Here is a 60,948-nt window from a genome sequence, read left to right on the forward strand (position 1 = left end):
TACATAAAATTAATAATTAAGTTGAAGGCATTAGAAAATACTAGAAGATAAAACTCGGAAAAAGCAAAATAACATTTTAAATAACATAAGCCACAGCTACTGCAAATACTGGTAGAAATAACCGCTAAATGCACCATCAATTCATGAATCAACTACCACGTTCAGGATAATAATACAAAGTTAAGAAGTACGGCAGACTGTGGGAATATTTTGGAAGTATTTTACTAGGGTTTACTTCATAAAGAGATTTACATACAAGAGAGAAAATTAAGATTTTATAATAAAGTAGATAATTTCTAGCTTTGGTTAAAAACTGAAGAACCTGTACCTCAAAACATCATCATTAAGGTTTTAAATTAAACTAAAAAAAAAAAAATTGTAGACAAAGATGGATTCCTCTAAATATATCAATATGTATTAGAAAGAATTGGATTGTCTCATAGAGGCTGAAAAGGTCATACAAATAATTGCCATTTTCACCAGTACCTAAAGTGCCTCTTTCAAGGTCCAAGCAAATTTCCTCTTGAGTCCTCCCCAGATGCTGTGTGTGCACCGTGTACTTCTGTTTACTCTTTCTCTGCAACTATTCTGGGACACCACACACACTGTGTACGCCACATGCCCTAAACTAATGGTGTAAAGTAAGCCTTTGGATCTGACAGCTGAAAATACCTCCTAGTATGGGCACTTTTTGTCCCTTTGCCCAGAGCTAATGCACAGTGAGCCTGAGCATCCTGTAGGCTAAGATGCTCCGACACTTGAAGATACAGCTTTCTGTGTCCCTGCAGTCCCCTGCCATTTAAATGACCACTGATGATTCATGCCACTGTCAGAAAACTAGATGCTTATAATAAACAAATACTTGAATATGTTCCACCCAAGCATCTACCTTAAAGTATTTGCAAACTTCAGGATGTTTTCATATCAAACTGTGTCCTGCTTCATTGGAATTAAACGTTTATAAAATCCATCCCTTTGCCTGTGCTGAACGCCGGCCCCCAACCCCATACCTCCTCACGTCCACCTGGTGCTCTTCCTTCTCTCTTGCATCTTCAGAGAAGATTCATGACTGTTTGGCTCTAGTGTCCCTACCACACTTTATTCCTCTATATGGTATCCCTTAGAAACACTGCACGAATCAACAATGAAGGGAAACTCCTTGTTTAAAACTGATTTTTTTTTTCTCTTTGAAAAATGATATATCCTCAATTATTTTACCGCTTGATTGCAGGGCAGGGGCTGAAAGTCAGTTGTGATTGTGCTGAACTCAAGCATTACTATTGTTCTGAAAATACATTTTAATAATTAAATAGATGTGTTGCTATGGATCATTCATCTTTCGACTCTTTTCTAATAGACTATATTTTTCCTTTCTAAACACCAACAGTAAAACACAAAAACCAAAGTTTAATTTAAAAAATTCAAAATTTAACTTTCTCACCCAAACAGAATAGAGATAACTCTGGGCCAGAAGGACACAAAGATTGTCAGCTAACTAGATGTGCCTTTTGAAAACAACAAAGGTAGCATCGAAAGCAATTTTTTAAATGGAGCCTAAGTGTCTTTTCAATAGGATGGGTAGATTATGGGATGCAGTGTGAGAGGAGGAATGATTGTGATTTAAAAGATGACAAACCATTCGATTATCCATGGAAATAATCGTAGCCACAGAGCAGGTTAGGAGATTGAGGCTACAGTTAAATAAAGACCCAGAGAATGAGGTAAATAGAGGTGTGTGCCATACGTTAATCTTCTTTGGAGTAAGTTTCTTAGAATTTATTCACAGTAAATAAGCAAGAGCAATAGTTAGTTAAGCAGATAATATCTGTCTTGGTTTAATCCTCTTTTAAGCAAGGAAATTTTTTCTAGACCCTGGCAAGATGTTTCACAAATGTGTATCACATGGAAAAAGGTTAAAATGTGGGAATTTTTTCTATAGAATTAGTAAGCTCACCTGTTTAAAAAAAAAAAAAAAACATTGTCATCCAGTCAGTTCTGACACACAACAACCACACAGAAAGCTCACTGATGATCAATTTGAATCCATTCTTCATTGACATTCAGCAGAGGTGATATTGGGTATCGAAAAAAAAAAAAGCATCCAATAGTATTTTATGTGATAAAGGTATCTGAAATACTCTGAGACATCATAAAAGAAATGATCTGAAATCAGCAGACTTATGAATTATATTTGTTTTAATTTCATAGTTTTCTCTACTTGCAACCAACACACCATCATAACTGTGTAACTGATCAGTCCTGTCTACATATCAATCCCGGGCCAAGAAAATACACCATCTCCCGCTGCCTGTACCCTAAGAGGAAATAAATATTCTTTTCCACATCAAACTTCCAGAATGGAGGGAGTTGTTTGAGAAAGGACAAACTAGGATAAGAATGTACGGTCTTCAGAAAGACTAGTGGTTGGATTGTTCTGGAGTCCTGTCACCGACTTACTATGTAAACTGGATGTCAGCAAGCCCAGAAAGCTGACAACTAATCTTTCTCCTCCACCTGGAAGAGAATGAGAAGACGTTAAAATCTTCTTGTGCAAACTTGGGGCACAGGTAAAATCTGACACTCAGTTACGAGTTAGAAGTCCCACACTCCTAGCTGGAAGTTCCTTCTCTGTGGACTGAATCTTTGTAACAGCTCAAAAACATACTGCTCTTGGCATTTGTATGACGTAAAAAGTCCCATTCCAAATAATGTAAAGAATTAAATGGCTTCTAAACCAGGTGCTGGAGCTTGTTTGGAAAAGTGCCCTGAGAAAATGAGCTCTCTCCAGTCCCCTGTCCCCTAAGAAAATGAACTGGATGGTGAGACACCTCAGTGACCTACCTCAGTGACTGTATAGGGAGGGGACTACACTGGGAAGGGAAAAAAAAAGAAAAGTTTGTTGATGTAGCATGGTCACATCCCCTGAAGGGTAAGAGAATTATTATCTTTCCTCTACGGAAATCATGTGGCTTGTTAAAATGTCTAAAACAGAGAATTTTGGGATATGGTCATAGAAAAATACGCTACAGTTGTAACTTCTGCCTATCACCTAAGGATTCATGAGTAAGATGTCAGTAAACTTACCTTGGCACTTTCCCAATCAGTTTTGAAATTAAATACATTCTGATTATCCCATTACAGAGCTTGTATGAAGCAGTAGAAAGATGTTTTCACTCAGTAGTTTACAGAGAAATAACTTCATACAAAAATCACTTGTGTAGCTGACCCACAGTACCAAGTTGACTGCTGACTAATTTTTTAATGGATACAAATGTCAGACATCATTGTACTATATTGATCTCACTATATTAAAAGGCCTCTTTTACATTTTTTGAGCAGACCTTAAATTAAGAATTCAATTCATATGCCCCTTTTTTGTTCTTATAGTATTTCAATTATCCACAGAAGTAAAAGTTAATTGCTTTATAATTATTCCAAGGGGGTGTCCCATTTCCCCTTGGTTACCTAATTATCCAATCATGCTTATCAACAATTTCCAAATTCCACATCTTGCCTAATAAGTCTTTTTTGGCTTTCCCATAAATTTTATCTGGATTGATGAGTATAATTTTGCTTGATATTGGAGATGTTGGTGCCACGCTCAGTACAAGGGAGAGCGTGCTATTTCCAGCTATACCCTGCAATGTTGTGTGTATATATCATCTGGCCCTTCTAGCAAATTTCAAGGAAATATCCTTTCTGTCACCTAAAAGTCTACTTGGTTTCTGTAGCAAGCTACTGCCCCCTATGTATTCTATCCTTTGCATACATTAACATATTTATAATTCAGCAAATAGCAATTAAAATATTTCCCCTTTTCACAAGGTAAAGTATCACTGTTGAGATAATATTGCCTGGCAACCAACCAAAAAAAAAAAAAAACAATTAATCTTGCAGGTTTTTTGAGAGATTTGTTGAACAAATAGTTTATTGATAATGAAGGCCTTTTCCTGTAGCACTGACTTTTTAAAAATAATAGATATGATCATATAGTGACAGTCTTCCATAAACCTAGTATATTGGACAATTTATTGGTCCCTTAGCTTCTAAATGCTATAAAAGTGTGGATACTGTTTTATTCACTTCTGTATTTGCAGGTCTTGATAACACAGAATAAATAAAACTGTTTTTTCAATGAGACAATACAAGCACAAGATCAATGAAGCATTAAAAATTTTGTGCACCCAGTAATATGTGAAAGGGTAGAAGGTATAATAGAAGATGTGATTCATTCATGCAATTAATATCCTTGTCTAGTAGGGAGACCATTTTAGCAGCCTACATGACAGGTGAAAAATAGTGGATAGACGGGTAAAGGAGACATGAGTAAAATCCACAGGATTGTGGATAGAGAGGGGTAAAGATGCTTCCTCAGGTGACAGGATGGTATGTGTTCAATTTTCTGATATCAGAGATGCTGAAAAACAACCAGAAACAGGAGCTTATGATTTTAGTTTTGATGTGTTGATTTTGAGATCAGTTTAACACACCCAGGTAGAGGTGCCAAATTGATGGTTGAATATGAGGCTATGGAGAGAAATGGCCTACGATGAAATGTAAACCCAGAAGTCATTTGTGTAGAGATTTTATTTTAAACTGTTCTTAAATCACAACAGAGTTGTTGGTCTCAAAAACCTAGAGAGGGAAGAAACACAAAAAACCAGACATAATATAGGAGATGTTTAGCAATAGAGGTGGGCTTACAGTGTAATAGGACTCACAAAGGGTACCCGATACAGCCTGAGCATTCAGGCATCATATTTACAGTTGCAAGAATATTGCCACTGAGGTTTAGAGTTTGTTCTTCTGTTCTGAGCAACTGGCCAAAATACTATGATATTTGCAAGACAAAAATGATATTAATGCTCATCTAATATATATATATATATTTTTTAATATATATATATTTTTTAATATATAGTAACTGCTTTTAAATAGAGTAAAAATGATTTTTTTTTAAAAAAGCTTTCTAAGCACTAAAATCTTAGGATGATAACCTACTTTTAATTTAGGTTGTTCAATGTTGTTGTTCTTGTATTCTTAGGTACTGTCAAGTAGGTTTTGACTCAAAGCAACTCCATGTGCTACAGAACAAAACACTGCCTGGTCCTGGGCCATCCAAATCATCATTGTTATGCTTGAGCTGATTGTTGCAGTCACTGTGCCAATCCATCTTGTTGAGGGTCTTCCTCTTTTTTGCTGATCTTCTAAATACCAAGCATGATGTCCTTCCTTAGGGACTGGTCCTTCCTGAGAAACTGTTTGTTCTTCTGGCAGTCCACAGTATATTCAAGAATCTTCTCAAACACCATAATTCAAAGATGTCAATTCGTCAGTCTTTCTTATTCATTGTCCAGCTTTTGCATGCATATGGAATGATTGAAAACACCATGGTTGTTCAATATTAGATCACATAATGCAGCCCAGTTCAGAGATGATGTAAATGTTATGCAATTTGGCCAGGTTTCTAAATCTCTCTGATTCCGAAATTGAACTCTAATGGTTTTTACTGAAACCTATTTATAGAGTCATGAACATGACCAAATTATTTATTGAGTTGTCATCTTACTAAGTCTCCCCTAAATGTTTATTGACAACCATGTCCTACTCAATCAGAATTTTTTTCAGTGCTGTCTTTACTTTTTTGTTTCTCATGGTATAGATGAGTGAGTTAAGGATGAGTGGGCTAAGGATGAGTGGGCTAAGGATGGGCATCATCACAGTATAAAAAAAAACAAAAACAAACCCACTGCCGTTGAGTTGATTCCGACTCATAGAAAAGGGAAAAAGACTTTCCCCTGTCCATGGATCTGCTCTTGGCTGGCTACAGATACATGAAGATGAAGGTTAAGGAGGAAAAAAAAAAAAAAAATTTTGCAGGTCCTAAATACTATGTCAGCCAATAGCTGATTTGATCTTCCCAAGTGCTTGAGCAATGTACTCACAGGAGATCAGGATGAGTAACAAAGACACCACCAGGAACAAGACACTAGCAACCAAGAGTTCAGCCTGGTTAAATGTGATGTGCAGACAGGCCAATTTGATGAACACAGAGACATCACAGAAGAAATAATGCACTCAACAATGACCACAAAAGCTATAGCACGAGCATGGGCTGAATTAACATTGTGGACAACTCACTGAGCCACACCATACAGGCTAGGGCATGACAGTACCAAGGATGCATAACAAAGGCATAACGTAGAGGGCAGCAGACAGCAACATAGCAATCATAGGACATGACTGCCAGGCGGACACACTCAGTGTAACCAAGGGCAAAGGAGACATAGACTTGAACTACATAGCCACCATACATGATGGACTTATCTGCACTTCACAAGTTGACAAGAAGCTGAGGGTTGATACTGCTGGTGAAATAAAGATAGAGGAGAAAGACATGGAAAAAGCAAAAGCACAGGGAGTATAGAGTTTAGGCTCCAGGAGGGATATTAGGATGATGGTAGTGTTGCCTAGAAGGGTTTTGAGGTAAAGGGACAAGATTATTCCAAAAAGAAGAAACTCTAACTGACAACTTTGAAAAACCTAGCAGAATCAATCTAGGCAAGGCACCGTCATTGATCCACCACATTACTCTTGCTTAGATTATTTGCTCCTGAGAGATGAAATCACATTAAACAAAAGCCCCAGAGATTTTATGATAAATACTTGACAGTTAACATCTTGAATAAAATATGAAATATTGAACGTGTATCACAGACGCCTAAAATTTTTAGCAATTTCAATTATAAGTCTTTCCTAAGGTCTATCTCCTAGTTCATCTGGTATTTTTTCTGTCTTTTTATTCTAGTATAATGGGTTTAGCTCCTAGATGTCTATACTGTGTCAAGCCAAACTCTCTCAAATAGATTTACCCCTTATCGATTTATATAGCAAAACTTTAATAATTGTGCTCATGAGGAACCTGTACATAGATCAAGGGGCAGTAGTTCTGACAGAACAAGGGGATACAGGAAAGGTGTGTGTCAGAGTGGTATCTTTTCACCATACCTATCCAATCTGTATGTTGAGCAAACAATCCAACAAGCTGGACTATACGAAAAATGGGCTATAAAAACTGGAGGAAGACTCATTAACAACCTGCCTTACCCAGATGACACAGCCTTGCTTGCTGAAAGTGAAGAGGACTTGAAGCACTTACTGATGAAGGTCAAAGACCACAGCTTTCAGTATGGCTTACACCTCAACATAAAGAAAATAAAATTCCTCACAACTGGACCAATAAGCAACACGATGATGAATGGAAAAAAGCCTGAAGTTGTCAAGGATTTAATTTCACTTGGATCGACAATCAATACCAGTGGAAGCAGCAGTCAAGAAATCAAAAGACACATTGCACTGGGCAAATCAGCTGCAAAAGTCCTCTTTAAAGTGTTGGGAAGCAAAGGTATCACCTTGAAGACTAAGGTACCCCTAATTCAAGCTCTGGTGTTTTCAATTGCCTCCTATGCATGTGAAAATGGGGCAACGAATAAGGAAGACCAAAGAAGAACTGAAGTCTTTGAATTGTGGTGCTGGCAAAGAATATTGAATATACAATGGACTGTCAAAAGAATGAACAAATCTGTCTGGGGAGAAGTACAACCAGAATGCTCCTTAGGAGCAAGGATGGCGAGACTGCATCTTACATGCTTTGGACAAGTTATTAGGAAGGCTCACTCCCTGGAGAAGTACATCATGCTTGGTAAAGTACAGGGTCGGTGGAAAAGAGGAAGATACTCAATGAGATGGACTGACACCGTGGCTGCAACAATGGGCTCAAGCATGACAACGATTGTGAGCATGGCACAGGACTGGGTAGCATTTCGTTCTCTGGTGCATAGGGTCACTATGAGTCGGAACAGACTCGGCAGCACCTAACAACAACAACAGCAGCACTACACTGTATGGATGGATCAGTTTGTTTAACTATATACCCATTTGAGAACATTTTGATTGTTTTCAATTTGGAGCTATTACAAATAAAGATGCCACAAACAATTATACAGAGGTTTCATTTGTTTTATTTTGGTGGTTCCAGGGTGGGGGTTAATCAGCCTGCAGTTCCCTGCCCACACTTCACCAGTGACAGGAGGAGCAGGTTTGGAAGGGAAAGGAAAAGTAGGAAGGGGATCATTGCTTCTGGACCACTGAGTTTCTGTTTATGGTGATGAAAAAATTGTGGTAGACCCTATGTAGTCATACTTTACAAATCTTTTATCTAATACAAATATGAAAGTACATGAGATAATTTACTGATACTCCACAACAAACAATGGTACGGCATTATTTTAATTTTCACAAAAAGAATGGGACTAGGGGAAGAGCAATTAGGAATATATAGCAAGGTGTATATAAATTTTTGTATGAGAGACTGACTTGATTCGTAAGCTTTCACTCAAAGCACAATAAGAAATTTAAAAAAAAGAACGGGACTTTTTGTCATCTGAATAAGGCACAAGAACTCTTCTTAGGAAGAAGTTCACTGTATTTGGAAATACATTTTAATAACTTCTTAGCTTGTAAACTGGATCTTCCAAAACACTACAAGAAGGGGGTAACTGTTTGTCATATGGGGGAAGGATGTAGCAATCATGAGAAAGTATGAAAGGACCAGATTGCAGAAGAAAGAGACCCAACAGGAAGATTCTAGTGTGCTCCGTGTATGCTCTGTCATATCTGAGTTATCGTCACTCAAAATAAGAGTTTATTAAAGTTTCCTAAACTCATAAGGAATTAATAACGATCCAGTACAAGACCACAGGCACTTTAAGAATAGAAGTCCTCAGGGAATTTGTAGAAATCTGGGGGCTCCCTAGGAAAACAGCCTGCCATGTAACTAGTGCTGTTCACACCTATTCTATGTGGATTTGGAAAGCAGGCTAAAACTGCATCTAATGCCGGCCTTCATTTCCTTAAACACACTCTTCTCCAGGGAACTCTTCCCTGTCCACGCCCATTTCCTCTTGTGTGGTCGTCCGTGAACTTCTTGCTTTAGTTACCAGAGACTTCTAGGTAAATGCCACTTAATCAGGATGTTTTCAGTTAGCTTTTTGATATTCATTTAGATAACTCCCTCTATTTTTTCCTTCATGAACTTTATCTCAACTTCGTTTCCTTGACATTTTACAGTTGTTTAAGGTCCAAGTCATGGATTGAGTTTTGTCCCCCCAAAATATGTGTTGTAAATCCTAACTCACATTCTTGCGGTTACAATCTCATTTTTGAATGTGCTTTCTTTGTTATGTTAATGAGGCAGTATTAGTGTGGGTGCATTTTAAGTCAATCTCTTTTGGGACATAAAGAGCAGATTAAGCAAGCAGAGGTGGGGGAAAATAGATGCCACATCACAAGAAGGTCACCAAGGAACCAAGGAACAAGGGCCTTCTCCCATTGCCGACACAGGGCAGAACCGTTCTCTAGAGCTGGGTCTTGAATTCAGACTTCTATCCTCCTGAACAGTAAGAAAATACATTTCTGTTTGTTGAAGCTACCCACTCGTGGTATTTCTGGCATAGCAGCACTAGATAACTAAGGCAATCCATCTTTCTTAGTGGTAATAAATTTGATGTAGATACATGCCATTCCTTTCTTGAATTATTATTATACTTAAATTGCCATTGAATATTTGACCATGAAAATGTGATAAATGGGTTAATAAATGATTGGGAAATTAACGCCTCAAACACTGAAAGGATAGAATATAGGCAGTGTTTTCCTATAGGGTCGCTATGAGTCGGAATCGACTCGACGGCACTTGTTTTTTTTTTTTTCCTGTTTCTTCCTGTCTGTCACATCGGTTACTAATGATGGTACATTCCTTGACTTTATTTTTCACTTTAAATGATTACTGATATAGACCATCTCACAATACTCTTCCTCATCTAACATGATATGTGTATTTATTTGTATGTAAACTGAACACAGGAAATTGTTGCTTACAATAAAACATACAATTCAACACCTGCTATAATGAAGTAAAATAGAATGTATAGTACTCTGCATTTGCATAAATTTTCCAGAATCAAGATGCCAAAGTTCCTCATATTCAGAAAGCAGTTTGTTGTTGTCGTTGTGTTGTGCCATTCAGTCAATACTGGCTAATGGCAACTGTGACCCTAATACTCCCTAGAATATTTTCTCCTTTTTAAAATAGGCAACTGAGAGCTTGACATAATTAACACCATTATGAACCTGTAAGTTTTTCTCCTTCCTCTTCATGCCTCCTCCTTCGCATACCTCTGTTAATAACTTTGTTTTGACCTAATGCTAATGACTTTGTTCTTTGTTTGATCTGATGCAAAAAACTTTGTTTTGTTCTGTCAGACCACCTGTGACTTACAGCTTCCCACAGGGAAATCAGAGCCCAGATGTCTGACATGTGTATCTTTATCCTGATAAAGAGATGTCCAGCATGTATCTCTTTAGTCTTATAAAGAGCCTTTTGTCACTATCTCATAATGAATAACTCCTCCAGCCACGCCATCTGCAGGCTACAAAGACACTTCTAACCCTTGTAAAAGTTCTGTATAAGTTCCAATGTAAAATTGCTTTTGGAACTCCTCAGAGACAGCCTGTGCTGCTGTTGGGTTCCTGGTGATGTATACATCTTCTGAATAAACTTTCTCACTCTTTCTGACTTGGAGTGCATTTCTTTGGCTTGAGTGCCCCAGGGCACGGACCCTAAGTGTGCAATGGCAACCCCTTGTGTTACAGAGTAGAACTGCTCCATAGGATTTTCTTGGGTATACTCTTTACGAAAGCAAATACATTACCAGACCTTTTCTTCCGTGCTGCCACAGAGTGGGTTTGAACTGCCAATATAGTATATAAATGTTTACATATGATAAAGCCATGGAAAATAAAGCTCAGTGGTTTAGTTGTTATTGTTGTTAGGTGCCGTAAAGGCGATTCTGACTCATAGTAACCCTACACGCAAAAGAACAAAACACCGCCCGGTCCTGCACCATCCTCACAACTGTTGCTATGCTTGAGCCCATTGTTGCAGCCACTGTGTCAATGCATCTCATTGAGGGTCTTCCTCTTTTCTGCTGACCCTCTACCTTGCCAAGCATGATATTCCTTTCCAGGAACTGATCCCTCCTGACAACATGTCTAAAGTATATAAGACACGGTCTCTCCATCCTTGCTTCTAAAGAGCATTCTGGTTGTACATCATCTAAGACAGATTTGTTTGTTCTTTTGGCAGTGCACGATATATTCAATATTCTTTGCCAACACCACAATTCAAAGTTGTCAATTCTTGTTTGGTCTTCCTTTTTCAATGTCCAGCTCTCACATGCATAGGAGGTGATTGGCCCACCTTAATTTTCAAGGTGACATCTTTATTTTCAACACATTACTGAGGTCTCTTGCAGCCAATTTGCTTAATGAAATGTATCTTTGAGCTCCTGAATTTTGCTTCCATGGGTGTTGATTGTGGATACAAGTAAAATGAAATCCTTGACAACTTCAATCTTTTCTGTTTATCATGATGTTGCTTACCGGTCCAGCGGTGAGAATTTTTTTCTTTATGTTGAGGTGTAATCCATACTGAAAGCTGTGGTCTTTGATCTTCATCAGTATGTGCTTCAAGTCCTCTTCACTTTCAGCAAGCAAGGTTCTGTCGTCTACATAACACAGGCCGTTACTGAGTTTTCCTCCAATCCTGATGCCCTGTTCTTCTTCATAGAGTCCAGCTTCTCTGATTATTTGCTCAGCATACAGATTGAATAGATATAGTGAAAGGATACAACCCTGACACACACCTTTCCTGACTTTAAACCGTGCAGTATCCCCTTGTTCTGTTCGAATGACTGCCTCTTAATCCATGTACAGATTCCTCATAGGCACAATGAATTGTTCCAGAATTCCCATTCTCCACAACGTTAACCATAATTTGTTATGAATCTCATAGTCAAATGCCTTAGCATAGTCAATAAAACACAGGTAAACATCCTTCTGGTATTCTCTGCTGTCAACCTGGATCCATCTGACATCACCAATGATATCCTTGGCTTCACATCCTCTTCTGAATCTGGCCTGAATCTGGCAGTTCCCTGTCGATATCCTGCTGCAGCCAATTTTGAATGATCTTCAAAATTTCATTACATTGTTCTACAATTTCCACATTCTTTTGTATCACCTTTCTTGGGAATAGGCATAAATATGGATCTCTTCCAGTAGGTTTGCCAGGTAGCTGTCTTCCAATTTTCTTGGCATAGACGAGTGAGCTCTTCCAGTGCTGCATCCGTTTGTTGAAACATCTCAACTGGTATTCCGTCAAGTGTCAGAGCCTTGTTTTTTTGACCATGTCTTGGACAATGTAGCTTGGACTTCTTCCTTCAGTACCATCAGTTCCTCATCATATATTACCTCCTGAAATGGTTGAAGGTTGACCAATTGTTTTTGGTACAGTGACTCTGTGTATTCCTTTCATCTTGTTTTGATGCTTCCTGAGTCATTTAATATTTTTCCTGTAGAATCCTGCAGCATTGCAACTCAAGGCTTGACTTTTTTCTTCACTTCTTTAGCTTGAGAAATGCTGAGCATGTTTTTCCCTTTTGATTTTCTATCTCCAGGTCTTTGCACATGTCATCATAATACTTTGTCTTCTCAAGCTGCCCCTTGAAATCTTCTGTTTATCTGTTTTACTGCGTCACTTTTTTTCCTTTTGCTTTAGCTGTTCAATTTTCAAGAGCAAGTTTCAGAGTCTCTTCTGACAACCATTTAGGTCTTTTCTTTCTCTTCTGTCTTTTTAATGACCTCTTCTTTCTTCATGTATCATCATTGATACATGAAGTCATACCTTGATGTCATACCACAACTCATCTGGTCTTTGGTCATTAGTGTTCAACGCATCAAATCTATTCTTCAGATGGTCTCTAAATTCAGGTGGGATGTAGCCAAGGTCGTACTTTGGCTCTTGTGGGTTTGTTCTAATTTTTTTTTGGTTTTGTCTTGAACTTGCATATGAGTAATTTATGGCCTGATCCACAGTTGGCCCCTGGCCTTGTTCTGACTGATGATAATGAGTTTTTCTGTGGTCTCTTTCCACAGATGTATTTGATTTCTGTGCATTCCATCTGGTGAGATCCATATGTATAGTCACCATCTATGTTTGTGAAAAATGTATTTGCAGTGTTTTAGTGTAAATAGTAAAAACAGTTTGATAAAGATGTTATCTGAATGATAAATCACAATAAAAAAATGCATTTATGACCATCCAAGGTACAATTGGTCTCCTTTACCTGGAATAGCAAAGGAAGAAGGAGATTCAGAAATTGGAGAAGAAAAAGGAATGTGTGTCTGGTTGCCTCCATGAAAAATTGCCTCCCGTGCTATGGGGCCAGAAATCAATGGTGCTCAACTTTCATTTCTAAATGATTTGATTCAAATATTCTGTATCAGAATTCTGAATGAAAGTGGGAAAACATAGAACAGATTGACAAATTTTCAATGGACTCCAGAATTTCTAGAGCCAGTGAGGTTGGATGAAACCCGAAACTATTCCTGTGAAATGATCTCTAAACTTTAAATCTTAAACCAAGACTATCCCCTGAAGTCTTCTTTGAACCAAACAATAGTTTAGATTAAGTAGTAAAGTATGTTTGCCTTGAACATTGTGCTTTTTTAAAGGAATTATGTATGTGGAATCAAATTGACAGCAGCAATCTGAAAGGTTAAATGAGAACTTTACAGGACAGTAAAATTATGTTAATGGTGTTGGAATGGTTTTGAAAAGTATAGCAAGAATTGTACAACTTGAAGAATTCTATCAATGTCACTGAATTATATATGTAGAAATTGTTGAAATGTTGTATTTTTTGGTGTACGCTTTTTCACAAAAAATAGAATAAAAAAGTCAAAAAATGCAGTGTTATTCTTATAACAATAAATGTTATTAATTTTGCTTTCAGGCCATAAAAAGTTCTACAGCTATGAGTTTCTTAGGAAACAGAGTCTAATGCTAAGCACTTTGAACTGGTTCATTGGTTCTACTATGCAATCAGGAAACCAAGCTCTTGCCACCTGCTTCATCCACCATATTTAATATGCAACCTTTTTCTTCACATTTTTGTCCTCATGTGTTTTTGCACCTCCACAGAGCTCTTCAAAGTTTTAAGTAGGTAGAATATTTTGCTTTTCACAATTTTTCCAACGTGCATACATCCAACCTACAACCTGCTCAGAATCTTTGGTAACAAATAAGCAACAGTTACACCTATAGCTCTGGGAAGGCTGAAAGACGGAATGTATTATTGCTAAGTAAAGGAAAGAGAGACTAAGTGGTCTTTTGAATTTCTCTAATATTTTCATGTTCACTTTACTCTTGTAAAGTTCATAATTTAAAAAGAATCACATATATGCTACTTACATACTATACGCCTCAGAGAAGACACTGAAGCATAGATTGACTCAGTGATTTGCCTTATGCTATTTTACTATTGGGCAAGGACAAATTCAAGACTAGACACATATGTTCATAATATTTTACAGAATTTTAAACAAAATACAGTAAGTAATCCAAAGAAAATGGAAGAAAGTAGGTCCAATAGGCTCCATTTACAGCTGTTCATCACAGTATCACTTTTAAGAATTTTTTGATGATCATGTAAAATTTATTCACAGAACCTTCCTTAGAACTTTCTTCAGAGCCTCTTTAACCTCTTTATTTCTCAGAGTATAAATAAGAGGGGTAAGCATGGTGGTTACAACAGTGTAGAAGAGGGAAACAAATTTTCCTTAATCCTTGAATCTGCTTTTGGCTGGCAGCTGATACATGAAGATGGTGGTCCCATAGAAGATGATGACCACCACGAGGTGGGAGGAACACGTCCCAAATGCTTTCTGTCGGCCAGTAGCTGACTTGATCCTGAAAACTGCTTCGGCAATGTAGCTATAGGAAACCATGATGAATGAGACTGGCACTATAAGGAAGATGATACTAGCCACAAAAAGCTCAATCTCGTTGAATGTGGTGTCCACCCAGGCCTATTTGATGAGCACAGGCACCTCACACATAAAATGGTCAATTTGGCGATGAGCACAGAAGGGCAGCTGCAGAGTGAGAGTGGACTGCACCAGGGTGGTGGCCACCCCACTGAGCCATGCCATAGAGGCCAGTGTCATGCAGAGATGGTGATGCATCAAGACAGTGTAATGGAGAGGTTGGCAGACAGCTACATAGCGATTATAGGACATCACTGCCAGGAGGACACACCCGGTGGATCCCAGGGCATGAGAGACATAAAGTTGAACTACACAGCCACCATAGGAAATGATTTTCATGGGAGACCACAAGTTTACCAGGAGCTAGGGAATAATACTACTGGTGAAGGAAAGGTCCAGGAAGGAGAGATGACAAAGGAAAAAATACATGGGCGTGTGAAGCTTGGGTTCTAGACGAGTCACCAGGATAATGCCAGTGTTACCAAAGGTGGTTCGCAAATATACTATCAAGATGACCACAAATAGAATCTTCTGTAAATGAGGATAATCAGAAACCCCAGCAGGATGAAGCCTGTCAGGTTGCTCTCATTGACGCTTCTTACTAACCCCATTTGTAAAGTATGCTCCAGAATGCTGAGTCATAGCTGAGAAAGACGACATATGTGTAAGGTTACATGAGTGGCAATGTCACCTCTCAAATAGGTATCCTTTGTGTAACGTGTAGATGTTTTGTCTTTACATTTAGTAAGTGAAATCTGTCCAGGTTCTTAGTGTGTGCGTGCCAAGTAAATGCACACTTTCCTCCCCTCTTAGCTCTCCTCCAATGCTCTCCAGACAGAGAAGTGTGGACATGTTAATAAACAACATCATCTGCTGTAGGAAACCGCTTAGACCACCACTTTCTTCCAACTCCACCAGAGTTAACTCTTTATGTTAGTATGTCTTTCTAGTTGCAGAAAAGGGAAATCTCAAATAATTTCAACGGAAACCTGAAAAATTAGGTTTTATTTAAATAACATTTGCTTTCAGGTTAAAAAAAAAGATGTTTCTCATTACCCCAAAAATAGTAGAATTAGTCAGAAGACTGCATGATTGAAATATAGTTGGTATTAATTAAAAGTAATTTCCTGAGAGCTATGTGACCTATTCAAAGATATATTCTTCCTAAGTGTTGAAGGCAACACTTGAATCCATTTCTTCTGGCCCTATTCCTCAGTTGATTGTACACACTCTATAGCTTTCATTAGGAGCCCTGGTGGTGAGGTGGTTAAGAGTTCAGGCTGCTAACCAAAAGGTCGGCAGTTCAAATTCACCAGCTGCTCCTTTGAAATCCTCTAGGTCAGTTCTACTCTGTCCTATAGAGTCACTAGGAGTTGGAATTCACTTGAAGGCACACAATAAGACCAACACAGCTTTCATCTTCCTTAACTCATTGTTCATTAGTTTCTTTGTTTGTTTGTTTTTGTTCTTTTCTTGCTTCCTTTTTTAGGCACCCAGGATCCTCCTGGTCCAAAAAACAATTTATTTGGAAATGTCTTGTTTTCCCTATGATATTAGATTTCTTTTTCTGGAATCATTTGCACTTTAACCATCTACTCAAAGTATGAAAGCAAAATTTGGTTGCTCTTAGTGAAAGCAAGCAATTAAAGGGATATTTTATTTACAAATGAGGACACCATATCTTCTTTATGAAAGAACACCACTCAGAAAGCTATTAGTTGTGTCTACGTTATAAAAGGCCAGTCTTCTTCATCCCCACTAGAATCCTTCAGTAAAAATAGACTTTTACTAACATATACTCCAATAACCTTTCCTTTTAACTATATAGAAAGCTTGAAAAAGACTGGTATTTGTATATACATAAATACATAGATATAGATACATCTCTCTATATCTGTATGAAAAGATTTCCTAAGTGTTACAAATGTTTAAACGCTCGACCTCCAACTGAAAGGTTGGCGGTTCAAACCCACCAAGAGGCGCCTAGTAAAAAGCCCTGGTCATCTGCTATCCAAAGGTAAAAGTCTTGAAAACCCTATGCATTGCAGTTCTACTCTGCACTCACGCACTCACGCACTTACCATGAATCATAATCAACTTGGAGGCAACTAAAAACAACAATGTGTATTTGTGTGTGTGTGTATATATATATATATACACAAACCCACTGCAAAATTTGGGGAAATTGTACGTGTGCCTATTCACAATAGCATGTGAGATCCCTGAGACCAGGAGCCATAGCTGACATGATTTTAAAACCCCCAGGCCTTAGAATGTACAGCACCCAGTAGCCTCTCAGAAGTCATTCAGTGATCTGCTCAAGCTGTATCCATTGTTTCATACCTGAATAAATTCTCCTGAATGAACTTTCCAACCAAAAAGTGACTGACAGACTGAACATAAACTAAAAAATCTACCGAAATTTAGTCCTCCAGCTCAAAGAATACAACATAATAAACAAATAAACGGCACCTAAAAATCTAAAAAACAAAACAAAACAAAAAATGTATTTGCTTTTCAGTCGATTCCGATTCATAGCGACCCTATAGTACAAAGTAGAACTGCCACATAGGGTTTATAAGGCTGTAAATATTTGTGGAAGCAGACTACCACATCTTCCTTCTGTGAAGTAGCTGGTGGGTTCGACTGCTGACCTTTCAGCTAGCAGCCAAATTCTTTAACTGCTGTGCCAGGAAGTACCAAGGGGGGAAAAGCATCTGGGGGAAAAAAAAAATTCAAGGCAAACTGTCCCAGTATATTTGGGAAAGAGCAAGCCTGGATCACTGTCTGCATCCAAAGAAGATGGACAGGTAAGAAATAGAAGCCACAGAACCTGGCTTTCGTACACTACAAAATATTTTCTACAAAAACAAGACTAACTACAAACAAAACAAAAGATGAAATGGCCCATAAAAAAAACTAAAGTTAGGTGGAAAAAAAAAAATTTTTTTTTTTTTGAAGAAAGTATTAAAGGAGAATTGCTGCAAAAAGCAGTGTGGATATCTGGAAAGAAAAAATAATTCCTCCACACTAAAAATAGTTAAGAGAACCTGAAATTACTGAAACAGATGATCTGAAACAAAAGTAAATTTTAAAGGAGAGGTTGTCTTAAGTATGTTAATAAAGACAGAAATATATAAGGTGGTTGTTGCTGTTAGCTGCCATCAAGTCACTTCCAACTCAGAGAAACCCCATGTGTTACACAGTAAAACTACTCCATAGTGTTTTCTTGGCTGTAATCTTAGAAGTAGATCGCCAGGCATTTTCTTCCTTGGCACTGCTAGGAGGGATCGAACCACCAACCTTTAGGTTAGCAGTCAAGCACGAACTAGGGGAAGATATATAATGATTACTTCCTAAATAGCAAGCAAGAAATAGAGTTGAATAAAGGACTTGCTTGAACTTGCACAGAATGCAAAACAAATTAAATAAAGTTATTAAGAAAAATGCCATGAAAATATCAAGCAGCACAAATATAACATATCCTAAAGCTCTCATAGTTACTAAATTCCCTTGACATCGGAATCTTCCTTTGAAACACTCTGAAAGCTAATATCAAAGATAAAGCAATAATTAAATTACCTTTTAACTGTGTGTTACACCATCCACATTAAAGACATGTTGTTAGGTGCCGTCAAGTCGGTTCCGACTCACAGAGACCGTATGTACCACAGAAGGAAACACTGCCAGGTCCTACCCCACGCTCACAATCCTTGTTATGCTTGAGGGTCTTCCTCTTTTCCTCAGACTCTGTGCTTTACCAAGTGTGATGTCCTTCTCCAGTGACTGATCCCTCCTGATAACATGTCCAAAATATTTAAGAAACAGTCTCGCCATCCTTGCTTCTAAGGAGCATTCTGGTTGTACTTCCTCTAAGACAGATTTGCTCATTCTTTTGGCAGTCCGTGGTGTATTCAATATTCTTTGCCAAGACCACAATTCAAAGACATCAATTCTTCAGTCTTCCTTATTCACTTCTAGCTTTCGCATGCACACAGTGCAATTGAAAATACCGTGGCTTGGGTCAGGCACGCTTTAGTCTTCAAGGTGACTTCTTTGCCTTTCAACACTTTGAAAGAGGTCATTTGCAACAGATTTACCCAAAGCAATGCGTCTTTTGATTTCTTGACTGCTCCTCCCATGGGTGTTGATCGTGGATTCAAATAAAATGAAATTCTTGACATCTTCAGTCTTTTCTCCATTTATCATGATGTTGCTTATTGGTCCAGTTGTGAAGATTTTTGATTTCTTCATGTTGAGGTGTAATCCATACTGAAGGCTATAGTTTTTGACCTTCGTCAGTAAGTGCTTCAAGTCCTCTTCACTTTCAGTAAGCAAGTTGATGTCATTTGAGTAACGCAGGTTGTTAAATCTTCCTCCAATCCTGATGCTCTGCTCTTCACATAGTTCAGCTTCTCAGGTTGTTTGCTCAGCATACAGATTGAATAGGTGTGGTGATAGACTACAACCCTCACGCACACCTTTCCTGATTTTATACCACGCAGTATGCCCTTGTTCTGTGTGAACAACTGTCTCTTGATCTATGTACAGGTTCCTCGCGAGCCCAATTAAGTGTTCCAGAATTCTCACTCAATTCTCAATTCTCAATATTATCCATAATTTGTTATAATCCATACAGTCAAATGAGTTTACGTAGTAAATAAAACACAGGTAAACGTCCTTCTGGTATTCTCTGCTTTCAGGCAGGATCCATCTGACATCAGCAATGATATCCGTGGTTCTATGTCCTCTTCAGAATCTGGCCTTAATTTGTGGCAGTTCCCTGTCAATACACTGCTGCAGTCACTTTTGAATGATCTTCAGCAAAATTTTGCTTGCATGTGGTATTAATGGAAACCCTGGTGGCATAGTGGTTAAGTGCTATGGCTGCTAACCAAAGGGTTGGCAGTTCATATCTGCCAGGTGCTCCTTGGAAACTCTATGGGGCAGTTGTACTCTGTCCTATCGGGTCTCTATGAGTTGGAATTGACTCGAAGGCACTGGGTTTGGTTTTTTCTTTTCTCTTTGGTGATATTAATGATATCGTTTAATAATTTCTGCATTTGGTTGGACCACTTTTCTTGGGAATATGCATAAATATGGATCTCTTCCAGTAGGTTGGCCAGGTAGCTGTCTTCCAAATTACTTGGCACTTCCAGCGCTGCATCTATTTGTTGTAACATCTCAATTGATACTGTCTATTGCTGGAGCCTTGTTTTTTGCCAATGCTTTCAGTGCCACTTGAATTTCTTCCTTCAGTACCATCTTCTTCTAATTATAGGTTACCCCCTGAAATGGTTGAATGTCGACAAATTCTTTTTGGTATAGTGACTGTGTATTCCTTCCATGTTCTTTTCTTTTTTTGTAAATAATTTTTTTTGTGCTTTAAGTGAAACTTTACAAATCAAGTCAGTCTCTACCACAAAAACCCATATACACCATGCTATATGCACTCCCAATTACTCTCCGCCTAATGAGAGAGCCCACTGTCTCCCTCCACTCTCTCTTTTCGTGTCCATTTCGTCAGCTTCTAACCCCCTCCACCTTCTCATCTCCCCTCCAGGCAGGAGATGGCAACAGAGTTGCAAGTGTCCACCTGATCCAAGAAGCTCACTCCTCACCAGCATCTCTCTCCAACCCATTGTCCAGTCCAATCCATGTCTGATGAGTTGGCTTTGGGAATGGTTCCTGTCCGGGGCAACAGAAGGTCTGGGGGCCATGACCACTGGGGTCCTTCTAGTCTCAGTCAGACCATTAAGTCTGGACTTATGAGAATTTGGGGTCTGCATCCCACTGCTCTCCTGCTCCCTCGGGGGTTCTCTGTTGTGTTGCCTTTCAGGGCAGTCATCGGTTGTAGCTGGGCACCATCTAGTTCTTCTGGTCTCAGGATGATGTAGTCATGGGTTCATGTGGCCCTTTCTGTCTCTTGGGCTCATAATTGCCTGGTGTCCTTGGTGTTCTTCATTCTCCTGTGATCCAGGTGGGTTGAGACCAATTGATGCATCTTAGATGGCTGCTTGCTAGCGTTTAAGACCCCAGACACCACTCTTCACAGTGGGATGCAGAATGTTTTCTTAATAGATTTTATTATGCCAATTAACTTAGATGTCCCCTGAAATCATGGTCCCCAGACTCCTGCCCCTGCTATGCTGGCCTTCGAAGCATTCAGTTTATTCAGGAAACTTCTTTGCTTTTGGTTTGGTCCAATTGTGCTGACCACCCCCCCCCCGCCACCATATTGTGTGCTGTCTTTCCCTTCACCTAAAGTAGTTCTTATCTACTATCTCATTAGTGAATGACCCTCTCCCACCCTCCCTCTCTCCCCTCTCTGGTAACCATGAATGAATGTTTTCTTCTCAGTTTAAACTATTTCCTAAGTTCTTATAATAGTGGTCGTATACAATATTTGTCCTTTTGCAACTGACTAATTTCACTCAGCATAATGCCTTCCAGGTTCCTCCATGTTGTGAAATGTTTCACAGATTCCTCACTGTGCTTTATCGATGCGTAGTATTCCATTGTGTGAATACGACATAATTTATTTACCCATTCATCCGTTGATGGGCACCTTGGTTGCTTCCATCTTTTTGCTATTGTAAACAGTGCTGCAATAAACATGGGTGTGCATATATCTGTTTGTGTAAAGGCTCTTATTTCTCTAGGATATATTCCAAGGAGTGGGATTGCTAGATCGTTATGTTAGTTCTATTTCTAGCTTTTTAAGGAAGCACCAAATCTATTTCCAAAATGGTTGTACCATTTGACATTCCCACCAGCAGTGTAGAAGTGTTCCAATCAATCCACAGCCTCTCCAAATTTTATTCTTTTGTGTTTTTTTTGATTAATGCCAGCCTTGTTGGAGTGAGATGAAATCTAATCGTAGTTTTGATCTGCATTTCTCTAAAGGCTAATGATCATGAACATTTCCTGATATATCTGCTAGCTACCTGAATGTCTTCTTTAGTGAAGTGTCTATTCATATCTTTTGCCCATTTTTTAATTGGGTTATTTGTCTTTTTGCAGTTGAGTTTTTGCACTATTATCTAGATTTTAGAGATCAGGCGCTGATCAGAAATGTCATAGCTAAAACCTTTTTCCCAGTCTGTAGGTAGTCTTTTTACTCTTTTGGTGAAGTCTTTCGATGAGCATAGGTGTTTGATTTTTAGGAGCTCCCAGTTATCTAGTTGTTCTTCTACGTTCTTTATAATGTTTTCTAAACTGTTTATGCCATGTATTAGTAGGGTTCCTAATGTTGTCCTTATTTTTCTTCCATGGTCTTTATCGTTTTAGATTTGATATTTAGGTCTTTGATTCATTTTGAGTTAATTTTTGTGCATGGAGTGAGGTAGGGGTCTTGTTTCATTTTTTTGCAGATGGATATCCAGTTATACCAGTACCGTTTGTTAAAAAGACTGTCTTTTCCCCACTTAACTGTTTTGGGGCCTTCGTCAAATATCAGTTGCTCATATGTGGATGGATTTATGTCTGGATTCTCAATTCTGTTCCATTGGTCCATGTATCTGTTGTACCAGTACCAGGCTGTTTTGACTGCTGTGGCAGTATAATAGGTTCTAAAATCAGATAAAGTAAGGCCTCCCACTCTGTTCTTCTTTTTCAGTAATGCCTTATTTATCCGGGGCCTCTTTCCCTTCCATATGAAATTGGTGATTTGTTTCTCCATCTCATTAAGAATGTCCTTGGGATTTGGATCCGATTTACAATAAGTGTATAGATCACTTCTGGTAGAATAGGCATTTTTATAATGTTAAGTCTTCCTATCCACAATCAAGGTATGTTCTTCCACTTATGTAAGTCTCTTTTGGTTTCTTGCAGAAGTGTACTGTAGTTTTCTTTGTATAAGTCTTTTACATCTCTGGTAAGATTTATTCCTAAGTATTTTATCTTCTTGGGGACTGCTGTAAATGGCATTGATTAGGTGATTTCCTCTTCGATGTTCTTTTTGTTGGTATAGAGGAATCCAACTGATTTTTGTATGTGTATCTTGTATCACGATACTCTGCTGAACTCTTAGTTTCAGTAGTTTTCTGGAGGATTCCTTAGGGTTTTCTGTGTATAAGATCATGTCATCTGCAAATAGAGATACTTCTACTTCTTTCTTGCCAATCTGGATGCCCTTTATTTCTTTATCTAGGCTAATTGCCCTGGCTAGGACTTCTAGCACAATGTTGAATAAGAGTGGTGATAAAGGGTATCCTTGTCTTGTCCCCGATCTCAATGGGAATCTTTTCAGGCTCTCTCCATTTAGAGTGATGTTGGCTGTTGGCTTTGTATAAATGCCCCTTATTATGCTGAGGAATTTTCCTTCTATTCCTATTTTGCTGCTAGTTTTTATCATGAATGAGTGTTGAACTTTGTGAAATGCCTTTTCTGCAACAATTGATAAAATCATGTGATTCTTGTCTTTCGTTTTATTTATGTGATGGATTACATTAATGGTTTTTCTAATGCTGAACCGTCCCTGCATACCTGGTATGAATCCCACGTGGTCATGGTGAATTATTTTTCTGATATGTTGTTGAGTTCTATTGGCTAGAATTTTGTTAAAGATATTTGCATCTACATTCATGAGGGATAAAGGTCTATAATTTTCTTTTCTTGTGATGTCTTTACCTGGTTTTGGTATCAGGGAGATGGTGGCTTCATAGAATGAGCTTGGTAGTATTCTGTCCTTTTCTATGCTCTGAAATACCTTTGGTAGTAGTGGTGCTAACTCTTCTCTGAAAGTTTGGTAGAACTCTGCAGTGAATCCATCCCGACCAGGACTTTTTTTTGTTGGGAGTTTTTTTATTACCTTTTCAATCTCTTCTTTTGTTATAGGTCTATTTAGTTGTTCTACCTCTGTTAGTGTTAGTTTATGTATTCATCCATTTCTTCCAGGTTTTCAAATTTGTGTGAGTATAGTTTTTCATAGTAATCTGATATGATTATTTTAATTTCAGTTAGGCCTGTTGTAATATTGCCCCTCTCATTTCTTATTGGGGTTATTTGCTTCCTCTCCTATTTTTCTTTTGTCAGTTTGGCCAGTGGTTTATCAATTTTGTTGTTTTTTTCAAAGAACCAGGTTTTGGTCTTGTTAATTCTTTCAATTGTTTTTTCTGTTTTCTATTTCATTTAGCTCAGCTCTAATTTTTATTATTTGTTTTCTTCTGGTGCCTCTGGGTTTCTTTTGTTGCTCTCTTTCTATTTGTTCAAGTTGTAGGGATAAGTCTTTGATTTTGGCCCTTTCTTCTTTTTGGATGTGTGCATTTATTGATATAAATTGGCCTCTGAGCACTGCTTTTGCTGTGTCCCAAAGGTTCTGATAGGAAGTGTTTTCATTCTCATTGGATTCTCTGAATTTCTTTATCCCATCCTTAATGTCTTCTATAATCCAGTCTTTTTTAAGCAGGGTATTGTTCAGTTTCCAAGTGTTTGATTTCTTTTCCTTTCCCCTTTTATGGCCTTGTGGTCTGAGAAGATGCTTTGTAATATTTCAATGTTTTGGATTCTGCTAAGGCTTGCTTTATGACCTAATATGTGGTCTATTCTAGAGAATGTTCCATGTGCACTAGAAAAGAAAGTATACTTAGTTGCTTTTGGGTGGAGTGTTCTGTATATGTCTATGAGGTCAAAATGGTTGAGTGTGGCATTTAGATCTTCCGTTTCTTTATTGAGAGGTTGTTTCTGGATGTCCTGTCCTTCACCGAAAATGGTGTGTTGAAGTCTCCTACTATTATTGTGGAGCTGTCCATCTCACTTTTCAATCCTGATAGAGTTTGTTTTATGTATCTTGCAGCCCTGTCATTGGGTGCATAAATATTTAATATGGTTTTATCTTCTTGGTGTATTGTGCCTTTAATCATTATATAGTGTCCTTCCTTATCGTTTCTGATGGATTTAACTTTAAAGTCTATTTTGTCAGAAATTAATATTGCCAGTCCTGCTCTTTTTTGATTTTTGTTTGCTTGATATATTTTTTTCCATCCTTTGAGTTTTAGTTTGTTTGTGTCTCTAAGTCTAAGGTGCGTCTCTTGTAGGCAGCATACACACAGATCTTGTTTTTTAATCCATTCTGCCACTCTCTGTCTCTTTATTGGTGCATTTATTCCATTTACATTCAGGGTAATTATGGATAGATATGAATTTCATGCTATCATTTTGGTATCTTTTTTTATGTGTTGACTGTTTCTTTTTCCCACTCCATTTTATCTGCTGAGTAGATTTTCTTTATATATTGTCCTTTCCTCATATTTGTTGCTGTTGATTTTGTTTCTGCTGAGTCTGTGTTTTCCCCTTGTATTTAATTTTGATGAGTAGGATAGTTTGTCTCCTTTGTGGTTACCTTATTATTTACCCCTATTTTTCTAAATTTAAAATTAACTTTTATTTCTTTGTATCACCATATCTTCCTCTGCATATGGAAGGTGTGTGATTACATTTTTTAGTCCTTCTTTATTATTTTAATGTTGTCTTCTTTTATATAATAAACCTGTGTTGGGCTTTTTTTTTTTTGGATTTCCCTGTCTGGGTTGACTTCTGGTTGCTGTGCCCAGTGTTTGAGTTTGGGTTGATACCTGATATTATTGATTTTCAAACCAAAGAACTCCCTTCAGTATTTCTTGTAGTTTTGGTTTGGTTTTTATGAATTCCCTCAACTTGTGTTTACCTGGAAATGACTTAATTTCACCTTCATATTTAAGAGACAGTTTTGATGGATATATGATTCTTGGCAGGCAATTTTTTCCTTCCATTTTTAAAATATGTCATAGCTTGCCTTCTTGTCTGCATGGTTTCTGCCGAGTAGTCCGAGCTTATTCTTATTGGCTCTCCTTTGTAGTTGACTTTTCGTTTATCCCTCACTGCTCTTATAATTATCTCTTTTTCTTTGGTTTTGACAAGCTTGATCAAATGTCTTGGTGACTTTCTTTTAACATCTACTTTATGTGGAGTTCAGTGAGCATCTTGGATAGATATCTTCTCATCTTTCACAATATCAGGGAAGTTTTCTGCCAACAAATCTTCAACAATTTTCTCTGTATTTTCTGTTATCCCTCCCTGTTCTGGTACTCCAATCACTCGTAGGTCATTTCTCTTGATAGAGTCCCACATGATTCTTAAGGTTTCTTCATTTTTTTAAATTCCTTTATCTGATTTTTCTTTAAATATATTAGTGCCAAGTGATTTATCTTCAAGTTCAGAAATTCTAGCATTTGCTCAATTCTGCTCCTCTGACTTTCTATTGAGTTGTCTACATCTGTAATTTTATTGTTAATCTTCTGAATTTCTGATTGCTGTCTGTGTATGGATTTTTCCAGCTTATTCAACTTTTCATTATGTTCCTGAATAATCTTTCTAATTTCTTCAGTTGCTTTATCTGTGTGTTCCTTGGCTTGTTCTGCACATTGCCTCATTTCCTTCCTGATGTCGTGAACAGTTCTGTATGTTAAACTTCTGTATTCTGCATCTGGTAATTCCAGGAATGCACTTTCATCTATAAGATCCCTGGATTCTTTGTTTTGAGAGCCTGTTGAGGTGATCATTGTCTGTTTCTTTATGTGACTTGATATTGACTGTTGTCTCCGAGCCATCTGTACGTTATTGTATTAGTTTATGATTGCTTACTGTGTTGTAGCTTCTTGCTTTGTTTTGTTTTGGTATATCCCTATGGGTTGCTTGAGTGAGCTAGCTTGATTATTTTTGAAGCTCTGGTGTCCTATCCTCAGCTGGCTAGAGCAGTTATGATGTATATCAGTCTAGGAGTCCATTCAGTTTTCTTGTATGAATTCAGTTCAGGTTTCCAGGTAGTTGATATTTTTTTGGGATATCAAGTGTGTGGTACAGGCTCTGTCCTACAGTCTTAGAGGGGCAGGGGTGATTGGCGTATATACTGGTATCTGATTGCAGCAGGGGGTCACGCTCTGAACAAGGCAGGGGGCTGAGAACTGACCTAAGTGTCTCTGAGGAAAACGCTTCTCTGCTCCCTAAAGCGTGCTGTTGGGTGGGTTCTGCAGAGGGACCATGGGCACCCAAAGTTTTTGGTCGTAAGGACTGGAGGTACCAGTTATCTTTGGACCACTTTCACGGATGGCCGGGTGACCTTAGTGGAGCTACCAGTCCTTAGGTCCCTGATGTGGGTAGGTGAGGACCTTGTTTAGTAGGCAAAGCAATGTCGAACGTCAAACATCCACCTCTCCACCGCACAGCTGAAATTGTTCAGCTTGCCAACAAGGGCTTATTCTCCCGAAATAGGCCCACACAAGCACATGCAGAAGGGAAAGGTGCTCAAGGTCCACGGATGGTTTATGCCTGGACAGGAGCTGCTTCTGTCCTGAGCTCCCCTGGGTAATGGAGCTAGAAAATTATCTTTTCCCCTGGTTGCAAATTTTTTCCTTCCCCAAGGATGGGAGGATGGCTCTAAGTGCTCACCAGGGTCAATCTCAGGCCCAGAGATTCAGCCACTGAAGCTGGCTTGGGGGTGGGGTGGGCACAGTAAAATATACTCAAGTACTTAGCTTTTGCTGACAGCGCCATTCTCCTCAGGTTCTGGAGGTGTGAGTAGGCTGTGAAGCTGGCAGCTTCTCCCTGAGGAAACTGTAGCCGAACACTAGTACCAGCCCACCACCACTGCCGCCGCTGCCACTGCTGCTCCGGGAATGGCACCTGAGAGCTCTCTGCAGTTCAGGTCTGGTAACTCTTCTCCACTTCTGAACAGCCTCTTCCTTCCCCTGACCCTCAGTTCATTGTCTAAGCTTGCCTTTGATGCTCAGGGCTCCCAGCTTGCCACAAATATACTCATTTCACTTTTTTGGGGGGGGGTCTTTGTTGTAAAGACAGCTCGACAGAAGCTCCCCCTTCCATGTTCTTTTAATGCTTCCTGCATCCGTTAATATTTATTCCACGGAATCCTTCAACTGTTGCAACTTGAGACTTCAATTTTTTTTTAGATCTTTCAGTTTGTGAAATGTGGAGAATGTTCTTCCCTTTTGGTTTTCTATCTCCAGCTCTTTGCACTTGTCATTATAATACTTTAGTTTGGTTTCTCGAGACTCCCTTTGAAATCTTCTGTTCTTTTACTTCATCATTTCTCCCGTTTGCTTTAGCTGCTCGACATTTAAAGCAAGTGTCAGAGTCTCTTCTTTTATCCATTTTGGTCTTTTCTTTATTTCCTGTCTTTTTATTGACATTTTGCTTTCTTCATGTATGATGTCATTCCTCAACTTGTCTGGTGTTTGGTCATTAGTGTTGAACATGTCAAATCTATTCTTGAGATGGTCTCTAAATTCAGGTGGGATATACTCAAAGTTGTACTTTGGCTCTCGTTGACTTGTTCTAATTTTCTTCAGTTTTGACTTGAAGTTGCATAGGAGCAACTGATGGTCTGATCCGCAGTTGGCCCCTGGCCTTGTTCTAACTGATGATGTTGAGCTTTTCCATCATCTCTTTCCACAGGTGTAGTTGATTTGATTCCTGTGCATTCCATCTGGTGAGGTCCATGTGTATAGTCGCCACTTTTGTTGGTGAAAAAATGTATTTGCAATGAAGTCGTTGGTCTTGCAAAATTCTATCATGCAATCTCCAGCATGGTTTCTATCACCAAGGCCATATTTTCCAACCACAGATCCTTCTTTTTTGTTTTCAACTTTTGCATTCCAATCACCAGTAATTATCAGTGCATCCTGATTCTGTGTTTGATCATTCAGACTGCAAATGTTGGCAAAAATCTTCATCTTTGGCCCTAGTGGCTGGTGCATAAGTTTGAATGGTAGTCGTATTGACTGGTCTTTCTTATAGGCATGTGGATATTACCCTTTCACTGACAGCATTGTACTTCAGGATAGATCTTAAAATGCTCTTTTTGGGGATGAATTGCAGCACCATTCCTCTTTGTCATTCCCAGCACAGTAGAACATATGATCGTCTGATTCAAAATGACCAAAACCAGTCCATTTCAGCTCACTAATGCCTAAGATATCAATGTTTATGCATTCCATTTCATTTTTGAGAATTTCCAATTTTCCTAGATTCATACTTTGTATTCCAGGTTCTGATATTAATGGATGTTTGCAGTTGTTTCTTCACATTTTGGGTCGTGTTACATCAGCAAATGAAGTTCCTGAAAGCTTGCTTCCATCCAAGTCATCAGGGACAACTATTCTTTGAGGAGGCAGCTCTTCCCCGGTCATCTTTTGAGTGTGTTCCAACCTGGGGGGCTCATCTTCCAGCACTATATCACACAATGTTCTGCTGTGATTCATAAGGTTTTCACTGGCTAATGCTTTTCAGAAGTAGACTGCCAGATCCTTCTTCCTAGTCTGTCTTAGTCTGTCCACCATGGGTCACTCTGCTGGTATCTGAATACCAGTGGCATAGCTTCAAGCATTACAGCAACATGCAAGCCACCACAATACGACAAACTAACAGACACATACATTAAAGACATACTATCCATAAAAAGCTTTTAACTAGCTTTTTATTACTGATATCCATTTTACAGCAATGGGTTAGAGAACATAATTAGCAAAATTTTTACTGTATGCATAATTCAGGTTTTCATTAAGACTTAATACCTGGTGAACAACACAAAACCTGTATTACCAGTATGTTTGTTTTTTGTATGCTTATGTTATATTATTTTGTGTGTGCAATTTATTGGTAGTATGTCTTTAATGTATGCTATTGATAAATTTTTTTATTGATAAATTCCACACATAAAATAATATATGTGCCTCTTCCAAGTTCCAAGCAAGTTTCCTCTCAAGTCCTCCCCAAATGCTGAGTGTGCACCCTGTACACCTGTTTGCTCTTTCTCTGCTACCTTTTCTGGGACATCATACATAATAAGGCATGTGCCCTAGACCAATGGTGTGAAGTAAGCTTTGGATTTGGCAGCTGAAAATACCTCCTAGTATGGGCATATTTTGTCAATTTGCCCAGAACTAATGCGCAGTGTCCCTAAGTATCCCATAGGTTAAGATGCTTTGACCCTTGAAGATACTGCTTTCTGTGTCCCTGAAGTCCCCTGCTATTTTAAAGACCACTGATGATTCATGCCACCTTCAGAAGACTAGATGTTTATAATAAATAGAGGGTTGGGTATATCTCCAGCCCAAGCATCTACCTTAAACTTCAGGATGTTTTCATATCAAACTACATTCTGCTTGATTGCAATTAAACATTTGTAAAACCCATCCCTTTGCTTGTGCTGGACACCAGCCCCCCATACCTCCTCACAACCACCTGGTCCCCTTCCTTCTCTCTTCAATCTATTCACATGATGCCCATTCATGAGTGTTTAGCTCTCGTGTTCCTACACCACTTTGCTCCTCTTTATGGTGTCTGTTAGGAATCACATGAATCAACAAAGAATGGAAACTCTTTGCTCTGTAAAGCCAATTCTTTTCACTTTGAAAATGAAATATCCTCAATTATTTTACTGCATGACTGAAGGCTTGGAATGAAAGTTAGCTGTTTTAATTGTGCTGAACCCAAACATTACCACTGTCCATAAAGCACATTTTAATAAACAAAGACATGTGTTGCTATGGATCACTCATCTTTCTACTCTATTCTGGTAGACTGTATTTTTGTTTTCTAACAATCAACAGTAAAACACAAAAACAAAAGTTTTTTTTTTACTCCTAAATACAATGTTCTCACTCAAACAGACTAGAGATAACTCTGGCCACAAATATTGTCAGCTAACTAGCTGTGCCTTGTGAATACAACAAGTGTGGCATCAAAAACAATGTTTAAAATTGAGCTTAAATGCCATGTCAGTAGGATGGGAAGATTATGGGATGCAGCATGAGAGGAGAAAAGATTGGGATATGAAAAGAGGAAGGCAAATTTTTTGATTATCCATGGGAGTAATCATAGTCACAGAGCAGAAGAGGAGATTCAATAAAGCATAGAGACTGTGGTAAATAGAGATGTGTGCCATAAGTTAACCTTCTTTGGAGTAAATTTCTCAGAATTTTTTTCAGTCTATAAGGAAGAGCAATGTGTCTTGGTTTAATCCCTTTTAAATCAAGGCAATTCTTTCTACACCCTGGCAAGATGTCTCATGAATATGCATCACATGGAAAAGATTAGAATGTGCAGATTTTTTCTTCTGAAGAATATAGTAATTTCACCCTTTAAAAAAATAAAACAAAACAAAACATTGTCATCCAGTCAATTCTGACTCATAGCAACCCTATAGAAAGCTAAGGGATGATCAAGTTGAATCCATTCTTCACAGACACTCAGCAGAGGTAATATTGGGCATTAAAAAAGAGAGAGAGAATCCAATACTATTTTATGAGATAAAATATTCTGAAATACTCTGAGACATGAAAAAACTGGGCAGATATCAACAGATTTCTCCATTCTATTTGCTTTAATTTCATAGATTATTCTATGTGCAACTCACACAGTCAATACTGTGCAACTGACCGCTCCTGTCTAGATACGTAATACAGACCAAAAACAAGCAAATCCGTTGCCATCGAATCGATACCAACCCATGGCGACCCTAAAGAACAGAGCAGAACTGCCCCATAGGGTTTCCAAGGAGCAGCTAGTGGATTCAAACTGCCGACCTTTTGATCAGCAGCTATTGCTCTTAACCAGTGTGCCACCAGGGCTCCAATACAGACCAAGAAAGTGCATTCTGGTGTCTGTGCAATCACAGCATCTCCCGCTGCGTGTGTCCTGAGAGGAAATAAATCATATTTTCCAAGTCAGACTTCCAGAATCAAGGGAGTTGCTTGAGAAAGAACAAACTAGGAAATGAATGTACAGTCCTCAGAAAGACAAATGGTTGGGTTGTTTTGGAGTCCTGTCACTGACTCACCATGTAAACTGAATGGCAGAAGGCCTAGAAAGCTGACAACTAATCTTTCTCCTCTACCTGGAAGAGAATGAGAAGATGTTAAAATCATCTTGTGCAAACTTGGGGCACAGGTAAAATCTGACACTCAGTTATGAGTTAGAAGTATCACACTCCTAGTTGACAGTTCCTTCTCTGGGGACTGAATCTTTGCAACAGCTCAAAAAGATATTGCTCTTGGCATTTGTGCGACATAAAAAATCCCATTCCAAATAATGCAAAGAATCAATGGCTTCTAAACTATGTGTTGGAGCTTGTTTGGAAAAGTGCCCTGAGAAAGTGAACTATCTCTAGTCCCCCTTCCCCTAAGAAAATGAACTGGATGGTGAGACACCTCAGTGACCTACCCCAGTGAGAGTGTAGGGAGGGGAATTATTCTGGGAAGGGAAAATAACAAAAAGGTTTGTTGATGTAGCATCATCACATTCCCTGAAGGATAAGAGAATTATTATCTTTCCCCTACGAACTGCATGTGGTTCATTAAAATGCCCAAAACAGACATGGTCATGGAAAAATATCCTACAGCTGTAATTTCTGCCTGTCACATAAGGACTCCTGCAGTAAGATACCAGTAACTTACCTTGGCACTTTCCCAATCATTTGAAATTAAATACACTCTGATTATCCCATTACGGAACTAGCGTGAAGCAATAGAAAGATGTTTTCATTCAGTAGTTTACAGAGGAATAACTGATGCGAGAAGTACCTGAGTAGCTGATCCACAGTATCAAGTTGACTGCTAAGTTTCGAGTGGACACAAATGCCAGACATTCTGCACCATGCTGTTCTCACTACATTAAAAGGCCCCCTTTACATTTTTGAGCAGATATTAAATTAATAATTCTTTTCCTATGCTTTCTTTTTGTTTTTATAGTACTTCAGTTGTTCTATAGAAGTAAAAGTTCCCTGTTTTATAGTTACTTAAAATTGGGGTGTCCCATTTCCCCTTGGTTACCTAATTGTCCAGTCATGCTTATCAACAATTTCCAAATTCTACATCTTGCCTAATAGGTCTTTTTCCTTTCCAATGTATTTTGTCTGGATTATTGAGTATAATTTTACTTAATTTCAGAGATGCTGGTGCCTTGGTGACACAGTGGTTAAGAGTTCAGCTGCTAACCAAAAAGTCAGCAGTTTGAATCCAAAGCCACCAGCGAGTCCTTAGAAATGCTATGGGGCAGTTCTACTCTGTCCTATAGGGTCACTATAAGTTGGGATCAACTCATTGGCAATGGGTTTTATGCCTTCATCTGTAAAGGGATAGCATTCTATTTTCAGCCATACCCTGCTATGTTGTATGTATATATTCTCTGACCCTTCTGGTAGATTTCAAGGAAATATCCTCTCTGTCACTTAAAAGACTAATGACTTATTTGGCAAGTTATCAGCCCTTTTAAAACCCAGTTATAAATTCTACCCTTTTTTATACATGCAGTAACATCTTTAAAATTTATCAAATAGCATTTAAACTCTTTCCTCCTTTTTCAAGGTGAGGCATCTCTGTGGAGATAATAATGTTGCTTTACAACCATATTGATTCAATACCCAAACTCAAGTGAACAACAACAACAACAAAAGCAACTAATCTTGTAGCTTTACTGAGATTTGTTTTAAAAAATAATTAATTGAAAATGAAGGTCTTTTGCTGTACCCTTGACTTCTATTTTTTCATAAGAGATATGATCATATACTGAAAATCTTCCAATAAACTTAGTTTATTAGACCATTAGCATGGTTACTGTTTTGTTCACTTCTTTGTCTTCAGAGCCTTGATACCTGTAGAATAAAATAACCAGCTGTTTAAATAGGAGATAATACAAGCAGAAGATCAATGAAGCATTAAAAATTTTGTGTACCTAATAATGCGTGAAAGGGTATAATAGAATAGGTGATTCATCAATGCAACAAACATCCTTGTATAGTAGGAAGACCATTTCAGCAGCCCACAGGACAGGTAGAAAAAAGCGGATAGACTGGAGACATTATTAAAAAATAAAATTCAGAGGCGGGACCAAGATGGCTGACTAGGTAGAAGGTCTAGATCCCAGGCTTCACCAGCTCAGCAGGCACCCTCCCAGACACAGCCACCAAACTGGACCCGGACTGCAGCGAGCAGAACTCCGGGACTTCCCTTTCACTTGATAAAGAACACTTTCACTATCTCAAAGTTGCCATAAGAAAATAATACATTGTTCGTACAAGGTCCAAATCACATAACATCCTATTTCACAGAACGTATCATAGATATTAAGCAACCCATGACTGTAATCTACTATATTGTCTTCTAATACTTTCAGAGTTTTCTCTTTCACATATAGTTCTTTAAATCATCTAGAATTCATTCCTGTGAATGATGTGAGGTAGAAGTTGAATGTTAGCTACTGAATTTTTCCTTTTTATCCATAAGGATAAACAATTGTGTTGCACAATTATTAGTGTTCCTTCTTTTGGATGATCTCCAGTATGTCCCCATACTTTATCAAGTGTCCCTACGTTTGGAGCTGTTTCTGAGCTCTCTCTTCACGTCCATTGTTCTGTCAGTCACTCCATGGGCCAATAAAAGAATGTCAATTTCTATAGGCTGGTCACGACATGCAAAAAATAATAAGTCCTTGGTATCAGGTAGGGCAAAATACATGACTTAATTACCCTCTGGAGAATGATTTACATCTTTTGGGCCCTTGGTAATTAAATCCATATTTTAGCATCAGCTTTGAATAAAATGCCTTTTTTCATATTGATTGAGATTATATTTGACACTATAGATCAATTTGGGAAAGATGATAAAAATTATACTGAGCTTTCCAATACTTGATGAAGTTATACCTCCCCATGTATTTAGATCTTCTTTAAACATCTTTAACTAAATCTTTTAAGTTCCTGAATAAAGTTATTACAAAAATTAGACTAGATTTGTATGCAGGTACAACATATTTTGATGATATTCCATATGATTTATAAACTATATGTTTAAAATATTTGTTATTGATTTAACGGAATGCAGCTCAATTTCTGTTCATTGACTCAGAATTCACAATCTTGTTATAATACTTCAGTAATTTAAATAACTTAGAATTTCTTTTTTATTTTGTCATTACTCATATATTTCATCATCAAATAAAGAAAATTTGTTTTCTTACTTCCCTTACTCATACTTTTTTCTCTTTCCTTACTTTCTTGCTTCCTACTACCATTCTGTACTGTCAAGGACTTCAGATACAATACTTTAGTTGGGTTAAAGAAGTACCTTTGTAATCCCAGTTTGTTAAAGCATAAAATGACTCTGATTTACATAATGTTTTATAGAACATCAATAAACTTTTTTTTATGATCTGAACATGTAAAAATTAAATTATTTTTCAAGAAATTACCATTGTATGTCATGGGGTAACCATACTCATTGTCATCGAGTTGATTCCAACTCATAGTGACCCTATAAAACAGACTAGAACTTCCCTCCAGGTTTTCCAAGGAGCAGATGGTGGATTCAAACTGCTGACCTTTTGGTAAGCAGCCAAGCTGTTAACCACTGCGCCACCAGGGCTACTTTATTTAATGCTATCTATGAAATTTATGAAATTAATATTTTGTATAGAGCCATCCATGGATATAATTTACTTCTAAATTTTGTTTTGTATTATTTTTTAATTGAATTAAAATTCATGTAACATAAAATTAAGGAATTTAAAGTGTATGATTTTTTTGCCTTAGTACATTCTCAGTGTTGGAGATTTGTGTTTTGACATGAAGGTTATGCTACAATTGGAAAATAATTCATGGATTTCCCTTATTATTATATACTCTGAGATGATTTTGTAAAATTGGAATTATTTGCTCCCTGACTACATAGTAGAACTCATTGTGATAGCTTAAGATACTTGAAGTTTCTTTGAGTGATTATTTTATCTATCAATTTAATTTCTTTCATTGTTTACAGCACAATTCAGATTTTTTTATTTGATTCTCCTGAGATATTTTTGCCAGGTTATAGTTTCTATTTTTCCATATCATATAAATTTGTAAATTTGGTGGTATAGAGTTATGCACAATACCTTTAAAATGTGTTTATTCTCTGAAATCTGAAGTGATATCCTCTCTTTATTGCCTATACTGTTTATTCGTGCTTCTGGCATTTTAGGTCATATTATTAATCCATCAGTTGCTTGTCAACATCAGGTAATTTTCACTGGCACTTTTGCCAGCTGAATGTTCATTCAGAAATTGTAATTTATTAATTTCTGCCCTTTATTTATTTTTTTTTTCCATTTAAGTTTGTTTGGTTGTTCTTTTCTTGGCCTTTTTTGACACATATTTTCTCCGTTATGGTTGTATCAGGAAAACTAAAACCAGTGTAGATATCACAGACAGAAAGGGATTGAATACAGAAAAATAGAGACCAAAAAACAAAACAAAACATTGGAAGGTCTAGAAAAGCAGAGGTTCAGGGAGCTTTCTTGTTCAGGATTTGTAGGAAAGTTATGTTGACGCTCTCAAAACTCAGGGAGGCCACGTTAGCTTTCAGTGGTTAAGCAGAATACACTCCTAAGAGCAATGTATGAAGATCTTATAGCACAAAGTAGAACTGCCCCATGTGGTTTCCAAAGGTATAATCTTTCAGGAAGCAGACCGTCATATCTTTCTCCAGCAGAACAGCTGGTGGGCTAGAAATGTCTACCTTTTGATTAACAGCCAAGCATTTCATCACTGTACCACGAAGGCTCCTATGAGTTATACATTTTCAGAAAGTTACAATGGTGATACTGAGAGGTCCCATGTAATGTTCTCACAGTTCCCCCTGTTTACTACATCTTACATAACTATTGTAAAATTTCCAGCCAAGAAATTTTTTTGTGAAGTGTATGTATAGTTTGATATCATTTAATCACGTTTAATTCTGTGAACCACTACCAAAATCAAGATATGGAACTCCTTCATCATCACAAAGATCTCCCTCTTGCTATCCCTTTATAAACATACAAAGTCCACTGCCCACATCGTTTCAAACTCTTAAAAATCCATGATAACCTAAAATTATTTCTTCATTTCTATGATTTTTGTAACCTTAAGAAATAACATTCTTATATAAATGGAATCATAGAGTACGTGACTTTTGGGGTTTTTTCGCCTCAGAATATTGACCTTTACATCCATCCACGTTGTTGCGTACAGCAATAGTACATTCCTGTTTATTGCTGAATAGTATTACAGGGTATGAATGGATCAGAGTTTGCTAAACCATTACCTGTTTGAGAAGATTTTGACTGTTTCCAATTTGGAGCTATTATAAATGAAGATGTTGTGAACAATTATGTAGAGGTTTGGCTTGTTTTGTTTTGGTGGTTCCAGGGTGGGGGTTAATCAGCCTGCCGTCCACTGCCCATACTTCACCAGTGACAGGAGGGGCAGGTTTGATGAGGACAAAGGAGGTTTATTATTGGCTACCAGCGTGGGAGGGAAGGGAAAAAAGGAAAGAGGATTGTTTTACATGGACCACTGAGTTTACGGAGATAAAAAAAAATTGCTGTAGACCCCATATATTCATACTCTACAAATATTTTATCTAGTATGAATTTGAAAGAACATGAGATAATTTCCTGAAAATCCACAGCAAACAATGGTGTAACATTATTTTTATTTTTATAAAAAGAATGGAAATTTTGTCATCTGAACCAAAAAAACCAAAAAACCAAACCCAGTGCCGTCGAGTCAATTCCAACTCATAGCGACCCTATAGGACAGAGTAGAACTGGCCCATAGAGTTTCCAAGGAGGGCCTGGCAGATTCAAACTGCCTACCTTTTGGTTAGCAGCCGTAGCACTTAACCACTACGCCACCAGGGCTTCCTGTCATCTGAACAGAGCACCAGAACTCTTCTTAGGAGAAAGTTCTTTATATCTGGAAACACATTTTTAATACTTTCTCAGCTTGTAAACTGGATCTTCCAAGCTCTGGGTGTTTGTTGGTGTCAAAACACTACAAGAAGGGAGATGACTGAAATACAGGGGAAAGAGTGTAGCAATCCTGGGAAAATATGAAAGAAGCAGACTGCATTGAAAGATTCAAGCGTGCTCAGTACATGCTGTCATATCTGAGTTATCTCCACTCAATAAAAGTTTATTTAAAGTATTCTAAACTCATAAGTGATTAATAAAGAGCCAGAACAAGGCCACAGTCACTTTAAGAATAGAAGTCCTCAGGGGATTTGTAGAAATTTTTGAGTTCCATTAGAAAACAGCAGACGATGTAATTGATGAGACTCACATCCATTCTATGTAGATTTAGAAAGTCAGGTTAAAGCTGCACCTAATACCTGGCTACATTTCCTTGAACACAGTCTTCTCCAGGAAACTCTTCCCTCTCCATATTCACCCCCGCTTGTGTGGTCCTCCTTGTACTTTTAGTTTTATTTACTTGAGACTTCTTGGTAAAAGCCTCTTAATCTCAAAGCTTTCAGTTAGCGCCTTGATATTCAATTAGATAACTCCCTCTAGTTTTTCCGTCATGAATCTTATCTCAACTTCATTTCCATGGTATTTTATATTTGTTTAGGGTCCATGTTATGGACTGAATTGTGTCTCTCAAAAATATTTGTTGTAAATCTTAACCTCCACACTTGTGCTTAAAATAACATTTTTGAATGAGTTTTCCTTGTTATGTTAATGAGGCAGTATTAGTGTAGGGTGTGTTTTAAGTCAATCTGGTTTAAGATATAAAGAGCAGATTAAGCAAAAAGATGGGGGAAGATAGATACCACGCCACCTGAAGATCACCAAGAAACCAGGAACAAGGATCTTCCCCCAGAGCCCACATAGAGACAGAGCCTTTGTGACCGTTAACGTCACAACATGTTTTCTCCTTTTCAAAATGAGTGATTAAGAGCTTGCGTAACTAATGCCACAATGATACTCTAAATAACCTTTAAGTTTTTTTTTTTTTTTTGCCTACCTGTTCCTTTCTGCATAATTTGGTTAATGGTTCTTTTTTGTTCCATCTGACCACCTGTGACTTGTGACTCCCAACATAAAGATTAGAGTCCAGATGTCCAGCATGTATATCTTTAGTCTGATAAGGAGTCTCTTGTAATTGTCTTGTAATGTATAACTCATCCAGCCATCTGTGGGCTATGTGCCTAAAGACACTGTGTAACCCTTGCAAGAACGATATATAAGCTCTAACGTAAAATTGCCTTTGGGGACTCCATGAAGACAGCCAATGTTGCTGTCGGGCTTTCTGTTGGTGTCACTTCCTAATAAACTTTCTTTCTCTTTCTGACTTGGAGTACGGTTCATTGGCTTAATTGCTCCAGGGCATGGATGCTAATTAGGAAATACCTGCCTCTACAGCTGGGTCCTGAATCCAGACTTCTACCCTCCTAAGCTGTGAGGAAACACATTTCAGCTCGTTAAAGCTACCCACTTGTGGTATTTCTGTTCTAGTAGCACCAGATAGCTAAAAAAATCCATCTTTCTCAGTGATAATAAATTTAGTGTGGACATATGCCATTTCTTTCTTGATTTATTACTATGCTTCACAACTTGCACACAACTTGGCATTGAATACTTGCACATCAAAAATGTGATAAATGGGTTAATAAATGATTGGGAGGTTAATACTTCAAACACTGAAAGGATAGAACACAGCCAGTGCATTATGTTCCTAATTATGTCTATCTAATTTTTTTAATTGATTACTAACGATGGTTCATTTCCTGCCTTCTTTATTTTTAATTTTAAATGGGTACTGATCTAAACCTACAAGACCCTCCCACAATAATCTTCTTCATCTAACATAATGTATTTATTTTTTTGTGTGTAAGCTGAACAAGGAGAACAATAAATTACATAATTCAATGCCTGCTATAATGAAGTAAAACAGAATGTATAATACTATGCATCACATAAAATTTCCAGAATCAAGATGTCAATGTTCCTCATTTTAAAAAAAAGGAATTTGTTGCTGTTGTGCCATCCAGTCAGTTCTGACTCATGGTAACCCCATGTGTTACAGATTAGAACTGTTCCATAGGATTTTCTTGGCTGTAATCTTTATAGAAGTAGCAGTAGATACATTGTCAGAGCTTTTCTTCCATGGCACAACAAGATGGGTTTGAACTGCCATTATACATGAAAAAGTCCATGGATGAAACAGTTGTGGAAAATAAAGCTCAGTGCTTCAGTACAAATAGTGAAAATAGTGTGATAAAGATGTTATCTGGAAGACAAATCACAACTTAAAAAAAAAATGCTTTTATGGCCATCCAAGCAACAACAATTGGTCTCCATTTACCTGGAATAGCAGAGGAAGAAGGAAATTCAGGAATTGGAATGTGTGTCTGGTTGCCACCATGAACAATTGCCTCCTATACCATGGGACCAGAAAGGAATGATGCCTGACTTCCACTTCTGAATGATTTGATCAAAGATTCTGTAGAAGAATGCCGATCAATTGTGGGAAAATACTGAACAGATTCTCAAATTTTCAATGGAATTCAGATTCTCTGGAACCGCTGAAGCTGGATAGAGCCCAAAACTATTGCTCTGAGATAATCTTTAAACTTTAAATCTAAAACCACGACTATGCTGTGAAGTTTTGTTTGAATCAAACAATAGTTTAGCTTAAGTAGTAAAGTATGTCTGCCTTGAACCTTGTGCTCTTTTAAAGAATTATCCATGTAAAATCAAACTGGGTGCAGCATTTTGAAAGATTCAATGAGAACCTTATGGGCAGTAAGGTTATGTCAATGTTGGTGGAATAATTTTGAAAAGTATAGCAGGAATTGTACAACTTGAAGAATGTTAGCACTGTCACTGAGATGGCGGTTTTTTTTTTTTTTTTTTGCTGTGCATATTGTAACCAAAATATAGAATAAAAAAGTCAGAAATATGTTTAAAAAAAACAAAAACAAAGCAGTGTTACGGTTACAACAATAAAACCAAAAAAACCAAACCCAGTGCCGTCGACAATAAATGTTACTAATTTTGTCTTTAGGCCATAGAAAATTCTACAGCTGTGAATTTCATAGGGAACAGAGTTTAATGTTAAGCAGCTTTGACTTACTCATTGGCTCCACTACACAAAGGACCAAGCTCTTGCCACCTGCTTTATCCATCATATTTAATCTGCAAACTTTATCCTCAGGTTTTTGTCCTTATACGTTTTTCCACCTCTACACTGCTCTTCAAGGTTCTAAGTAAGTGGAGTATTCTGCTTCAGAATTTTTCCAAGATGCATACATTCAATTTACTACCTGCTTAGAATCCTTGGTAACAAGTAGGTAACATGTCCATCTATAGCTCTTGGAAGGCTGACAGGCTGAATGTATTATTGGTAAATACAGGAAAGAGAGACTGAGCAATCTTATGAATTTCTCGAATATTTTCATGCTCAACTTAATCTCGTGAAGTTTATAATTTAAAAAGAATTTTATATATGCTACTTACGGAATATATTCTTCAGAGAAGACACTGAAGCACAGGCTAAATCAATGATTTGCTTTATGATAGTATTGGGTAAGGGCAAAGTCAAGACTAGACACATAGATTCACAGAATTTTACAGAATTTTAAATAAAGTATTGTAAATAATCCAAAGAAAATATCTCCGATAGGCTCCATTTAAAAGTTGTTCATCACAGTATCTCTTTTAAGAATTTTTTGATAATCATGTAATATTGATTTGCAGAACCTTCTTTAGAACTTTCTTCAGAGCCCCTTTAACCTCTTTATTTCTCAGAGTATAAATAAGAGGGGTAAGCATGGGGGTTACAACAGTGTAGAAGAGAGAAACAAATTTTCCTTGATCCTTGAATCTGCTCTTGGCTGGATGCAGATACATGAAGTTGATGGTCGCATAGAAGATGATGACCACCATGAGGTGGGAGGAACAGGTCCCAAATGCTTTCTGTCGGCCAGTAGCTGACTTGATCCTTAAAACTGCTTGGGCAGTGTAGCCATAGGAAACTAGGATGGATGAGACAGGCACTATAAGGAAAAGGATACTTGCCACGAAAAGCTCAGCCTCATTGAATATGGTGTCCACACAGGCCAACTTCTTGAGCACAGGCACCTCACAGAAAAAATGGTCAATTTGGCGATGAGCACAGAAGGGCAGCTGCAGAGTGAGAGTGGCCATCCTGCTGAACCATGCCATAGAGGCCAGCGTCATGCAAAGATGGGGATTCATCAAGACAGTGTAATGGAGGGGACGACAGGCAGCAACATAGTGATCATAGGATATTACCGACAGAAGGACACACTCAGTGGATCCCAGTGCAGGGGAGACATAGAGTTGAACCACAAAGCCACCATAGGTAATGATTTTCATGGGATACCATAAGTTTACCAGGAGCTGGGGGATAACACTCCTTGTGAAGCAAAGGTCCGGGAAAGAGAGATGAGAAAGGAAGAAATACTTGGGTGTGTGAAGCTTGGGTTCCAGGCGACATACCAAGATAATGGCGGTGTTGCCAAAGATGGTTAGCAAATACAATATCAAGATGACCAAAAATAGAATCTTCTGAAAGCCTGTTTAGTTGCTTTCATTGGTGCTCCTCAGTATACCCATTTGTAAAGTATGCTCCAGAATGCTGAGGCATAGCTGAGAAAGATGATATATGTATAAGGTTACGTGAGTGGCAATGTCACCTCCCAAGAAAGTATCCTATGTTAGATGTGGAAAGCCTGGTGACGTAGTGGTTAAGTGTTACGGCTGCTAACCAAAGGTTCGGCCATTTGAATCTGCCAGGCGCTCCTTGGAAACTCTATGGGGAAGTTCTACTCTGTCCTATAGGGTCGCTATGAGTCAGAGTCAACTCGATGGCACTGGGTTTCGTTTGGTTTGGGATGTTAAATGTGTAGAAGTTTATGTCCTTACATTTAGTAAGTGTCATCTATCCATTTTCCTAACGTGTGCATGCCAAGTAAATGCACACTTTCCTCACCTCTTAGCTCTCCTCTAATGCTCTCCAAACAGAGAAGCATGGACATGTTAATAAACAACATCATCTGCTGTAGGAAACCGCTTAGACCATCACTTTATTCCAACTCCACCAGAGTTAACCATTTACACTAATATGTCATTCTAGATACAGGAAAGGGAAAACTCAAATAATTCCAACTAAAAACTGAAAAATTATATTTTATGTAAGCAATTTTGAATTTCATGTTAAAAAAAAAGACATTTCTCATCACCTCTAAAATAGTTGAAATTAGTTAGAAGATAGCATGATTGAAATGTATTTGATATGGTTGGCAATAATTAAAAATCATCCCCTGAGAGCTTATGTGACATATTCAAAGGCATACACTTACTAAGGGTTGAAGATAACAGTTGAATTCATTTCTTCTCATCAAATGCCCCAGCTAATGCTACATACTGTATAGCTTTCACCTTCCTTAACCATTGTTTCTTAGTGTTCTTCTTTGTTTGCTTTTGTTCTGTTCTTGCTTCTTTTTTTTTTAGTGACCCAAGATACTCTTGGCTCAAAAAAAACAGACCTTTGGAAATGTCTTGTTTTCCCTGTGATATTTGAATTTTTTTCCTGACATCATTTGCATTTTAACCATCAGCTAATAGTGTGAAAGCAAAATTTGGTCGCCATTAGTGAAAGCAAGCAAGTAAAGGGATATTTTATTTACACATGAGGACATCATATCTTCTTTATGAAAGAACACTGCTCAGAAAAATATTGTGTCTGCATTATAAAAAGGCCAGTCTTCTTCAGCCCCAGTACTACCAAGGAGCTTTCATCAATCCCTCAGTAAAAATGTCTTTTACTATCATACACTTCAGTAACCTTTCCTTTTAACTATATAGAAAGCTTGATAAAGAACTGGTATGTGTATATGTTGTTGTTGTTGTTAGGTGCCATCGAGTCGGTGCCGACTCGTAGTGACCCTATGCACAACAGAACGAACACTGCCCGGTTCTGTGCCATCCTTACAATTATTGTTATTCTTGACCCAACTGTTGTAGCCACTGTGTCAATCCACCTCGTTGAGGGTCTTCTTCTTTTCCGCTGACCCTGTACTTTGCCAAGCATGATGTCCTTCTCCAGGGACCGATCCCTCCTGACAACATGTCCAAAGTATATAAGACTCAGTCTCGCCATCCTTGCTCCCAAGGAGCATTCTGGTTGTACTTCTTCCAAGACAGATTTATTCGTTATTCTGGCAGTCCATGGTATATTCAATATTCTTCACCAACACCACAATTCAAAGACATCAATTCTTCTTTGATCTTTCTTATTCATTGTCCAGCTTTCACATGCATATGATGGGATTGAAAATACCATGGCTTGAGTCAGGAGCACCTTAGTCTTCAAGTTGACAACTTTGCTCTTCAACACTTTAAAGAGGTCCTTTGCAGCAGATTTACCCAATGCAATGCATCTTTTGATTTCTTGACTGCTGCTTCCATGGCTGTTGATTGTGGATCCAAGTAAAATGAAATCCTTGACAACTTCAATCTTTTCTCTGTTAATCATGATGTTGCTCATTGGTGTAGTTGTGAGGATTTTTGTTTTCTTTATGTTGAGGTGCAGTCCATGCTGAAGGCTGTGGTCTCTGAACTTCATTAGTAAGTGCTTCAAGTCCTCTTCACTTTCAGCAAGTAGGGTTGTGTCACCTGCAAAAAGCAGGTTGTTAATGAGTTTTCCTCCAACCCTGATGTTCCATTCTTCATATTATCCAGCTTCTAGGAATATTTGCTCAGCATACAGATTGAACAGGTATGGTGAAAGAATACAACCCTGATGCACAACTTTCCTGATTTTAAACCAATCAGTATCCCCTTGTTCTCTCTGAGCAACTGCTTCTTGATCTATGTAAAGGCTCCTCAGGAGCGCAATTAAGTGTTCTGGAATCCCCACTCTTCTCAATGTCATCTATAGTTTGTTATGATCCACACAGTCGAATGCCTTTGCACAGTCAATAAAACACAGGTAAACATCCTTCTGGTATTCTCTGCTTTCAGCCAGGATCCATCTGACATCAGCAATGATATCCCTGGTTCCACCTCCTCTTCTGAAACTGGCCTGAATTTCTGGCAGTTCCCATTGATATACTGCTGCAACTGTTTTTGAACAATCTTCAGCAAAATTTTGCTTGTGTGTGGTATTAATGATATTGTTCTATAATTTCCACATTCAGTTGGATCACCTTTCTTGGGAATAGGCATAAATATGGATCTCTTCCAGTCAGTTGACCAGGAAGCTGTCTTCCATATTTCTTGGCATAGACGAGTGAGCACCTCCAGCGCTGCGTCTGTTTGTTGAAACATCTCAATTGATATTCCATCAATTCCTGGAGCCTTGTTTTTCGCCAATGGCTTCGGAGCATCTTGGATTTCTTCCTTCAGTACCTTTGGTTCCTGATCATTTGCTACCTCTTGAAATGGTTGAACATTGACTAATTCTTTTTAGTATAATGACTCTTTGTATTCCTTCCATTTTCTTTTGATGCTTCCTGCATCATTTTTAATATTTTCCCCATAGAATCCTTCACTATTGCAACTCAAGTCTTGAATTTTTTCTTCATTTCTTTCAGATTGAGAAACACTGAGCGTGTTCTTCCCTTTTGGTTTTCCATTTCCAGCTCTTTGCTTTATTTTACTTTGTCTTCTTGAGACGCCTTTGAAATCTTCTGTTCAGTTCTTTTATGTCATCAGTTCTTCCTTTTGCTTTAGCTGCTCGACGCTCAAGAGCAAGTTTCAGAATCTCCTCCGACATCCATCTTGGTCTTTTCTTTCTTTTCAGTGACCTCTTGCTTTCTTCATGGATGATGTCCTTGATGTTATTCCACAACTCGTCTGGTCTTCGGTCACCAGTGTTCAATGCATCAAATCTATCCTTGAGATGTTCTCTAAATTCAGGTGGGATATACTCAAGGTCATACTTTGGCTCTCGTGGACTTGCTCTGATTTTCTTCAGTTTCAGCTTGAACTTGCATATCAGCAATTGATGGTCTGTTCCACAGTCGGCCCCTGGCTTTGTTCTGACTGATGATATTGAGCTTTTCCATGATCTCTTTCCACAGATATAGTCGATTTGATTTCTGTGTATTCCATCTGGCGAGGTCCATGTGTATAGTCGCTGTTTATGCTGGTGAAAGGAGGTACTTGCAATGAAGAAGTTGTTGGTCTTGCCAAATTCTATCATTCGATCTCCAACATTGTTTCTATCACCAAGGCCATGTTTTCCAACTACTGATCCTTCTTTTTTTCCAGCTCTTGCAATAAAATCACCAGTAATTATCAATGCATCTTGGCTGCATGTTTGATCAATTTCAGACTGCAACAGCTGAAAAAAGTCTTCTGTTTCTTCATCTTTGGCCCTATAGGTTGGTGCGTATATTTGAATAATATTCGTATTAACTGGTCTTCCTTGTAGGCATATGGATATTATCCTATCACTGACAGCATTGTAGTTCAGGATAGATCTTGAAATGTTCTTTTAGACGGTGAATGCAACACTATTCTTCTTCAAGCCGTCATTCCCAGCATAGTAGACTATATGATTGTCTGATTCAAAATGGCCAATACCAGTCCATTTTAGTTCACTAATGCTTAGGATATCGATGTTTATGCGCTCCATTTAATTTTCGATGATTTCTAATTTTCCTAGTTTCATACTTTGTACATTCCACATTCCGATTATTAATGGATGTTTGCAGCTGTTTCTTCTCATTTTGTGTATATAGATATGTATAGATATATTTTATACAAGAAAATTAAAAAAAAAAAACTCACTGTCCAGTTGAATTTGACTCATTGCGACCCTGTAGGACAGAGTAGAACTGCCCCATAAGGTTTCCGAGGAGTGGCTGGTAGACTCAAACTGCTGACCTTGTGGTTAACAGCTGTAGCTGTTAATCACTGCACCTCTAGGGCTATATCCGTATCTGTACCTATATCTCTATCTGTATTTACGTGAAAAGAGTCACTGGGTGGCACAATTGGTTAAGCGCTTAACTACTAAGTGAAAGGTTGGCGGTTCAAACCCACCCATTGGCACCTCAGAAGTAAGCCCTGGACATCTGCTTTCGAAAGTTAAAAGTCTTGAAAACTCTATGCTGTGCAGGTCTACTCTGAACTCATGGGGTACCATGAATCAAAATCAACTTAATGGCAACTAACAACAACAACAATACGTGTGTGTGTGTATATACATATATATCAATTTGATGAAGTTCATGATAGCATATGAGATTCCTGAGACGAGGGGCATATCTGAAGTGATTTTACAGTCCCTAGTTCTTAGAGTGTTCAGTGCACAATAGCATCTCAAATATCATTCCACTATCTCCCCAAGCTATGTCCATCATTTTATACGTCTTTTGTTTTCCCAAGACAGACTAACTCAGCTGTAGTTAACTAGTAGATTGTTGATATGATCATGAAATTAGAGATTAAAGAAGTTCAAAAAACTTTGGTAGAAGGAACATAACAAATCATTTTGAACCTGACTTCTGGGCGTAAAAATGAATATTTACTTGTTTCCACTGCCAAATGTTTAACTCACTTCATATTTGGATTAAATTTTACAATAATTGTTTTTGGATTTCATCAGAAATACCTTCACCTTTTAGGGTCTCTATCAGTCGTAATCGACTCGACAGCAGTGGATTTTTGGGTTTTCCTCCCTAAGGATCCTATCATATTTAATTAATTTGAATACCACTAAACAAAGTTCTCTGTAATATTAAAGACTGCTCTTTCTGTGCAAAAGATCATCTGAGATAACTATAGCACTAGGTCTGACGTTCCCTTGATAAATTCTATTTTCTTTTCTTCTGATCTTTGCAGGTCCACAAATTTCAATTTTATGAAGTAAAATCACTTAAACGAGATAATCATATATTATGGACAGTCATTATTTCGAACTCTAAGATAAAATACGATCTGATCTCCTATTCTTATTCCAGTGCTAACTTTGTTTGTTAACTCCTGATTGCACCCATTTTATTGCTTCTGTATAAGATATCAGAAAGGATGCAGGGACGCTAATCAAAGAACCAGAAACTGCAATTGCCAATAATCCCTAGTTCTTCACAAAAATCACCAGGAGAAGGAGCTCTACCATGTACTCGTCAAGGGTGTTTAGTGATGCCTCAAATAGAACATGCAGTAGTGATGGAAGAATTACTACCATACATTGATGCAAAATAAAACATTTCTGCTCTTTCCTAGGAAGTGTTCAAGATAATTAGTAAAAGTCCCTGTATTTAAACCCAAATCCACATTTTGAGATCTAATCCCTGGCCTTCTGCACAAACCTCTCTCAAATTTCTGATCTTCCACCAAACTGGCTCCCTCAAACATGTGTTGCTCCACCCCGTTTGTATGTGGCTTCATTAATAGCGTTAATGTCAGTAGGGACTTGTGTATGTGGCAAGTAAGAGACACAGATACGCATGGTCCTCCACTTGATTTTGATGAAGTCCACCACAACCTTGTAATGACAACAATGAACACATCCTGCAGTATCCTGATTATTACCTTGTCCTTTTCCCCCTACTGTCTCCCAGTGGGGAGCTTCACAGATTTTATTTGTTTCTGAGCAAATCTTTTCGAATTAATTTTCTTTCCATAAATATGCAGCTCCATACCCTGAACAATGCTTTTTCTCATTGTTCGGACCCAAGCTCTCTCTGGCTTTGTATTCCCATGACAAACAACTTCTGCCTTGGATCATCTGCCGCTTCATTCTAAATCTTTCAAGTCTTCACAGTGAACATTTATGAGCAGACTCACAGCCTCCATGCATCTTTCAAAGGTGCATTTAGAGTACACAGAAAGTAATTAGTTCTACTTATAGACACCATGGAACTTGAACTCATTTAAAAAACAGCTAGGTTTGACCATGTCACACATCCTCATTACTCATGACAAACTGCATATATTAATGAATATGGAAAAATTTTACATAAATTCTAAAAAACCCTTATTTAAAGAGATGTAAATACTAGTAGATGAATGCAATAGTTCATACTTCCCCTTTAAGCCTGATCATGTTATCAGAAAGAATAGAAAATAGAAAGTAGCTATTAAACACAGACAGTCTTAAAACTATAGAATGCTCTTAAGTCTATACAACAGAGTGCACGTATTGTGTGCCTGATGCATTTCAATTTAATAAAAACACATGGACACAGAGATCAAAACCCTCTTCCCTAAGCACCAGCATTCACACCACTAACCTTAGAGAAACAAGGTGTTGAATGTAGCAGGCCATGAGAAATCAAATATTTCATTGGGTGTAGAGTTCCATATAAAAGATTGCTCCACAACTGGAAAAATGAGCTAATTGATTAGTGACATGGCTGAGTCCCCAGAAGAGCTGGATTTAGCTCCAGAATGCGAATTTCACTGATTTGGAGGAAAAGTGATTGGAGAAACTTTATCAGAATGATCCTTCCAGACATCCACCTCACCTTCCCAAAAAGCAGTTGACAGACTGAACATAAACTAAAAGATCACCAAGATTTAATCCTCCAGTGTAAGTTAAAATCAACAATAACAACAACAAAACAAATAAATAAATGGCACACACACACTAAAAAACCACTCACTTCGAGTCAGTTCCTATTCATAGTGACCCTACAGGACAGAGTAGAACTGCCCCATTCAGTTTAAAAGGTGATAAATCTTTATGGACACCAACTGCCACATCTTCCTTCTTCAGAGGGGCTGGTAGGTTCCACCGTCAACCTTCCAGTTAGCGGCCAAGAGCTTTAACCATTGTACCACCGGGCATCTGGGGCGGGGGAGGGAAAGGGCACCTACAGTGGTGAAACAGACAAAAATGCACAGCAAAACCTCCCAGTATATTTGGGAAAGAGCAAGCCTGGATCACTGTCTATACTGAAACATGATGGATAGGTTAGAAATGGAAACCACAGGACCATACACACTACAAAATATTTTCTACGAAAACAGGACTAAATACAAACAAAACTTCAGAAGAAATGATCCATAAGAAATTAAAGTTAGGTGAAGAAAATAATTCACTGAGAATTACTTCAAAAAGCAGTACGAATATCTGAAAAAATAATTCCTCCACACTCTCAAAATAGTTAAGAGAACCTGGAATTATTGAAACAAGTGATTTGAAACAAGAGTAGATTTTAAAGGAGGGGTTTTCAGGTATGTGAAATAAATAAATAAGGAAATATATAATGGTGGCAGTTTTTGTTCCTTTTCCCAGAACTAATGCACAGTGACCCTGAGCATCCCATAAGCTAAGATGCTTTGACCCTTGAAAGTACTGCTTTCTGTGTCCCTGCAGTCCCCTGCCATTTTAAAGACCACTGATGAGTCACACCACCCTCAGAAAACTAGATGCTCATAATACATGTATATAGGCTTGAGTGTGTCTCCAACCCGAGCATCTACCTTTGCAAATTTCTTGATGTTTTCCTATTAAACTATGCCCTGCTTGATTGCAATTAAACATTTACAAAACCCATTCCTTTGCTTGTGCTGGACACCAGCCCCCTCACCCCATACCTCCTCACACCCGCCTGGTGCTCTTCCTTCTGTCTTGAACCTATTCAGAGGCTGCCCATTCATGAGGGTTTAGCTCTCGTTTTCCTACTGCACTTTGTTCCTCTTTAGGATGTCCATTAGAAATACTGCAGGAATCAACAAAGAATGGCAACTTTTTGTTCTTTAACACTGATTCTTCTCACTTTGAAAATGGTACATCCTCAATTATTTTACTGCATGACTGCAGAGCAGGGGCTGAAAGTCAGCTGTTGCAATTGTGCTGAACCTGAGAATTACCATTGACCTTAAAATAAATTTTAGTAAACAAATAAATGTGTTGCTATGGATCACTCATATTCCTACCCTATTCTGATAGATATTTTTCCTTTCTAAAAACCAAACAAAAAAGCAGACCAAACTGGTTGCCATCAAGTGGATTCATAGTGACCCTGTAGGACAGAGAAGAACTGCCCCATAGAGTTTCCAAGGAGCACCTGGTGTATTCGAAAGGCTGACTTTTTGGTTAGCAGCTGTAGCACTTAACCACCACACTACCAGGGGTTCCAAAAACCAATAGTAAAACACACACACAGAAAAAACCCCAAATCTTATTATTTATTTATTTTTTAAGTCCTAAATATAACTTTTTCACTCAAACAGAATACAGATATATCTGGGCCAAGAGGACATAAATATTGTCACCTAGTTAGTTGTGCCTTTTGAAAACAGCAAATATGGCCTCAAAAACAACCTCAGTATGATGGGAAGATTATGGGATGCAGCATGAGAGGAGGAAAGATTGTAATATGAAAAGAAGGTGACAAACTTTTTAATTATCCATGGGAATGATCATAGTCAGAGACCAGGTTAGGAGGTTGAGACTACAGTTAAATAAAGGCCAGAGAATGTGGTAAATAGAGGTTTGTGCCGTATGTTAATCTTCTTTTGGGTTAAATTTTTCAGAATTTTTTCATAGTCAATAAGCAGTAAGAGCAATGGTTAAGCAGATAGTATGTGTCTTGGTTTAATCCCCTTTTAAATCAAGGAGATTCTTCCAGACCCTGTTTCACGAATATGTATCACATGGAAAAAGATTAAAACATGGACAGTTTTTTTTCCCTTAACACTATGGTTAGCTCATCTTAAAAAAACCTCATTGCTGTTGAGTAATTCTGACTTATAATGACCCTACAGGAAGCTCAGGGATGATGAGTTTAAGCTCATTTATCACTGACATTCAGCAGAGATGATATTGGGCATCAAAAAAGAGAATCTGATAGTATTTTCTGAGATAAAATGTTCTGAAATACTTTGAGACAACATGAAAAAAATAATCTGAAATCAACAGGTTCATGAATTCTATTTTTTTTAATTTCATAGTTTTGTCTACGTGCAACTGATATGTAATCAATGCTGTGCAACAAGCCAGTCCTGTCTACACACCAACACAGGCCAGGAAAGTCCATTCTGGCATCTGTGCAATCATGGCACCTCCTGCTGCATATATCCTGAAAGGAAATAAATAGTCTTTTCCACATCAAACTTCCGGAATCAAGGGAGTTGCTTGAGAAAGGACAAACTAGGAAATGAATATAAAGTCCTCAGAAAGACAAACAGTTGGGTTGTTTTAGAGTCCCGTCACTGACTTACCAAGTAAACTGGATGTCAGCAAGCCCAGAAAGCTGACAACTAATCTTTCTCCTCTACCTGGAAAAGAATGCGAAGATGTTAAAATTGTCTTGTGCAAACTTGGGGCACAGGTAAAATCTGACAGTTATGAGGTAGAAGTATCACACTGCTAGCTGGAAGTTCCTTCTCTTTGTAACAGCTCAAAAAGATATTGTTCTTGGCAATTGTAGGACATAAAAGTCCCATTGCAAATAATGTAAAGAATTAAATGGCTTCTAAATCAGGTTTTGGGGGTTGTTTGAAAACTTTTCCAGAGAAAGTGAGCTATCTCCAGTCCCCACTCCCCTAAGAGAATGAACTGGATGGCAAGGAACCTCAGCGACCTACCTCAGTGAGTGTATAGGGTGGAGGTTATGCTAGAAAGGGGGAAAAAAGGGGTTTGTTGATGTAGCATCATCACATTCCCTGAAGAGCAGGAGAATTATTATCTTTCCTGTATGGACAACATGTGGCTCATTAAAATGTCCAAAACAGAGGATCCTGGGACATAGCCAAGGAAAAATACCCAAGGTTGCAATTTCTGCCTGTCACATAAGGTTTCATGCAGTAAGATATCAATGAACTTACCTTGGCACTTTCCCCTCATTTGAAATTAAATGCATTCTGATTATTCCATTATAGAACTTGCATGAAACGGTAGAAAAATATTATCATTGAGTAGTTTACAGAGAAATAACTTCATGCAAAAATCACTTGAGTAGCTGCCCTCAGTATCAATTGACTACTGACTAAGTTTCAAGCAAACACAAATGTCAGACATCATTGCACTATGCTGTTCTCACTACATTAAAATGCCATTTTACATTTTGGAGCAGACTTTAAATTAATAATTTTATTCCTCTGCCTGTTTTTTTTTGTTTTTGTAGTAAATTATCTTAGAGGAGTAAAAATTAATTTTTGTTTTTAAATAAGGGTTTCCCATTCCGCCTTGGTTACCTAATCACCCAGCCATGCTTATCAACAATTTCCAAATTCTACGCCTTGCCTAGTAAGTCTTTTTTACTTTCCCATGTATTTTGTCTTGATCCTTGAGAATAATTTTATGTGAATTTCAGAGATGCTTGGGCCTTACTTAGTACAAGGGATAGCATTCTATTTCCAGACACACCTTGCAATGTTGTGCGCATATATCCCCTGAGCTTTCCAGCAAATTTCAAGGAAACACCCTCTCTGTCACTTCAAAGACTATTTGGCTTTTGCAGCTAGCTCTCAGCCCCTTGAAAACCCACCTAAGTATTCTATCCTTTCTTATGTGTGCATTAACATATTTATAATTTAGCAAATAGCCATTAAACTCTTTCCCCCTTTTTCAAGATAAGGCATCATTGCTGAGATAATGTTGCTTGGCAACCATGTCAATTCAATACCCAAATCCAAGTAAAAAGAAATAACAATTATTCTTATGGCTTTACTGAGAGATTTGTTTTAACAAATAATTCATTGAAAATTAAGGTCTTTTTCTGTACCATTGACTTCTATTTTTTTATAATAGCTTTGATCATATAGTGAAAATCTTCCAATAACCTAGTTTATTGGACTGTTTATTGGAACATTAGCTTGTAAACTCTATAAAAACATGGATACGGTTTTGTTAACATGTGTGTCTTCTGGGCATTGATAACTGTAGAATAAATGAACCCATTGTTTAAATAAGGGGATAATACAAGCACAAGCCCAATGAAGCATTAAAAATTTTGTGTACCTATTTGTCCTTTTGTGATTGACTATTTGACTCAGTATAATGTCCTCCAGATTCATCCACGTTGTGAGATGCTTTGAGGATTCATCATTGTTCTTTATCTTTGCTTGGTACTCCATTGTGTGTATATACTATAGTTTGTTTATCCATTCATCTCTTGATGGGCACTTAGGTGGTTGCAATCTTTTTGCTATTGTGAGCCTGGGTGTGCATATGTCTATTCCTGTGTTAGCTCTTATTTCTCTAGGATATATTCCTAGGAATGGGATTGCTGGATTATATAACTAACAAAGCAACCCATTGCTGTCAAATCAATTCCAACTCATAGGAAGGGATATTGAATAAGAATATATTTTGCAGGCAGAATCAGTGACAGGTGGGGTTCTGATAAATATTACAGGCTGACGGTGACACCAGGAAAGAGATAAGGGGTAAAGGAATGTAATTGTAGGGGAACTAGCAGATATGGTACAGCTTTGCAGCTTCTGAAGCTCAGAATATTAGTCAGGCCAGTTGAGAAAAACCTGGCATGTGTGGGGCCAATGTTTAGGATTTAATTCCAGGGTAGTATTTTCTGGTTCACAAAATCTCACAGTACGAAATGTGGGGCGAGGCATGGCAGTCCAGAAAGTGCTTCTGATGACCAACCTGAGAAACCTTAAATCACTAGATCCAAGCAAATTTACTCTAATCAAAATGCAGTAGGGGTATCTGCATAGATACTGGAAAACACTTTAAATGTTGTTTATAGGAGAAAACAGTACTAAAAATTCCTACGAAATCACTTTAAAAACTATTAATCTAAAGGCTTTACAGAGAGGTGGGACCAAGATGGCTGACTAGTTAGAAGCTTCTGCTGATCCCTCTTGCAACAAAGACTCAAAAAAAAAAAGTGAATTGATTACATACATGACAATCTATGAACTCTGACCATCAAACACAGAACTAAGGACTTGACCTGAGTGACAGGGGAGTGAAAAGCTACTTGCTGAAGCAGCGACCGCTTCCAGGCCCGGCATGCCAAGCCACAGCCTTGAGCCCTCGCGGTTCCCTGGAGCCAGTGTGGTGGGGCTGATCACGGCTTACTGAGACAGGGCAAGCACAGGATGCAGCCCTAACCCCCTGGAGTAACCTCAGCAGGGACACAGCCGGCGCACTCAGGCTGCACACCGAAATGGCTGATGGGAGAACGAGAAACCACAGGGAAGCAGAGACTGGTTTCAGAGCCTGGAGCGCTGCGTCCCAGCCAGAAAACCTTGGTGCTGGGATTTGGACTAAGTGCAGAGGAGCTGATCATGGCTTCCTGAGACGGTGCAAGCACGGGGCACAACCCTAACCTTCAGGGGCAATCCTGACCCAGCCAGCACACACAGGCTACACACCCCTCTGGAACCTCAGATAAAACAGTCCTTACCAAACAAGATAAGTAACTTTGTCTATCTTGCCGTGCTACCCTGTCCTATCTATCTGGCCCCTCCCCGCCCTGCCCTAGCCAGCTTCGTTAACATTGAAATTCCCTGGGTCAGGGAATGAGGCACTCTGCAGGTTTTTTTTTTTTTTTTTTTTAACCCATTCTCCTTGCCTGAGAGAATCAGCAATTAATAATCTGGGGAAAAATCCTTCCCTGACTTCCTTAAACTGGAATAATAATACAGAACCAGCTCCAGCCAGGCATAAGAGATCCACAGTCTTTGGCTTTCTTCCCTACAGGGAACCAGGTAGCTATTATAATGCAAAGGCAATTCTGATAGAGATCTGACTGTAATTGTTTTAGCTAAGCAGTGGAAAGGCAAGTTTTGGAGGTCAGATACCTCTCTACCTATTAAACAGAGCCCTCGCTGATCCACAGCAGGGAACTGAGGGCTGAAACTCTACCCACACCACCTAGCCACCTGCTAAAGGGATCTGAGGGTAGTGACACCTACCAATCTTTAGAGGTACAAGCATTGGGTGCCTAAAGTACAGCTGCAGAGCCCACCCACCAACCAGAGTGCTCTAGAGAACAGAGACACTCCTGTCTCACTGACACGTGGGGGAAGGCTGTCAGGATCCTGCCCTTCTCCGAGTGTGACCCCTTGCTGCTACTAGAAACTGGTGCATAAAACCATCACCACTTCTCCTCTAAATTAATAGGTGACAGCCTACACCACACACTAGGTGACCCACTATCAGGACACCTAAGCTGACTCTATTCAAGAATAGTGAATGGACTCATAGGCTCATATACATGGTAACAGCTTAAACCAGCTAGTAACAGGACATAAGTGATTCAAAGGCTACAACAATCATGATAGTGAAATCTAGTAGCCCATCTGGGTGTATTGAAACAAAACAAAACAAGAAGATAAGACTCAGGTAACAAATATAAAAGAAATCATTACAATATCTTATAGATGGCTCAGAGACAGCTGTCAATATCAAATCACGTAAAGAAGCAGACCATGATTGCTTGTACAAACCCCCAAATCAAAGAATCACAATCTTTCCCAGATGAAGATACATTCCTGGAATTGCCAGATGTAGAATATAAAAAACTAATATACAGAAAGCTTCAAGACATCAGGGATGACCTCAGAAATGAAATAAGGCAATCTACAGGAAAAGCCAAGGAACACATTGATAAAGCAGTTGAAGAAATCAAAAAGATTATTCAAGAACATAGTGAAAAGTTAAATAAGCTGCAAGAATCCATAGAGAGACAGCATTCAGAAATCCAAAAGATTAACAATAGAATTACAGAATTAGATAACTCAATAGGAAGTCAGAGGAGCGGAATCAAGGAATTGGAATGCAAAGTGGGGGAGATGGAGGATAAGACAATTGACACCAATATAGTTGAAGAAAAATCAGATAAAAGAATTTAAAAAAATGAAGAAACCCTAAGAATCATGTGGGATTCTATCAAGAAGAATAACTTGCATGTAATTGGAGTTCCAGAACAGGGAGGGATAACAGAAAATACAGAGAGAATAGCTGAAGATCTGTTGGTAGAAAACTTCCCCAGCATCATGAAAGACAAAAGGATTTCTATCCAAGATGCTCATTGAACCCCATACAAGATAGATCCCAAAAGAAAATCACCAAGACATATTATCATTAAACTTGCTGAAACCAAAGATAAAGAGAAAATTTTAAAAGCAGCCTGGGGTAAATGAAAAATCACCTACAAAGGAGAATGAGTAAGAATAAATTCGGACTACTCGGCAGAAGCCATGCTGGCAAGAAGGCAATGGGATGACATATTTAGAGCGCTGAAGGAGGAAAACCTCCAGCCAAGAATCATATATCCAGCAAAACTCTCTCTCAAATATAAAGGTGAAATTAAGACATTTACAGATAAACACAAGCTTAGAGAATTTGCAAACCAAACCAAAGCTACAAGAATTACTAAAGGGAATTCTTTGGTCAGAAAACCAATAATATCAGATACCAGCACAACACAAGGTCACAGAACAGAACATCCTGATATCAACTCAGATAGGGAAATCACAAAAACAAAATAAGATTAATTTAAAGGCTTTACAATTAACAGTTACTCTGATATGCTCGGTATGAGGCTCATAGCTGACCCTAGTCGTGATAGGGGACACAACATCATTCACACAAGACAAGTGGTCTGATCTCAGTGAATAATTTCTTTTGTTGCTGATTGCTTCTCCCTTTTGCTGAAGTAGAATGAAAGAATGGAGAAGAAAATTAAATTGCAAAAGAGTTGGGTTACAAAAAATTAAATTTTATGAGAGTCACAATTTAAGGACTGTCCAGGGAGAGGGTTGTCTTGCTACCATTTGATCTGAATCTTGTGTTACTCACCATTAAAGAGACAGAGTATAATACATAGTATTTTGAGCTCATAAAACCAAGACCCCATATTTTCACAAATTCACCGTGACAATGTTGTATGGTGAAGAGGTTCAGTAGCCAATCTCTCATAAAGCCACTGACCTTTTTCTTTGGAACTGTGTGGCCCGGTTACCTTTTCTTTGCTTCATGATGATGTTGGTCCAAAATAATCTGCCACCAACTCATTGTAGGTAGGCCCTTGAACTCATGGCTTCATCTCTATATGTTTCTTCTTCTTCCTCTGATGAAATGGAAATGGAAATTAAAATACCTTATGAATACGCTCTAAGGAAAGCCTAAAATTATTTAAGAAGTTGGCAGACTATGCATTATAAGCAAATGCTGGCACAGAAATAAAGGCGCTGCAAACACTTTAGAAAGTTATCTCTGAAGTAAGAAAGCTATTATTATAACTAGGTAACAATTGAATTAATTCCCTCTTTCAGACAACTATAAAATCATAAGGATTTCTCTTTAGTCAATATGTTAATTCAACCAGAAGAGTACTAGGAAACACATTTAGGAGCTGTCCTTCCAGATTAGGTAATATCTTCTAAATTTTGAGAAAATACTGGCAATAACACAACACAGGGTATCTTTAGAACAACTTATATTTGGAGAAGCACAACCTGGGTGTTAGGTAAAGATGCTGTTCCTGGTGATGCACAGAGAATAGACATTTTTATTATGAAATGTTTCAGTTTTCTAAAGTGTAGAAGCTTGATATATACATCTCTGTGCACCATGGAACTCTAGAGAGTTCATGGGTTGTTTCTCCCAGATATCATGCCCTACCAGGAAGTTCTTATTTAAAGTAAGATGGCCAAGGAGGTGCATCCCAAAAGAGCAATGAATTTTAATCCCTGAAGTCATAATTTTAACTATCTCATGTGTTCTTTTTTATACTAGAAAGTTTTTAATACTAATTCTAGAAATGATTCCAAGCCTTTATTGAATGTATGTGCTCACTCCTTCATCCATCCCTCCGTCCATCCATCCCTCCGTCCATGCATCCACCCATGCACCCACGCACCCACGCACCCACCCATCCACCATCCATCCATCCATCCATCCATCCATCCATCCATCCATCCATCCATCCATCCATCCATCCATCCATCCATCCATCCATCCATCCATCCTTTAATCCATTCTCCTATTAAGTCCCTCATTTTAGTGCCCTTAACAGTTCTATATTTGAACAAATTCCGTAGTTTTTAGCACTGATTACATTACCCAGAATGTCTGTCCCTGCTTGCTCCAGTCTTGCTCATGTAATTGCTTTTGTTATTGTTTTTAATGTTTCTTACATTTCAATTCTCCACGTTTTAACTTCATCTTTCCTCATGCTGGAATGTACTTCTCACAGCCCTCTTGTTTTCTTATTTTATTTCCCAGGAACCTCACCCAAGCTGCTAATGAGAAGCAGATCTCTCTTTTATCTTGCCTTTATTTTATTTCCTAGTATCGAAAAACAGAAAATCACACATCTTCTTCTTCTTCTTTTAATGCCTGGCTCCCACTCTAGATTGTGAACTTGGTGATGGCAGGGAGAGTATCAAACAACAATTTTTCAACAAATATTGGTAAAGAGAAAATCACTGAATCCACCAATCCATACTTACATTATTTAGAAATTAGTCCATATTTGTAATGCTTTGCTATAAGCCTATATAAAACTTAATAATAGTTTATGTCTTTTTATTATAAGTATGTAAATTTGGTTCTTCATTAGGAGACCGTCATTGAAGGCAGAGATTCTGTCTCATTAATTTTTTTAACTCCTCAATACCAATGAACACATACTAAATTAAATATTAAAAACTCCTTGCTGTTCAGTCGATTCCAACTGATACCAACCCTCTATAAGTATGAAATCAAATATTAAATAAGTAAAATTTATTCAAAAAACCAAACTCGTTGCCGTTGAGTCAATTTCAACTCATAGTGACCCTATAAGGACAGAGTAGAACTGGCCCCATAGGGTTTCCAAGGAGCTGTTTGTGGATTAGAGCTGCCTACAAAGTGGGTACCTTTCACTTAGCAGTCAAGCTCTTAACCACTACACCACCAGAGCTCCAGGAGAAAATTTATCCAGTAATTGTTAAACAAGGTTTCATTCCATACTTATTCCTCAAGTGCTTCTCTTCCTCTAGATCCTGCACAAGAAGATGAAGATGTGGCCTGAGGTGGATCACATGCCATTAGGAGAGAGATAAAAGTTACTGTAAAAGTCAATGCAGGATTATGTATTTTGTTACTACATCAGGGCAAAGAATTGTAACTTAATCTAGACTTTGAAAGGGCAATGAGCTATCTTAAGAAGGGATGCTTGATCTGAGCTTTGAGAGAGAAGTAGAAATTGGCCAATAATATACAGAAAGGAAGTAAAGAAACATTTCAAGGAAGAGGATGAACAAAAATCCCAGAAAGAAAAAAATATTAAGTGCCTGCAGTAGTTCTGCAAGGCCAGAATATATAGAAGGCATGAGATAGTGGTAGGAGACCAATGTCAAAACGTAAAGACAATGAGAATATCCTGGAAGTTTGACATAGTATGTTATACAATTTCATTCTATAGGAAGGAAGCTCATTAAGTAATTTGAAGTAAAATGGAATATTATTATAGCTTTTTTGAAGTAAAATGGAATATTATTATAGCTTATTTCAATGAATAAGTTTATACTTATGGGGAAAAAAAGAGAGACGCTATTGCCCCAAGTAACTTCAAAAAAAAAATTTTTTTTTTTTTTTTGTGGTAATATCTTGTATCTTCAGTTGGATGGTGGGGACATGAATATTCAATTATCATTACTGTTTCTCAAAAAGTAATATGTGTACAGCAAAAGTAAGAAATAATATGAGACTACACATAAACCAAGGAGCCCTAGTGGGCCAATGGTTAAATGTTCTGCTGCTAATCAAAAGGTCAGCAGTTTGAACTCACAAGCCGCTCTGCAAGAAAAAGATGTGGCAGTCAGCTTCTGTAAAGATTACAGCCTTAGAAACCCTATGGGGCAGTTCTACTCTGTCCTATAAGGTCTCTGAGAGTCAAAATCAACTTGATGGTAAAATGTTTGATTTTGGTTTGGACTCATAAACATGGCAGCATGAGAGCATGAATTTGTCTCATCCACTTCCCAATGTGAGCAGTGAGACATCTAAAGGTATTGACCAAAAAAAAAAAAAAAAGAATGGGAGAAATCTTTTTTTTATTAGTTATCAATTCCATGTCATAACATAACGAAAATACTAATTAGCTCCTCAACGTTCATCAAGCTAATTCTAAAATGTATATGGAAATTCAGTGGGATGGAAAAAGTCAAAACACATTTGAAAACGAAAAAAAAAAGAATTCATTCTATCATATTATAGAGACCTCCTAAAGCAGTATTTAAGAGTGTGTAGTATCAGGG

General features: G+C 38.0%; 1 protein-coding gene and 1 pseudogene across 1 annotated transcript; both read right to left on the reverse strand.

The window, feature by feature from the left end:
• Positions 1-14,607: 14,607 nt before the first annotated feature.
• On the reverse strand, positions 14,608-15,560 carry LOC126068565 (olfactory receptor 2G2-like; annotated as a pseudogene).
• Positions 15,561-41,478: 25,918 nt separating this feature from the next.
• LOC126068570 (olfactory receptor 2G2-like) lies at positions 41,479-42,803 on the reverse strand. Its single transcript, XM_049871252.1, has 2 exons — positions 42,758-42,803; positions 41,479-42,341 (listed from the first exon to the last, which is right to left on the reverse strand). Exons 1-2 carry the CDS (start codon positions 42,801-42,803, stop codon positions 41,479-41,481), a joined length of 909 nt encoding a protein of 302 aa, XP_049727209.1.
• Positions 42,804-60,948: the final 18,145 nt, after the last annotated feature.

Source organism: Elephas maximus, chromosome 2 (genome assembly GCF_024166365.1).
Source record: "Elephas maximus indicus isolate mEleMax1 chromosome 2, mEleMax1 primary haplotype, whole genome shotgun sequence".
Taxonomy (NCBI): domain Eukaryota; kingdom Metazoa; phylum Chordata; class Mammalia; order Proboscidea; family Elephantidae; genus Elephas; species Elephas maximus.

Bases quoted from the DNA above. Each gene is read 5' to 3' on its own strand.
- LOC126068570 (XM_049871252.1), bottom strand. From the start codon at position 42,803: ATGTCCATGCTTCTCTGTTTGGAGAGCATTAGAGGAGAGCTAAGAG. The intron at 42,342-42,757 runs GTGAGGAAAGTG...GCAACTAAACAG, and splicing joins CATTAGAGGAGAGCTAAGAG to GCTTTCAGAAGATTCTATTT.